The sequence below is a fragment of the Alexandromys fortis genome, unplaced genomic scaffold, assembly GCF_014885135.2.
Source record: "Alexandromys fortis isolate MF-2015 unplaced genomic scaffold, M_Fortis_MF-2015_v1.1 scaffold_171, whole genome shotgun sequence".
Lineage (NCBI taxonomy): Eukaryota > Metazoa > Chordata > Mammalia > Rodentia > Cricetidae > Alexandromys > Alexandromys fortis.
Genome location: NW_026068066.1, coordinates 14,110 through 73,812, shown reverse-complemented (window position 1 = coordinate 73,812; position 59,703 = coordinate 14,110). Strand labels below are relative to the sequence as shown.

The 59,703-nt window shown below is 37.9% G+C and overlaps 1 protein-coding gene across 2 annotated transcripts; it reads right to left on the bottom strand.

The window, feature by feature from the left end:
* Window positions 1-2,844: 2,844 nt before the first annotated feature.
* Naalad2 (N-acetylated alpha-linked acidic dipeptidase 2) lies at window positions 2,845-49,529 on the bottom strand. 2 transcript variants are annotated; one of them, XM_050120592.1, is made up of 19 exons: window positions 49,299-49,529; window positions 48,353-48,464; window positions 45,752-45,938; window positions 43,968-44,069; window positions 42,669-42,794; window positions 39,897-40,083; window positions 34,355-34,448; window positions 33,631-33,729; window positions 28,603-28,688; window positions 28,178-28,297; window positions 27,993-28,075; window positions 25,341-25,404; window positions 24,289-24,356; window positions 20,880-20,971; window positions 14,456-14,546; window positions 10,864-11,128; window positions 8,313-8,394; window positions 7,110-7,202; window positions 2,845-4,455 (listed from the first exon to the last, which is right to left on the bottom strand). In XM_050120592.1, the coding sequence occupies exons 1-19, from the start codon at window positions 49,378-49,380 to the stop codon at window positions 4,266-4,268; spliced, it is 2,223 nt and encodes a 740-aa protein (XP_049976549.1). In that variant the 5' UTR covers window positions 49,381-49,529; the 3' UTR covers window positions 2,845-4,265. The 2 variants fall into 2 exon arrangements, with proteins under 2 accessions (XP_049976549.1, XP_049976550.1); XM_050120593.1 differs by lacking the exon at window positions 43,968-44,069.
* Between the last annotated feature and the right edge of the window lie 10,174 nt (window positions 49,530-59,703).

Below are 59,703 nucleotides of genomic sequence, written 5' to 3'. Positions count from 1 at the left end.
GTTTCCTAATTGTCCTGACGAGGCACGTTCTCTGCAGAAACTGGAAATGACTGAACCATGTTTGCCTTGGGGGCCTGTGAGGCCCTCCCTCTCACATTTCCTGTCTGTGTCAGGTTGCCTTGTCTATCTCTTGTAGATCTGCATTCATTCGTCCAGTGTCTACCTTTTCCTCATCTTCTACATAAACCTGAAGGCTGAGTCCTCCTATTTTTGTTATTTCTAGAAGATGCATTATTATTTCTGAAAATCCGTTGTTTACAATTCCTTTTCATATGACCCATTTTGCCACAATTAAAACATTTGGTATTCTGGTGTCTCTTTTTACCATTGGAAATTGCTTCTTCTACCCATGCTTCAGTACCATAATCAAATGTATCAACATCCAGTGTATGCAAGATCCATTCTTCCAAGGGTGCTGATCTGAACTTTAAAGGCCCCAAAATCTTTTTGCATTCCACATTTGCATGTTCATAAGCCAAAGACTCAATCATTATACATCTTGCCTCTGGGTCAGATATCCCTATTTGTACAGCCTTAGTAAGTCTTTGTAAAAAAAAAATCACTAAAAGGTTCTCTCTGACCTTGTTTAACTGTGACAATTGATTCCATTCTCTGTCCTGGGTTTTGTACTATGTCCCAAGCCCTTAAGGCTGCTGTTGTACACATGGAGAGTATGTATTCATCCAAATTAGCTTGTTCCTGAGGGTTGGAAAAGAGTCCTTCACCTAGAATTTTATCTAGGGAAATGTCAGTTCCCTTCGCCTTTTCTTGCTGTTCTAAAAGTCTAGCCTCTTGCCTGAATAAACATTTCCATTTCATTTGCTGTCCACTTTCAAGGACCCCAGAGGTCAGTTGAAACCAGTCGGAGGGTGTTGCTCTGCTTGTTTTGGCCCAAGATTTTAGCATCTCTTTAACAAAAGTAGCATGCATCCCAAAAGTCATGACAACCTGTTTAATTTCTTTGAGATCATTCATACGGACAGGCTCCCATGTATCTTCCTTGATGACCCTAGGGTTTCTGGAACCAATCACCTTCTCTGTTGTTATTACTGGAAAGGCAGGTAGAGCTGTAGGTAGAGCTTTGTGGAAATTGTCTTGGAGGGATTTACCCACAGATGTAGTTAAAATTTGCCTTTCTACCATTTGCTCTTCTTCATCAGAATTTAGTAATTCCTCAATCTTTTCAATTCTATTCACCATTGCCTTCTGCAATGTCCGTATCTCCTGTCCAGAATTATGTTCCAAAGCCTTCATTGAGCATTCTAACGTACGAAGTTTGTCCATTAGAGATTATCCTTGGACACAATTTTTATGGCATAAACTGTGCCTTCTTGTATTGACAATCTTTCCGCCAATCTGTCATAAGCTTTAGATAAAATTCGATTGTCACATTCAACAGTTTTGATTCTCTCAGTTAATATTTCAGTCCCTTCAGAAAGTGACTGCTGAAATTTACAATCCAAATCAGCTGTTCCTTCTTCCATAGTAATGAATTTCTCCTTAATATCAGCCACTAATGTTTCAGTTCCTACAGAAAGGGATTGGAGTTTACAATCAAGATCAGCTGTTCCCTCTTCCATAGTAATGAATTTCTCCTTAACATCAGCCTGAACCTTTTCTAAATTTTGCTCAGTCAACAGAGTCTTGTTAAACAAAGATCTGTTCTCTTCCTGTAGAACTTCAAACTGATTCTTGAGAAGATCATTGTCATGCTTAATCATTTGTAGATGTTCAACTTCTGCCTTAAGAATCCTGGATTCGTCTCTTAAAGACTCTATCATACTTCTGTTGTCAAACCACCTAATACCAAGGAAAACTACTAATCCCAGAAGGATCCATAGATGTGGGGTGCTAGACACCTCTGTAAGATCTCCCACATGGCACACTCAAAAAGACTGTTAAAGTCCTGGATAGTAATATTCTCAGACATTTTATTTATAAAAGAAAAAAAAATTACCTGCAATGACTGGTTTCTGCCAGTGGTGGCGAAAGAGTCCACTTGAGTCCACGTGGAGAGCCGGTCTGAAACAACTCAAAACCAAAATTTATTGTTCTGCCTGAGGAGTTAGAGTGGGTGCGGAAGGGGTCACTTTGAATCAGACCAACTCTGCCGCTGTGGTGGTTTGTGTTGCAAAACCGCAGGCAGGCAGGGAGGGGTTAAAAGCGACACCAGGAGAAGGTAAAAGGGGAGAGGGGCGGAAGGGAGTGGAGAAAAATGTATACTTCAGTGAAAACAATTAAAAATTAATTAAAAAAACTTCAATCACACTCTTATGTGAGGGACTCCCTCCTCTGTGCCTCACAAATACATAGTTTGGGGTTGTCTAACATCCCACTCATTGAATTAAACAATCTTATTGGCCAGGATGGAAGAGTAATGGAATCTACTATTCTCCTGTGGTCAAACTGAGCTTTGGCTTACTATTTTAGTATGCTTATAATGTTAATTTTTAAAAAATAACTTTTTACGCCTTGATAATTCATATATATACATATTTTGAACATATTCACCCTAAATTCCTTATCACTTTCCCTTTCCCTTCAGAACTATCTTCCCTACACCTTCTGTAAACAGAAGTTTCTGTCCGCCTACTTCTGCAGCCATTCAGTCTCAAATAAACACACACAGGCTTATATTTTGGCCTATTGCTCAGGCTTATTACTAAGTAGCTTTTACAACTTAAATTAACTAATAATTCTTATCTATGTTTATCCAAGTGGCTTGGTACCTTTTCTCAATAAGGCATTCTTATCTTGCTTCCTCTGCATCTACTTCCAACTGTGTCTCTGCCTTTCTTCTTCCCGCCTTCTAGTCTGGTCACCCCACCTATACATCCACCTGGCTATTAGCCAATCATAGTTTTATTAAACCAATACAAATGAGAAGTCATTATAGTGTACAAGAGCATAAGCACAGAAACCTACTATTTTCATGTCTTTTCTTTTTCTCAATATACTCAGTTTAATTAGGTTCACTTGCATATGAGTGCCTATGGGTCTGTTTACTGGGCCATGGGCAACTTACCAGTGGCTACAGCCTGAAAAACCAGCTTCCCCTCTACTAAGTATTAACTGCCAGTAGTTTTTTCTTTACAGATGGGACCTCATGAGTCCCTCCCCTATCTGTTCTGGACTTCTGTGCTTGATTTGTGTAGATAATGTACACTTGCTACACATTCGTGTGTACACCAGTAATGTCCAAAAGACCATTTCCTAGCATGCCTTCCCATCCTCAGCTCATATATTCTGTCCACACCCTCACCTTTGATACTCCTGGAGGTTAAGGGAAAGGACTGTTCTAAATTTTTATTTTCAATTATTTGGCGAAGTGGTTAAATAATCAAGCTTACTTAATGTGTGAGTGTATATGTACTTGTATATACATACATATTCATGCATGTGTGTGTAGTACTGAGGGAAAAAACTTGGTTCTTGAACAAACGAGGCAAGAGTCCTACCATTGAGCCAAGTCTGCATCTTTTCTTACTGAATGAAACTTCAATGGCATTTACTTGTAATCCCAAGACTCTGTCAGAAACAAGGTGGCGAGTTGGAATGGTCATTTTCTCATTCGTTAGACTTACATATTTATTCAATAGAACTGAATTATCAAAGTACCATTTGTACTTCATGTATTCCTTTTTCATTTTATAAGCAATGATGTGCTATTTCTATTTTTTTTACCTGACTTTTTATTCCTTTGGTAGGGTTTCCCCTTTATAATCAAATTTACTTCAGCATAATTTTCAACAAAATGTAGACATTTCAATGACAGTTTGATGAGCTTTGGTAAATGCATACACTGTGTAACTAACATTAAGCTGGAAGTATGGAAAATTCCATTTATCTCCAAAACCTCAGATAAATAGTACTGTAGATTAGTTTGGTCTTATGGGCTCATTCATGCCCAACTTCTTACTCAGCAGGATCTGCCAATAATACTGGATGTTTATCAGTTCTGTGTGTGTATCACCTGGATGTCCATGAACATTTGGGTTGCTTCCAGTTTCAGTTTCACCGAATATGCATGCAAGAGTTTAAAAAGAAAAAAAACACGACAGATAAGTACAGTGGAAGTACAAAACATGATCTGAGAATCATGGTTTTAGAGTATCCTGGCCTCTTGAATCACCAGAGAAAAAGAGATTTTGTCTTCAGACTCTCAGCAGCCTCTACCAGTGAGTCCATATGAGCAAGACTCCCTCTGATGGTTTGACTCTCAAACACTGCAGTACTTCTAGTGATGAAGCTACTTGACAAAAACTTCATAACACATCTGTCAGGGTCTCTGCTGCTGCTTGAACTGTGAAAGCTGCAATAGAAATATGTTTCTTCACTTCTGCCCAGGCCGAGTGAGGGTCTGCTTTATTTTCAATATCAAACATGGCATCATAAATTCCAGGGAATGATTCTCCTGCATATTTGTTGTGGCTACTTGGTGCGAAGATGATGTGCCTAAACAAAAATTAATTATTTTTATAACAAATGAAAAATTACAGGTGTCATAGCTACATTTATCTAAGAAGTTGTTGGGCAAAGTATAAGTATACAATATGTCATACAGTCCTTCTACAAGATCTTTACAATAACACAGTAACATTATTCTAGAATACTGCAGCTGGCTAAAACAACAATATGAACTACTTTGGTATCTACATATTCAGTTAACAGTTTAAAAATATATTCTTAACATATAGCATGGTAGCTTTGGAGGACATTTTGACATATTCTCATCAAACTTTAAAATGTGTTGCCTTTTTTGGCCCTAAATACCAGGTCCTGATTATAGAGATACTAATATTTATAAATGCTCAAATAGAACACAAGTACATCTTACAGAAGTGTATTTCATAATGGGTGGGAGAAGCTCATCTAACAAATCTCAATAATAAGTCATTAATTCTATAAATGAAAGCCAAACTCTGAAATACTATGTGGGGGATTAAAGTGCTAATATCTTCCATGCTGACATCAACAAATTAACTCTTGATAAAAAAAAAAAAAGAAAAAGAAAAACGTAAAATAATGTATGGCTCCATTTATATATTAAAAAAAAACTATATGTATATATAAATACACACATTTACATGCAAATATAGTACATGAATATAGTAAGCAGAATTACCCATAAATATGTGTGTACAGTTACATTTAAACATGCATATAAAGTACATATTTATATATACATACATATACATTACATAAGTGTGGTATCAGTTCACATGATGTTGAGTTCCCCTGAAAAGATTAGCAGAACTATATGTACAAGTGAGGAGGAAACTGGTAAAAAAGAACTGTTTCTAGATTCCATACTTCACAGTCTGAAAAAGTGCAGATGTTTTCATTATAAAAAGTGGTTCTAAAGGATCAATAGACTAGTAATTGTCAAGTTGGGAGCATAGGCCCCAGCCCCTCACATCTATCCCAGCCCGCCAGGCCTGGTCTGGACTCCAAATCCCAGCAGGCCAGGTCCTAACCTCTCCCTGGGGGTGGAGTCAGGATCACTTTAACCCAGGGTATTTAAGTGATCTCCAGAAAGACACACATGGTCTGCCTTTCTTCCTCCTGGAGGTCGCATTCATGGGGCTCCTCGGGGGCCACCCAGAGCACAGACCTCCCATTAAACCTGGATATTTCTTAATTTGGCTTGTTTTCATTCAGCTTGATTGGGAATTTTGCGTCAGCAGGGAGCTCGCGTTAGGAATCTTCCTAACAATAAGTTTCGAGAAAATACTAAAATAGTGGATGTTTCTGGTTATATATGCATACATATTCATAACTATTATCTCCAATTTATATCTATGAATAAACAGACATTTATTTATAAATACAGCTCACACCCCAGAGTGCCTCCGTCTCCTAGCTCAATCTTCAGAAGCCTTAAATCTACAGGCCTCAATGGTAAACAGCTAAAATCTCCATTTGCAGCTGAGAAACCAAAGGTTTAGAGAAATAATCTCCCAGGTCACAGTGGAAGGTCCCTGCTCTAAAAGTTCTATTTATACCATTTGGCTGTTAGTCCTAACAACTAACATTTAGAAAGGCGATCACTAGCTTTGTAAAGTAGCATTTACTATGTTAATTCAGACAGGCAAATCCTAGAGGCATGCTATTGAAGAGCACTGAACCCCTGAAACTGCACCCAGTCCTACTTTGCATGACCATGAGTGAAGATTTTTTTCTGACTTTAAATGCTAGAGCCATCTTAATTTCGATTAAGGCACCATTTAGAGTAGTTTTTAGATTTATTTACATTGTTATGTGCATAACTGCTTTGCCTGGGTGTATGTATGTGTACCGCATGCATGCCTGGTGCCTCCAGAGTTAGGAAGAGACTGAGTTGCAGATGGTTGGGAGCCACCACATAGGTGCCGAGAATCAAGTGCCCTTAATCACTAAGCCATCTCTCCAGTCATAAGGACCTTAAGAAAATAAATTGGGGGAGGGGAGGGGATAGCTTTAAGATACTAAAAGAAAATATGACATAAATACAAAACAAAAAAATAACCTGAAACAAAATAATGTTTCTTCCAACTTCCAAGGACATGACAATTATCTTAACAACTTAAATCAGTATATGGAATGAAACTAACTTTAATGTAATAAAGTAAACTTGTTTTACTTGGGAAAAAAGGTCAGGTTAGATGAAAACATTATGCAGGATAAAAGATTTGAGATCTTTATGAAAGTAATTTTCTAATAATTATTCCTTCAAAAAATATAATGGGCTTCTTTAGGGACCAGTGAGGTATATATCATGAAGTCTGAAGCAGACTGAATATTTACCTACCCGAAAGCATACAGGAAGAATTCACTAGACTTGGACTACATGTGTGCTAATGTTCCTTTCGAACTCTGTGGCTGAAATACTGTGTTAAAGCTTTTTCTCAATTTGGTCCACAGTGAAGAACTAATTGATATGAGAAGTATTTCTCCAATATTACACATTATACTATTACTGGAACATAATTGTACTCATATTACATTTAGCATTTATATTACATTAATATATTTCATACTGCTATGATGGCATTTATTAAATCAGCTTTGATATACTTCTTTGACTATAGTGTTTGGTGCCCTCTGTAGAACACACGTCTTCCTCTTACCTGTAGAACCGCCTCCCGGGTAAACCAAGAGGATCTATGAATGCTCTTTCCAGAAGCATCAGTTGGTCATTCACAATTCTCACTGCAATAGGACTTGGAGAGTAAGAAACACATCATTAAAATCTCTACTAGCAGGCCATAATTCAACTAATATTAAATAAATATATTGCATGGAAAGATAAAATAATCAGTAGACCATTAGGAGAAATAATGTGGACATGGTAACATGTCACATAGCAAGCAACATGTAAGAGCAGGGTCATCTTAGCATTTACAACAGACACAGAATGCTATTGAGAAGTGGATTGTTTTGTTTTTCAAGGCCACAAAGTGGTCAAAAAGAAATGAAAGCTATTCTTTACTTCTCTGTAGGCTAACCAGACCCCCCAGAAAGATGGAGGAAACTGCCAAGTCATTCCTAATGACTCACACAGTCCTACTCTGGAGGAAAGAAATAGAATAAAGATGAACAACAACACAGAGTAAAGGATTCTGAAATCTGTGAGAAAGGGAGGACAGCTTGCCATGGTGAGCAGGCGGTCCTTTCCCATTCACAATCCTTACACTGCTTCTGCATAGTTAATCTACGTACATCTTTGGGCTCTCCCACAATCCAAGGGTTAAGAGAGCCTCCTCAAAATGACTGATACAGCTTGCTGTTTCAGTCTGAAAAACTAAAGTATACTTGGTGCAATCCATATTTATTGTATAATGTTTTCATATAATATAAAAATTATTTTCTACCTAAAAGTGGCAATAACAAAAAAATTCCAGAAAAAAAATCTATACAAAAGAAGTGGTTGATTGGTGACTAGGTATTGAGAAGGACTATACAGAAATATATTCAAAGCACCCAAGTTTATAGTTATGAATTACCAACTGTAACTCTCATCACACAAATTCAACTTTGCATTAGTGTAAATTAAAAAAAATACAGAACTCTGAGAGCCCTAGTTATTACAAAGAAGAGGCCATGAACTTGAGAATGGAGCTAGGGAAGGGAACAACAGAGGGCTTAAGTGAGTGGTTGGAAAAGACATATTAGAGAAAAGACAACTCTAAGCATGTCTTTCTGGGTTCTAAGAAGCTGGCGAATCTTGCTGATGCTGCTGTCTTGCAGACCATGGCTTAAGCAGCAATGACTTTGCATTCTACACACACAAAGACAGTCTGCCCCTCTGAGAGTAGGCAGCTGAAACTTACTTAGTAAGATCAACTTGTGAGAGTCTTCTATGAAAGTCTGAAGCAGCCTCTGAAAAGTTTGTCACAGCAGAAAATAAGGAATCTTTTTTAAAAACAGAAAAGTAAAAGAATTTAGTTAGTAGTTCACATTTCAGAGGTTCACATTTCCACCCTCTCCCTGATAGGACCAAACAATGGAAAACCTTTGTTCTAGGGACCCTTCTTGTGGATTCCTGAAAAGGATTAAGCAAAAAGATGGGAATTTTAAATGTAGTCAAATTGTGTGGTTTTTTTTTTTTTTAGTATGCGTGTGTGTGTGTGTGTGTGTGTACTTGTGTCCTGGTATCCATGGAGATCAGAAGAGGGGGTGAGATCTCTTTTGGAGCTAGAATCACAGGTATTTATGGTCCTCATGACATGATGAGTCTTGAGAACTGAACTCCCGTTCTCATGATAGACCAGAAAGTGCTTTTAATCACTGAGTCATCTCTACAGCATTCGCCTAATTTGGTTCTTAAGAGAATTCCTTTCACAAGTACAGGAAACAAATAATACCGCAATCAGTTACTTACCCAAACTCCAGCATTCTTTAATTAAATATATTTATTGGAACAATTAGCAATTATGATATGTTAGCTACTGGATATATGTATAAATATGATATTATCTGCCATTATTACAGGATTAAAACAATACCAATTCTTATTTTTCAAATAATGATATATTAACATCTTTTTCAAATGGTGACTTGTGACAAATTAATATATCTAGATGGAGAAACAGTATAAGGTTTGGTCTGGACATATTTTTCTTTATTTCATAAACTTTTATTTCATAAAACTTTATGAAATAATATAGTTTTATTTCATAAAATTATATTAAAAATATAATTAGACTTTCAGCACCTACTTTTTATTACAACAACCTATTTGCCATGTTGTGTGTGTTCCAAGCAGGAATTGACATGCATGATTGATATACTGCCTTTCCCTGTAATCAAATTGGTGACTACCCTAGTTGTCATCATAGAGCCTTCATCCAGTACCTGATGGAAGCAGATACAAAGATCCACAGCCAACCACTGGGCTGGGCTCTGGGAGTCTAGTTGAAGAGAGGGTAGAGGGGCATCAAGATTGTGATGAGGAAACCTGCAGAGACCACTGACCTGAGCTTGTGGGAGCTCACAGACTCTGGACAAACAGCTTGGGAGCCAGCCTGGGACTGAACTAGGCCCTCTGCATTTGAGTGACAATTGTGTAGTGTGGTCTTTTGTGGGGCCCCTAGCAGTGGGACCAGAACCTGTTCTGATGCATGAGTTGGAGTTTTGGAACCTAATCCCATTGGTGGATGCCTTGTTCACAGTTGATGAAGCAGTGGGGGCAGGGGGGAAGCTTGGTCCTGTCTCAGCTTGGTTTGCCATGCTTTGTTGATTGTACCATCTAAGTGGAGACAGAGGAGGACTGGATGGGGGTATAAATGCCTGAGACCCGCATAGTAGGAGAGAACCAACTCCCACAAATTGTACTTTGACCTCCATGTCTACATGGTAGCACACAACATCTGCCCCCACAATGACTCTAGAAATGTAATTTTTAATTTAAAATGAATAAAATATTTGCTGTTCTTCATAACTTCATAAAGGTAACTAATCCTAATGTAATAATCAAAATAACATTCACCTGCCGCTAATGAGCAGCTCCATCCCTATTCTCTATGCTGTTAGTTATTCTTTTTGCCCCTCTAATAACTTGTCATCTGTATTTGCCTTCCCCTTTCTCACATTAAATTTCAAGCTCTTTGAAAAATTAACAAATAGAACTTTAACATTAATAATATACTTGGTACGCAACAGACATGCAATACAAAATTATTTTTGTATATACAAAGAATATATATCTGGGAGTCAGGAAAGAAAATATTCATAATTAGTGCCAGTAGGCAACATTCACTGAACACTCAGCACTGATAGCTACTGATCTACAGATTCCCTAATAATCTCCCCAACAGTGAAGCGTGTTTTACTGGTTCATGGCTTAAAAAGTTGTCAGCCCAGAAGTTAAGTGTTCTTAAGGTCACAGGTACTAAGTGGAAGGGGGAATATCTGAGTCAGGCCAAGATCCAGTGCTTCCAGGTCCAGTGTTTAATGTCACTGCATTGTAATGTGTTTCACCCCTACGTTATAGAAGACATATGACATGAAGAGCCAGTCATAAAATGAAAGGCTGACCATATCTATGCAAAATAGCCTTCATGTACACAAATACTGATGAATATATTCAGCAAAAATAGTATGTATACATATACACAATAATTTGTGACTATAATTTTTAACATTTGGAAATATTAATAAAAATAGTAATATAGAAAAATATTTGCCTAATTTAATTTTTGTAACACTACTTCATAAGTAATGGTTTCATCATAGGCATTTCAGATTAAATCAGATCTCTAATTCAGCATTTATTTAAAGTTCTTGTCAGATATAATTAGTAAATGGGCAGGTATTTCTTCTAGAATGTACTGACCATGATAGGAACTAAAAAAGTTTACAACAAAGTCTATAAAATCTTACCAAATGACACCACATGTTTTCTCAGTTGCTGGTCATGTTTCCTGGATAAACTGAAAATACTTGCTGCATAGGTTTTCAAGGCTTTTGCATAGTCTTGAACGTTGAAAGGAATGATTACGGAGTCTGCAAGCTCATATACCAATGCTCCTCGCATCTGAGCCACAGAAAGCTGTTTTTTAAATGTCGGGTCATAAAACTTCTCTACTAATTCAAATGTCTCATAGATGGTATGGTATACAGGATAGCTACTGTATTTATCTGTTTTCTAAAATGGAGAAAGATTGAAAAATAAGAATTATATTTTCAATTTATATTTTAAACATAGACATGATTAAAGAAAAATAGACGAAAGCCCTGATTTCATCAACTAAGTGAGTAAGTTAAAAATATAATTAAAACACTACAGCCAAAATGCTCACAAACTTAAAATTTTTATATGCCTGTCTTCATTGTGTAATTCCTGTAACCTTCATCCAGTTTTTATAACTGAAGAAATACTTCTTCAAATCAGCACAATTCAAAACTATGAGTTGATCAAGTGTATGAAATGTTCTGGGTAGCTTAATGTCTACAGAAAGGTAATGTATTCTTTCCCTAACCAAGCAGTGCTCAAAAAAGGCTATCAACCCTTGATAATACTCTGGGAGTATCTGTAGTGAACATGTTACTACATAGTTTGTGGACATAGTTTGAGATCTTCGGTTTGAATATCCTAATTTTATTTTTTACTATCTGGTATATTCTTTTTTTTTCTTTTTATGTGTACAATGTTCTGTCTGCATGCATGCCTGCAGGCCAGAAGAGGGTACCAGATCTCATTACAGATGGCTGTGAACCACCATGTGGGTGCTGGGAATTGAACTCAGGACCTCCGGATGAGCAGTCAGTGCTCTTAACCACTGAGCCATCTCTCTAGCCCATAGTTTTGTTTTGTTTTGTTTGTTTGTTTGTTTTTCGAGACAGGGTTTCTCTGTAGCTTTGGAGCCTGTCCTGGAACTAGCTCTTGCAGAACAGACTGGCCTTGCACTCACAGAGATCCTCCTGCCTCTGCCTCCCAAGTACTGGGATTAAAGGCATGCGCCACCACCGACTGGCCTGCTATATTCTTATAGGACTACCATTCTTACAACTCTGGATCATAAAAAACAATCCAGTATTAGTTCCCTTTCTTCTAATTGTGTGTTTCTTGAATATTAGACAACTTTCTTCAAACTTGTGACAGTGTAATAGTGAATAAAGTGATATAGCTAAGTCACACTTTACACATGCAGTTGACCCCTAAATCACACAGGAATTAGAAAGAGCCAATCTAATTTCAAAATTAGTATATATATCAACTAAACTACTACTAATATAAACAACACACATTGTGTATACTCTGTGTATTCTATATGATCAAAGTATGTGAGACCCATCACACATTTTTTACTATAGTATGCACCTTACTATAGAGGTAAAGAGCTCAAGCCCCCATGATTAGTGTCACATAGCACTTTCAGTAAATACTCCAAACAGTCATACCACAGAGCTACACAAGAGCTGTAGAATGACTTCAGTAGTATATTACATTCTATAGTTCACTTTACACAGCTATAATTTAATGTAATATCTTCATCTTTACTTATATTTTGTTGTATTGCAAATGGTGCCATGCATAATTCAATAAATAACTTTGATAAATTTTTTTTGCATTATTTTGTATATATTTCATAGCAGCAAGAGGTGAGAGTAGACTCATCTGCATATATTTTATGTAGGACATACCTAGCTCTTAAAGTTTTTTTTGACATTTCTAGAGTCTGTACTTTATAATCTTTTTCAAATTGCAGAAAAATCTCAAGAATATTTACACCTAAATGGACTCGTACCATTTAAACTCATGTTGCTTGATGTTCAGGTGTAGTAAAAATAAATGAGTATTGATATATAGTATACAATATACAATAGTATAGTATATAGAAAATTTACAGTATTCTGGAAGTATCTTTGCTTCTTTATCATTGGTTGTATTCAGGATAATCAGACAACCAATATGCATTATGTACAAGCAAGATGTTGGTATATGGTACTTTGGGTTTGGAATTGATTAAAAGGTGCAAAGAAGCCAAGTCTGCTAATATGTGGTGTATGACAGAACTTAAGATATTGTCAAAGCAACACAGCACACATTCACTACTTCTTAGTACTTGCAAGTCATCAGAATGGTTGACTGACAATGATATGAACTAAGCAGTACAGAATAGAAAGTAGGAGGAAATTAAAAATTGAGAGAAATTTGCTCTGTTCTCTACCCATTGGCCTTGCTTCATGACAGACAACAATATGTAGAAGGGGAACTGATAACATACAACCCTAGCCTGGCATGTCCCTCAACAAAAACATTTCTTCTGAGGAAAAAGCATATAGAGCCTATACAACTGGACTACAAAATAAAATTTTATTTATTTACTTTTTTTTTTTTATTTAGTTTGAGTGAGAGTCTAGCCCAGGCTGATTTCGAGCTCTCTATGTAGCCAAGGATGACCTTGAATTTCGGTTCCCCTTAGTTTCACTCCAAGTACTGGGATTACAGGCATGTACTACCAAGACCATTTTAGGGAAAGGAACCCAAGGCTTCATGCACCCTGGGCAAGCACTCGACCAACTGAGCTACATCCACAGAACAAAATAAGATTTTTCCAACAAATTCTCTGTTGAGAAAATATGTATAAACAGCTATGCATCTGACATTTATACATGAACTACCATTTCAATGAAAAACCTTAGTAGTAATGCATTCACAGAACAGCCCGCATTCCTTCATAGTGTATCTACAAAGGAGCAGAAACAAGCAGTCTGTCTGCATCTCTGAACTCTTCTTGGGTCCCACGTCCACCTACTACCTGATGATATGCAATTCAATTCTAGTTCATATTAGTGAAATGTTGCTATGGTTTGGACCTGGAATAACCTCCATCCAAAGACTTATACAAAGACTTGTAAGTTCAAGCTTATCCTCCCAGTGGAGTAGAACAATTTTAAGAAGTGCTATAGAAAAATGGATGGAGCTTGAGTTCCATTTAAACAAAGTCATAGAGAAAATAAAAAATATGCTATATTTTCCCAATTTACAGAATCTACATATCTAAATTTAAAACAAAAGACATGACAGTAGATGCAGTATTATTTGAAACAAAACAAAAACTATAGGGGGAAGTATGAGAGGGTGTAGACAGTACAAGAGACAGTATAATCATTGTTAAAATTCATTGTATGCATATATGAAAAAGTCGTAATAAAACACACTATTTCATAACGAAAAAGAAATGCCCCCAGAAAAGGTACTGGGAAATGCCCTAGGAGAGGAAGTGGCAATACAGCTCCTTCTAATCCCTCTTTGCTGCCTGGCTGACTTAAGGTAAGCAGCTTTCTTCCCACCATGGTGTACTGACTCACCACAACCCCACAAGAGGTGGTACAAACACTTCAGGCCGAGACCTCCGAAACCATGAACAAAACAAACTTCTTTGTGAGATGATCATTCCAGGTATCTTGTTAGAATGATAAAAAGTGAACTGATATACTACTTATTAATAATTACTAGATGGCTTACCCTGTTCTTAGTGTAGCGAGCTCTGGCTGAAGCAATTCCAAGTCTCTGAAAATAAGCTTCAAAATCACTTCCCGATCCCAGCTTATTGATTCTAGATATAAATTATAAATAAATAAACAGATATAATAATAAATAATATGAAATCAAACAGATGGGAAAATGAATCCTGCTCCAAGAGTAGTTAAGAATTTGCATACCAAATTGCTATATGAATTATAAGGAGCTAAAACAATGTCAAGCTATCCCCCTATTATTTTCTAGGACAAGCTACATTAAATATGATCAGAGTTTGTCAGTACTACAGAACAATGAAGACTAATATTTTTTAAATTAACAGAAATATTTGAACCACTTAGTAAACCATTTTCATAGGCCATCTCAAGCTGTTTATAGGAAGAACTTGCTTTTACTTTTTTGCTGAATAAGCATATGAAACTTTTATAATGGGAGAAAAACATTTAAACTTTTGCAAGACTAATTTGGGAGCCATTAAGATGGCTTAGAGGATAATGATTCTTTTTTTTAAAAAACCAAAATTTATTTATTTATTATGTATACAGTGTTTGCCTGCATGTATGCCTTCAGGCCAGAAGAGGGCACCAGATCTCATTATGAATGATGGTGAACCACCATGTAGTTGCTGGGAATTGAACTTAGAACCTTTGGAAGAACAGCCAGTATTCTTAACCATTAAACAATCTCTCCAGCCCAAGGATAATGACTCTTGCCAACAACCCTGATAACCCGAGTTTGATCTTAGAAATCACATGAAAATGGAGGGAATCAAGGAAAAATTGTCCTTTGACCTCCACATAAATATGTGTCATATGAATGAGGATACACACACATGCACACACACACTAATCAAAATAAATAACATCCTTAGACAGGACATAGTCCAAAACCAGCTAATAAAAGAAGCCCACTTGTCCAGATCTAGCCACAAAAATACAAATAATATTATGCAATATCAAAGCAGTACACCCACATTCAAAAAATAATTGACCAGTTCTAAGGAAATGTGTGCCAATGAGCACTACCTAGATGAACCCCAGGATGCAATTTAAAAGAAAAATTACAAGCGTCATCAAAATTTTGAGAGGTTTAAAGAAGACAAAAAGAAATATCTCAATGAAGTTAAAGAGAATAAATGCCTCAGTAATGCTCCAAAAAACACAAATGTAAGGCTTATAGAAATTATGGAGACAATCCAGGATTTAGAAAAAGAATTCAATACATAGAAACATTGAAGAGGGACTCAAACTGAAATAAAGATGGCATTGAAAAAAACAATACCTCCAATTAGAAAGCTCAAAGGAAAGCCTTACAAGAAGAATTAATCAAGTAGAAAATAGAAGATCAGAACTCAAAGACAAAATAGAGGATTTCTATGAATTGGTTTCTAGCCATAAATAAAGGGCATTGAGTCTATAATTTGTGATCCTAAAGAAGCTAAATAAGAATGGGAACCCAAAGAAAAACATATAGTTATCCTCCTGGATATGGGAAGTAGACAAGATTGCCGGGCAAAAAATTGGGATCTTGGGGGTGGGGTGGGATGGGGGTAAGGGGAGATGGGGAGAGAAAAGTGAGAAGGGGAGGATGGGGAGAACTTGGGGAAATGGGATGGTTGGGATAAAGGAAGGATGGATATGGGAGCAGGGAAACATATATCTTAATTAAGGGAGCCATCTTAGGGTTGACAAGAGACTTGACTCTAGAGGGATTCCCAGGTGTCCAGAGAGATGTACCCAGTTAGTTCCTTGGGCAGCTGAGGATAGGGAACCTGAAAAGGCCCTATCCTATAGCCATACTGATGAATATCTTGCATATCACCATAGAACCTTCATCTGGTGATGGATGGAGATAGAGACAGAGACGCACATTGGAGCACTGGAATGAGCTCCCAAGGTCCCAATGAGGAGCAGAAGGAGGGAGAACATGAGCAAGGATGTCAGGACCACGAGGGGTGCACCCACCCACTGAGACAGTGGGGCTGATCTATTGGGAGCTCACCAAGGCCAGTTGGACTGGGACTGAAAAAGCATGGGATAAAACCAGACTCTCTGAACATGGCGGACAATGAGGGCTGATGAGAAGCCAAGGACAATGGCACTGGGTTTTGATCCTACTTCATGTTCTGGCTTTGTGGGAGCCTAGCCAGTTTGGATGCTCACCTTTCTAGACCTAGATGGAGGGGGGAGGACCTTGGACTTTCCACAGGGCAGGGAACCCTGACTGGTCTTCGGACTGGAGAGGGAGGGGGAGAGGAGTAGGGGGAAGGGGAGAGGAGGGGGAGAGAAATGGGAGGCTGGGAGGAGGCAGAATTTTTTTTCAATAAAAAATAAATAAATAAAGGAATATACAAGAAATGTGAAACACTATTTTAAAAAAGCCAAACCTTCAAATTATAAGAATAGATGAAGGAGAGGGGTCCCAGGTCAATTACACAGACCAGATCTTCATCTAAATCATTGAAGAAAACTTTCTCAAACAGGAAAAGACATACTCATATAGATACCAGAAGCACACAGAATGCCAAATATACAAGATCAGAAAAGAAAATTCCCATGATAAATTATAGTTAAAACACTAAATATGCATAACAAAGATTATTGAGAGCTATAAGAGAATAACCACAAGTCATATATAAAGGAAAACCCATCAGAATAATAGGTGATTTCTCAGTGGAAATTATTAAAGCTGGAAGAGCCTGGAGCAATGGATTTTAAGTACTAAAAGACATCAATGGCCAGTCTAGACTGATATATCCAGTAAAAGTAGCCATGATAATTGACAGAAAATGAAAAACTTCCAATGATACAAACAGACTAAACAGACACACACACACACACACACACACACAAACACACACACACACAACAAAGCAAATCTAAAGAGGAATAAACAGTCAAAGGAAATATAAAGCTACAATTACTAAAATACAATCCACAAAGAACCCAAAAATCAACTACATAGTAACTGCAGCCAACATTAAAAAAATAACTTTAAATATCAAAACCTCAATTCTTAAATCAAAATACATGAACTGACTAAATGGATTAAGATACAAAATGCAGCTAAAACAGGTAGGGAAGGGGCCTGCATTTTTGCCCAGGGTCTAGAGCCTGGGCTATCTAGCTGAGAGGCTGGTCATTCACCTCTTGATCCACTCTGTTGAGACGCTGTCTGTATTTCAAGGACAGCCTACAGAATGGGCAAAAATCTTCACCAATCCTACATCTGACAGATGGCTGATCTCCAAAATATATTAAGAATTCAAGAAACTAGACATCAAAATATAAAATACGCCAATTTATTGGAGTACACAGCTAAACAGAGAACTTTCATCAGAAGAATCTCAAATGGCCAAAAGATATTTAAGAAATTGCTCAACATACAAATAAAATGACTCTGAGATTCCATCTTATACCTTTCAGAATGGTTAAAATAAAAAAAAAAAATACTGAGGACACCTGATGTTGAAGAGGATGTGGAGTCAGGGGAACACTTCTCCATTGCTGGTGGGAGTTTAAACTTGTTCAACCACTTTGTATGGTGGTTTCTCAGAAATGTGGAATACCTCAAGACCCAGCCATACTCAATCATACCACAAGGACACATCCTCAGCAATGTTCATAGCAGCATTATTCATAATAGCCAGAACCTGGAAACAACCTAGATGCCCTTGAACTGAAGAATGGTTAAAGAAAATATGATACATTTACTTAGCTGTCAAAATCAGTGACACCATGACATTTAAAGTCAAATAGGTGGAACTAAAAAAAGTTATCATGAATGAGATAAGCCAAGCTCAGAGAGACAAACATGGCATATTCATACTTATAAGTGGATATTAAATGTAAGTAAAGGATAACCAGACTACAACCCACAGTTCCATAGAAGCTAGGTAACAAGGAGGACCCTAAGAAGGACACACGGATCGCCCTGGGAAGGGGAGTAAACTGGAGGCTTTGGGAGACAGTAAAGGGAAGGGGAAATCATTTCTATACTGGAAACCTAGCCAACAGTACTAGCACCCAGTACTAGTGCAGTCATTGATATAAGAGGAGAACTCACAATTGTCACTTCATTAAACCAGCATAAGCTTTAACTTTTATAAATATAATATGTATCATCATACCCCACAAAATGTCATTCTCATTACACACCGATGAAAATTCTCTTTGCAACAGACATAAACCAGTACATAAAATCATAACTGATCAAAATGCCTAGTTGTCGAGCCTAGTCCCAACTAATACATCTACAACAGAACCTCTGAAACTTACGGCTCAGGGATCATTGTGAAAAAGGAGGCAGAAAAATTGTAAGATCCAGAGGAATCAGAAGGTTGCTCTGAGATTGTGTCTCCTGGCAATGCCAGAGAAGCTTCTCCCATGAACTTTGACCAACATGGCTGCCTAAACAGGAGCTGAACGAGGACAATGCCAATGGATATGCAGCCAGGGGATGGAGGAAAGCTCATGAGGGAGGCTTCAACCCAGACAAAGAACTACATCAGCTAAGGAATGATGAGGACAGAAGAAATAGTCTTCTCCCAGGAAAGGGCTCACCAACTGGTTATCCAATACCAAATGGTCATTCCTGAAAACATATACAGCTAACAGCACAAGGAGTAAATTGTGTTTATAAATAAATTTAGGGGTATGCACACTGAATGTTTCTATGTACACATATAGACACACATATATGTAACAATTAAAGAAAAAGAGGCCATGGATTTGAAAGAGTGTGGGGGGGAGCAAAGTTTATAGGGAGGATAGGAAGGAGGGAACAGAAGAGGTAAATGATATAATTATAGTCTTAAAAAATAGACAAAAATTACAATTAAAAATTAAATACAATATTTTAAATGACTTCAAGAAATAGAACAAAGCTATAAATTACTATCATCTTCTGTCAGTTTTATAAATCATATTGTAATAAAAATGAATAGCTATATAATAAATTTAAGAAGTCACTACTACATGAATGAGAAAATGTAAAATGATAAAAATCAAAAATCTAAATTGATTGCAGAAAAACACACAATTTAAAGATTATTGATAATGCCCTTTATTAAATATAAAATAAAAATGAGGGGGTTAGAGAGATGAATCAGTGGGCAAAGTGTTTTCTGTGCAACCATGAGGACTTAAGAGTTCAGATTTCCACAATCCACATAAAAGCCAATCGTGGCCACTCATATCTCAAACCCCAGAACTGAGGGTAAGGGGCAGACAGATTCTGGAAATCCACAACCAGCCAGTTTTGCTGGGTGCTCTAGGTTCAGTGAATGATCTATCATGAAAAAGTAAAAATAAATAAAGTAGAGGGACTGGAGAGACAGCTCAGTGACTAAAATCATATATACTGCTCTTCCAAAGGACTTGAATTCAGTTCCCAGAACCTACAACACATGGCTCAAACTGACTGTAAATTCCATTTCAGTTTATCCATCTCATCTGGCCTCTGAGGACACATGCACATACCAACACACAGATGCACATATATACACATCATTAAAATATAATAAATCTTTTTTAAGAAAAAAAACAAGGTTGGGAATCAATGGAGAAAGATCCTGGCATCAACCTCTGGCCTCCACCAACACGTATATACCACATACACACATATACACACACACATGCACACACACATATACCACACCCACACACATCAACATGTACACACATACACACACCCACACACATCAACATGTACACACACACATATATAACAGATAAACAGACATGTATATCATGTCCACACACATGAATACTCACATCGATACACATCCAAACACATGAACACACACATACATCCATACACACCCACACTCATGAACACCCACAGTACATTTATGCTTTACATCATTATCACATGAAGTTATGCTATTATTTAAAGCATATACTACATATCTAAAATTATATTTCTGTAAAGATGCCAAATAATGACTAATAAATAGCAAAATCATTACAAAATTTAATTTTACTTATATTTATATGCATATATTTTCATATATATACAAGGATGTTCAGGTGCCCACAAAATCCAGAAGAGGCTATTGAGTCTCCTGGAGCCAGTGAGAGATGGTTGTGAGCCACCTGACATGGGTGCTGGTAACTGAACTTGGGTCCAATGGTAGAGCAGCAAATACTCTTAATTGCCAAGTTATTTCTCAAGTCCCCACAAAATCAGTTTAGTTGAAAATTTTCAAAAATATATCTATCTATGTTACACTGAACACTAAAAATGTGTCTGAGCTGACTAGTAAGAAAAACAGCAACTGACTGGACAGCTTTATTGAATTTATTTACATTATTGATGAGCTCTGTAAGCATTGCAAGTTTGGAGGAGCAAGGGAAAAGGAGCAATCTGTATTTATCCCAGGGTAGAAAAGCTACATACATTAATTTACCTAGGAAAAACTTTATTTTCAGGTGAAGGGTCTTTTTCCAGCCAGCTTTCATAAAGTGATTTGCTTTCAAAACCATCATCAGGGCTGTAGATCTAGAAAAACAAAACAGTGGGCATCAGGAATGGAAGCAAATGTGAACCCAATATAACTCCATCTGCACTTAGTATCAATTTCTGTTGCTATCTGCGCATGCATACGTCATGTTGACTTGCATAAAATAGTAAATTTTGCAGCTCCTAAGAGAAGGAAAGAACTAGCACAAATTCTTCTACATTTATGATGACTGTTGTTGGCAATGTTGCCAACTACCTAAAAAGGGGATTTCCTTTTTTTATTAATAACATCTTAAAGGAAAGTTTTAAATTGTTTCAGGTAAAGATACTGTAGAAAATGTAGATAGTTTCTATAATAAATTGCCTTTATCCAAGCAGATGGATCCTACTTTTGCTGGAAAAGAAGTCAGGAATAGTGAGAATAATTATTTATATTTTTAAATTATTATTTTATGTTTAAGCAAAGCTGGATTTTCTTAATGTGAGGAAATGGAAACCTTTATACACTGGTACAGTTACTATGGAAATCAATGTGGCACTTTTTCAAAATAAAAATAGATCTTCATATGACTCAGCTATATCACTTCTGCACATACACCCAAAAAGCTAACAATAGAGACACTGCACATTCGTGGTCATTACTGTATTCTTCCCAATAGTTAGGGAATGGAATCACAATAGTTAGGAAATGAAATCAAACTAGATGTCCATCAACTGAAATGTAGGTAAGTAAAATGTGTCACATTTATACAATGCAATGCTATTTAGTACCAAATAAAAATGAAATTTGTAGAAAATGGGTAGAATTGGGGGTAATATTTACTGAGATATCTCAAATGCTATGTGTTCTTTTTTATATATGTGTCATACTTTGTAATTTAATTTTGTATTTAACTTGGAATGTTGATAGAGAGTAGAAAATTATAAAGGGAATATGGGGTTAGGGAAGAGTTCTAAAGATGGATGGATAGTAGAACTCATGTGTTATGATATGAGACTGGAAGGGGACATACCAGGATGGTGAAATTTAAATAAGATTGTGGGGAGAATTAGTAATGATGTAAGAAGTCATGTGGAAGCCTGTTGTTCTATTAGCTAACCAAAACTTTTTTTTTTTTTTATGAAAAGAGTTTATGGATGGTGAGATGGCTCAACAGCTAAAGGTATTTGGTCCAATGCCTAAAAGTAGAATGGAGTTCCCAGGACCTACATAGTAGGAGAAAACTGAGTCCTACAAACCACACACACACACACACACACACACACACACACACACACACACAATTTCTTTAAGACTATAGGCTGAGAAGTGGCTCAGCAGTTAAGCACTTGCTTCTCTTTTTTGATGTTTTTTTAAATTGTTTTTATTAAGCTATATATATTTTTTTCTGCTCCCCTCCCTTCTACCCTCTTCCATGATCCCCATGCTCCCAATTTAGTCAGGAGATCTTGTCTTTTTCTACTTCCCATGTAGATTGGATCTAGGTATGTCTCTCTTAGGTTCCTCTTTGTTGTCTAGGTTTTCTTGGACTGTGCTGTGTAGGGTTCTAGGGAGATAGAGCCATCCATAGTCTTATGGAGTTGTAAACCTGAACGACTCATTTATTTGAATGCTTGGTCCCCAGTAGGTGGAACTGTTTAAGGATTGGGAGGTATGGAGGAGGAATCTCACTAGGGGTGGACTTTAAGATTTCAAAAGGCTATGCCATTTCTGTTTACATCTCTCTCCGCCTTCTGCTTAGAGGTCAGTATGTTAAGTTCTCAGCTACTGCTTCTACGTCATGCCTGCCTGCCTGCTGCCTTGCTACCCATCATGATAGTCACAGACTCACCCTCTGTGTAAGTCCTCAGTAAACTCATTATTCTATAATTTTCTTCGGTCATGATATCTCTTCATCACAATAGAAAAGTAACTAAGATGTGGAGGATGGAAGAAATTGTAATAATTGTCTACAGGAAGGTGAAGGAATCGCTTTAGTTAACGAGTCTTTGTATGACTATAAATAATAAATATGTGTCTTTTCACAAGATGCACAAATAATAACTTTTACTTACTGGTTCCAAAGGTCTTAGCACCCCTGACATCAAAGACAGTAGCCATTTTTCAAATACAGTACAGATCATAAAAACATATTCTGTAGTATTGCCCCATAAAGATTCTCTTTACACTTGCTTTTATTTTGAGACGTTCCAATAACAGAATAGGGAAGCTGGGTGGTGGTGGTGCACTCCTTTAATCCCAGCACTCAGGAGGCAGAGGCAGGTGGATCTCTGTGAGTTTGAGGCCAGCCTGGTCTACAAGAGCTAGTTCCAGGATAGGCTCCATAACTACAATGAAACCGTGCCTGAAAAAAAAAAAAAAAACAAGGAAATAAGTTTATTCAAGAGGGTAAGAACACCATCAAAAGGGAAAAGAGAAATATAGTAAGCACTTTTGCTTGAAAAAAAAATACCTGTTTTTAGAGACACTAGCAGTAAACAGGCAGGTAGGGCAAGCTTACAGAGATTAGGAAACAAAACCTGCATTAGAGTGACACTTCTTTTCACTAAGGCTGATCTTAAAGCAGCAAACACTTCTACAAGCAAATTCTTTGGTTTTAAAGATTCATTTTATTTTTATTGATGTGATTTTTTTTTTTGTTGGTTTGTGTGTGTATGTGTGTGTGTGTGCATGCGGGCGCGTGCCCGCACGCTCTCATGCACCATGTGTTTCAAGTGCTCAAGGATGTTGAAAAGGGTGTCAGATTCCTTGAGCTGGAATTACTGGCAGTTGTAAGAGATCTGATTGAGTGCTGGTAACCAAACTCGGGTCCTCTGGATGATCTGAAAGATCAGCTGGTGCTCTCAGCCACTGGTCTGCCTCTGCAGCACTTCTCTAAGTAAATTCTATTACGGAGGATTGCTCAGAGTGTACAGATATTGGGAGCACACTATCTGATTTTACTTTGGGATTCACTGTGCTTTAGTTCTCATGAGTACTTAACATGTATAATTAGTTTAATATTTATGGTGTTTCTGTGTAATCACCAGTTGGAGACTTCCTCCCCTTTGGTCTTTTGACTGACTGTTCTCCACTCTACCCACTAAGTTGACATACAGTGAAATGCCTGGCAATGGAGACCAATGATTTCTGCATTGCCCGATTTCTGAATGCCTTGGCTTATTTTTAATACTTTATTTCTTAGCATCCTCACAATTATGTTGCATAGTCAACGGTATATGATAAGTTTTGTTTTTGCTGCTACGTATTTGAGTCATCAATGTTCTGATAACAACTTAAAAACAAATGTAGCTAATCATGCCAGAAATGTGTTACCCATTCATGGTAAACTAGTAGGCCAAGTGTTCTCATTTACCTCTCTTGCCACTTTATACACCAACTGGTAGAGAAGAGGAGTGCAGTCGACTCGTAGGGTGTAATTGCCTGAGGGATAAACCAAACACAAAGGTCATATTTCATACTACCAAATGAGTCCATTTATGTTTAATTGCACTTTCTATTTCAAATATACTGTAACTGTCTAATTCAAAGTGCTCTTGAGAAGTGGAGAGGCTGCAGTGCGTTGATTGAGCAGATGAAGAGATGGTGGACTGTGGCGTCTGATGTGGCAGCCCCCACAGTCATCAGCCAATGTTCCTGGTAGTACCATCTCTCAGGGGACAATGTTAAAGAACGCATTAAGACCACAGAATTCATTCTTGATTCTTTCATTGTTTGAGATCAATGTATCAGAAAGTAATATGCAAGTTGTAACAGCTTCAGGGACAATAAACAAAAATGCACCAAAACACTGAGAGCTAAATACAATGGGTCAATTCAAAAAACAGTTTCAATAAATAGTGGAAATATTATTTTAATTTTCAAGGAAATGTTTTATTAAGAAAATATTTTTGTATGAGACATTCTTCTGAAATATGCCAGCCAAATTTCTCTAATTCATCCACAAGAAAAATGTGGTGAATGTTAGGCCTTTAAATCACAATCCAAGGCAAGCAAAGGTAAACCAAATATAGACCAAAAAAAAAAAAAAAAAATCAGGAGTCATATAGCTCAGTTGTAAGTCATAATGATCGATATTAATTATTTTTTTCCTGTAATAAAACTAAAAGCTAACTTATTACTGAATAGCCTTATTTAAATATAAGATTTGAGATACTACTAAGAATTTATAGACTTAAGAAAGTAATAAGCCAAAAAACACTGTGGGTGCTAAGGTGCACTCCTATAATCCTAGTGCTTAGGAAGGGGGAAGATGAGGAGTTCAAGGTCATGATCACCAACACAACTAAGACTTATCTCAAGACAGAAAAAAGTCAGAACAAAAGAATAGCATACTAACTAGAAACAAAATTACTAAAAATGGAATTTACTTTTGAATGCCGTATTTCAAAATAAAATAAGATGCACCTTCTATTGATGAATCTGAGTTGATGTAAGCAATGCTTCTCTCCTGTAAGATCTTTGCGTTCTCCTGCAGTAGAATCAAAGTTGTTAGCATGGAGGTGGGTGGTCCTTGGACTTCCCACTGGGCAGAGATCCCTGATTGCTCTTTGAGCTGACGAGGGGGGGGGACTTGATTGGGGGGGGGGGAGGGGGAGGGGAGGCGGCGGTGGGAAAGAGACAGAAATCTTTAATAAATAAATAAATAAATAAGAATTAAAGAAAAAAAGAAAATAAAAAAAAAGTAACCACAAAAATCTCCTGGAAAATGGTCTGTTGGTGTTTATAAGTCAAATACAGTATCTGCCTGTGACCACAAACTTGTAGAAAATTCTGATGACTGCTTAATTGATGGCAATAAAAATTAAAATAAGAAAATGAGAATGTTATAAAGCTGTGTACTAAAAGCAAAAAGCCCAGAGAAGATATTTTTAGGTGCAATTCCTTCATTCTCTGTATCAAAATAAGCTAAGATGAGGGTCCAAAATTTGGTAGTTCTTCATAAAATCTGTTGACTCTAAGCTGTTCAAAGTGAGGCCTGAAACTGTTTCCTAACAGGTGTCCTTAGAAATTGATCCTTATAGCCACTGAAGTTTGAGATCCACTAAGTCGACTCCTAAGTATAGTAGAAGAGTGAAAAACAAATAAAAGTCCACTTATCTATATTTATGAAAATCTATAGAGAAGTAAAAGAATAAAATAAAGATAAAGCCTTTCCCTATGCTACTGTTCTGGGTTGAAGGAAAGCACGCACCAGAGCGTTTATCTAGTTCATCCCTGACTGTGGATTTAATGTGCTCGGTTGCTTCTCAGATACGTCCTCACTACTTTCCTGCCATGATGGGCTGCACCTTTGAACTATGGGCAGAATAAACCTTTTGTACCTTGAGTTGCTTTTCTCAGGCATTTTGTACCAACAAGAAAAGTAACTAATATGATTGCCTTGATTACAGTCAAAGTCTCTACTACAGCATTTGCAGGATCTCATTGTGTACCCCAGGCTGGCCTCAAACTGTACATCTTCCTGCCTCTGCCACCTGAGTGCCAGGAATTAAGGTTTGCATCATCATACATAATTCCTTATACGTTTTCAGAGAAGTTAATGTGGTATTGAATATGACAACATATCCTGTAGAAAAGTGTTGTGGAAAATAATTTTAAATAGACAAAGATATGTGACATTTGTTTATGCTGCAGAATATTACTTTAACTGTTTAAAGGTGTTACATTTATTTATGCTGCATTTATTTAATGATGCAAGGATGTGTGTTTAATTATGTAAAGATGTTTGTTTCACCTTGCCTGTCTAAGGTATCTGGTTGGTCTAATAAAGAGTAGGACAGCAATATCTAGGCAGAGAAAAGGATAGGGAAGGCTGCTGGGCAGAGAGAATAAACAGGAGGGGAAGTCTAGGCTCGACAGAGAAGAGGATGAAGAGGAGGAAGAAGAGAACAACAGATACACCCAGGGCCAACCAGGCAGCTGCCAACTAGCACACTCAAGAAGCAGTGAAAGTAAGATATACCGAAGTGAGCAAAGTAAAAAGTCCAGGGCAAAAGACAGATAAAGAGAAACAGGTTAATTTCAGTCAAAAGAGATGAGCCAAAGCTGGGCTGAGCATTCAAACTAATGAGTCTCTGCGTCATGATTTGGGAGCTAGTTAATGACCCAAAAGAAAAGGCCTGGTACAGAAAACTGGGAAGAAAGTTGAAATTCTTTCTAAACTCACTTGTGTTATCAATGCAAATTTACTATCGCAAATCTTAGATTTCTTTGATTTTTATTTTGAATTTCTGAAATTAAAGGAATATATTTATGCACACACATATTATAAGAAGTCAAACATTCTAAGAAGAAATTACTTTGATCAATAATATTTAATCAATCTAAATTTCATATGTATGGTACCAGTATCAAAATGAAACTTTATAATGTAAATATAAACCACAAAGCTAAGTGATATCAGATAAGTAGCTATATGTGATTTTATATTTTATATTTTCATATTTTATAGTTATGTAAAAGGGAGTGAGTCAAGAGAAAAGCATTTTGTAAACTATACACAGATGTGCATAGAACACACCAGCAACATTTATGCTTGTATGTGACAGATGATAGAAAGCAAGCACCACAAAGTGTATCAACGGTATGAAAATGTGTGCTTGTTTTTCACACGTAAGAACTTAGACATTACCAACAGAGGAGAACTGGACAGGAGAAAGACGGTGTGTAGGAGAGGCTCTTTAAGAGTTAAGAGCCTGTAAGAAAGAAAAAAAAATAGACAACACTGTGAAACAATAAGTTAAGCTACTTTACTAAATTTATAGAATTATCACTTTATAATTAATAATCAAAGCATATTACTGCCATGAGAGGTAAAAAGATTAACAGCTTGCAGATTCTGATTATTCTGAGTTTACTGACTTTATTTTCACAATACAAATGCAAAAAAATAATGAAATATTTTTAGTAATAAATAGGTTTAGCATAAGAAGTGACTCGACTGTGCCAAATAGATTTGAGAGTAAAACCAAATTCTATGTCTTATACTCCCTTGAGTCATTCTCTATTAGGTAAGAGAATCTACACAGTATCACAAGTACCTCCGCTGTTACTTACTTCAGCCCATTCAGTTGAACCCAGCAGCCCGAACTCTTCTGCATCCCAGCTGGCAAAAATGATAGTTCTCCTAGGTCTCCAGCCTGTAATCATGTTAGTAAACATGGTTAAATACACCCACCTACAGGGACAGGAATTTAAGCAAGTCACTTTCAGTCAGCAACTACCTAAGAAATGCTAGTTACCTCGATCCATCAGTTTTCCAAAACTTCGGGCAATCTCTTGCAAAACTGCAGTCCCCGTGGTAGGGTCAATCCCTCCAAACACCCAGGAGTCACGATGACCTCCCAGAATGACATACCTATCTGGACAAGAATGTGTTCCAAAAGCTTCAGCTTGCACACATTACAGGCACTAGTCATTTATGTAAGTATATTAAACTTTCTCCTGCCTGAACTACCTCACAGAAGACAACCAACAGTGTAAAGGAAAATCTTTTAAAGTGGAAATATCCTTCCCCTGAATTTCATTTCCAAATTAACCAAAAAATATGTTATTAACAGAATTTCATCTTTCCTTAATCTTCATTAAAAGAAAATGTCTTTAGATTTTTAATAACTCACTAGGTTCCAGAGACCCTCTGATAGCTCTAATCTTCCTAACGACTCACCAGGTTCCAGAGACCCTCTGATAGTTCCAATCACATTGTAAATCCTTGTGATTCTGTTAATGTTACTGACATGCATTCTAACTTTCCTAGAATTGTAAAAAGAGTAAGTTAGTTCAATGAAGCATTGCATTTAGTTTTATTTATCATTTTTTAAAATATTTATTTATTTATTATATATACAATATTCTGTCTGTGTGTATGCCTGCAGGCCAGAAGAGGGCACCAGACCTCATTNATGCCTGCAGGCCAGAAGAGGGCACCAGACCTCATTACAGATGGTTGTGAGCCACCATGTGGTTGCTGGGAATTGAACTCAAGACCTTTGGAAGAGCAGGCAATGCTCTCAACCGCTGAGCCATCTCTCCAGCTTTTTATTTAACATTTTATTGTAAAAAATATCAAAACTACAGAAAACTATACACTAGAACAGTGAATTCTCATATCTTTGTTACCTCAATAATTGGATTATTTGAAACACTTGTGAAGCATCATTATAATTTATTCCTGGGTATTTAGGTATGTATCTTAACATCAACTTTAAATACCAAGATTTTGTGTTTTTCTTCATAGCTGTATTACGCATTCTTACTTTTAACTGAAAATATTCTATTAAATGTCTTAAAGTACTAATTTTAAAACATTATATTCTCACTACGCTGGAGCAACTGTTTGCTATATACTAACTGGAAAGATAAATTTATTGCTTGATCATCTGTTTTTATAAATCCCTGCATAGCACAGTGATGTCTAAATCAGTAACAGATCACACATATGATAGTATCCCAAAAAGTAGAAAGGAATTAGAAGGATCGATTAACACGGCACCTGCTATGATGTCATCGTCTAATGTATTACTTGCGTATTTGTGGTGATACTAATGGGAACAGACATTATATTGACAGTCTTAAATGGAGAGCAATGCAGTTCTGTACAACGCATAATGTACTTCAATTTTTCATTAAAAGTGTGCTCGCACTTTTCCTCTGAGACAGACTACCCTGTTAGGCTAACAGTAGCCTCATTCTTCTTGTTCACAGAATCCCAATGACATCAAGAAGTCATGTTCCAGACTTTTTGACTTCCCAGGGAGACCTCACCCTTTCTGAGGAGTGCATGGGGGAAGGTGGGGGAGGGGAGGGAGAGGGAACTAGGATTGGCTTGTAATATAAAAAAATGATTGTTTATAACAGATTTTTTTAAGTCCCATTCAGTGACTGAGGTATGTGTAAGCACATTCTGATGTTCCAGAATTTCTCAAAACACATCTTCCTGGTAAAGGACACATGATTGCAGTAATACTTGCTGTTCATTAACTTTTGTCATGACTGAAAGCAGTCTATAAATATATTACTTAAAACTGACCTGAGCACTGAATGAAAAATATATTATGAATTCTATTGTTAAATAAGAATTTGGGCCGGGTGATGGTGACGCACGCCTTTAATCCCAGCTCTCGAGAGGCAGAGGTAGGTGGATCTCTGCGAGTTCGAAGCCAGCCTGGTCTACAAGAGCTAGTTCCAGGACATGCTCCAAAGCTACAGAGAAACCCTGTCTCAACCCTCCCTCCCCCCTCCCCCCCCAAAAAAAAGAATTTAGAATGTTGTGCTAAGTGCACAACTACGTACTGAAACTTCCCTGGGCCATCCATTTTGATTCTGATTTGGGCTAAACTTTAATATTCCTTCATGATTTTAACCAATTTAAAAGCAAAGGCAAGTTTGGTCAAACTCAGCCAGACTTCCTCACACTCTATGAATTCCAGAAGGACATGAATAAATAGTGAGCTTTTTCATGGGAACAGAAAACAAGACTTTGTTCTCTCTCGATCAAAAAAGATCTATAATGATCTATAATTTGTTATCCATGATGAAAGGAAGGAAACAGCTCCCAAAGCTTGAATAATGTGAAGTGCATGCAGATTCTGCCATCCTCCTAAAAGTTTTCTAAATACATAAGTAATCCTAAGAGTAATTAATACATAATTCAGCTAAATGTTCCATCAAGAGCAAAACCTATCAACCAGTGAGGTTTTTTAAATGCATTAAGCAAAAAAAAAATGTATTTTGCTACTGCAAAGTAAACACAAAAAGGAACTGGGGAAAGGTTAATGGTGGAGCCACTAGCTGACAAAGAAAACCCCAGGTTCAGTTTTAGCAACAAAACACCAACTGCTATAATGCAGAAACATTTTCAGCATCTTCCTGTAACTAAGAGCTTAAAGTCTATGGGGTACTTTGTGTACAGCTAGTGTTCATTGAGTATTTGTCAAATGCATTAACACACTCCTATCGGGAAGAGTAGAAAAGACTCAGCTCTTTTATCATGGTCACCTGTATCTTTTGTTTCATTTCATTGTATAACTGGACTGCTTTATGCATCTCTGGAGAGACAGACTGAATAAACATGCAGAATTATGACAAAACACAATTCACAGTAGAGTCATATTTAGTACACATTCATTTAAGATCGCTCACCACTGTAAAAGCAAATTTTCCTGCAATTATGTTCATCTCAGTATTTCTAATAAGCTGTTCTGATGTATATAAATATATGTGTATATGTATCCTGGAACATATCTTTGGACAAATTTTGCTGCTGTTGGTTTTTCTTTGTTTTTCAAGACAGAGTTTTTTGTTTTGCTTTGCAGTTTGTCCTGGAACTCACTCTGTAGACCAGGCTGGCCTCGAACTCACAGAGATCCACCTGCCTCTGCCTCCCAAGAGCTGGGATTAAAGGCATTTGTCACCACCACCCAGCTTCTTTGTACCAATTTCAACACCAGTCCTGATTCCTTTATTAACTAACAAGTCTAGTGAAAGATAGAATAAATTCTCATTTCATACCTGTCCAACAGTGATCACTTTAAATTACTCTATCAGTTTTGGAGGTCCTGCTGAGATATGCTATGACTTCATCTTGCAGGAACAATATGGACAGTTAAAATTCCATTATTTTTAGCTATCTGTATATCTAGGTTTAATTTTCCTCTTTGTTTTTGTGTTTATTTCTATTTCCATTTTTGTTAGGAACAAATTATTCTTCGTTGATGCCAGCAATATGAGGAAGTATCTTTATGTCTTGTCATTTGATAGTCTCCCTAAATGGACAAATAATTATTAAGACCTCTGTGAGGTGAAAGGGAAAAAAGAATCTCTCAACGCTTTGCTGTTATTGCTTACTATGTATCAATTCATTTTGAACTCAAATCACAACAATGATGGACAGTGTTGGATAGCCAGACCTACACTCTCTATTTCTTATGCTTTCTGAGTTTAATCTGTTTTTTATAATATATGCTTTATTCATGTATCTGTGCAAGTGTATGGAAGGGGCAGGGAGGCCAGAGGAGGGAGGAGGGGAATTTTTGATCCCTTAAGAGCTGGAGTTACAGACATTCTGTGAGACGACATAGACACTGGGAACTAAACTGAACACTAGTCCTCTTAACTGCCAAGTCATCTCCCCAGACCCCTGAGTAAACTCAGAAATTATCAATGCATTTTCTCCATGTCTGTCTAATTCTGCTTGTAAATTAAAAACAAATAAAAGTTATCTTGTGAAACTATGCTATCTTTCTCTCTCTGAAGAATATAAGTAAAATAGGTAATAAATTTTCTAATTGAAGGAACACTGTTCTGATTGAATTATGGTGATTATTAAGCCCTTATGTAACTCAAATTCTAAAATTCCCATAAAAGTAAGAAAACTAAACTTGTTTCAATTTAGCTTTTCTGAAACAAACAAATTCTAACATATTCTGATTATCAAAGTTCACATAGATAGGTAAATTATTAGCAAACAAGACTGACTGAGCAATGTGGGTTTAATAAAATCAATAGCTATCTTTAGCCTTTCTGGTTTATCAGCACTACGTTTCCCTTTCCCCAGTCTTTCCAGTATATCACATTTCCCACCATGGTCTGTGTTTCTATAACTACGTTGCTTGCCTGCTTTTTCTCAACCCATCAGGCACATATGATCACTCCACTGCAGCAGTCCTGTGTTTAAAAATGACACTGACAGGTGCCTTTAATCCCAGCATTTAAGAGGGCCTCTGAGTTCAAGGTCAATCTGGTCTTCAGAGCAAATTGCAGTACAGACAGGGCTACACAAAGAAACCACGTCTTGAGTAGAAAAAGACAAGAGCTCCTGAATAAACTGAGTGAGGGGATCATAGGAGATAAGAGAAGAAGAGGGGGGAGGAAGGGAGAAGGGAGGGATGAGGAGAAAAATATATAGCACAATAAAAACAACTTTAAAAAACAGAAAAAACCTCAAATATTTTAATTTAATTCTAATATTTACTTAGAAATAATGTAACACTGACCATTTTCTTATTTTAATAAATATGGTTTACTCCAAAAAAAGAAATTCTGCCGGGCGGTGGTGGCACACGCCTTTAATCCCAGCACTCGGGAGGCAGAGGCAGGCGGATCTCTGTGAGTTCGAGACCAGCCTGGTCTACAGAGCTAGTTCCAGGACAGGCTCCAAAGCCACAGAGACACCCTGTCTCGAAAAACAAAAACAAAACAAAACAAAACAAAAAAAGAAACCCTGTCTTGAAAAGAAAATAGCAATACTATTTATAATGAAACATCTATTGGGGATTATTGAATTGTTGAACAACATGGTTTCCTCATTTTGACTCCTTTATGCCATGGAGTGAAGGCTAAACAACCGAGGGTTCCTTTCTCTCGCCCTTTATCTTCTCTCAGCTGAACCACCATAAATGTCACTAGGACAACTGCTTTAAAACTCGAGTTGAAAATGGAAGCTAAAAAAGACAACATTGCTTGGAATGTTATAAGCCTAAGCTCAAACATGGTAATATTTCATCTAATAATACAATGTCACCACTGAATAATTCAGTTGTTAATTCTGCAAGTCCTTCCGAGTGGATATAAAACGATCAGTTGCTCACTGTGACAAGGAAAACGGGAAGAGCATACTTTACCTGGCAGAGCATTAGCCTGACATTTTTCTGTTAAAAGCAAACCTTTTCAGGCTTTTAAAGATTCACAACATTACCTGGAATATTTGCTTCCTGTAAAGCCAGGCCCGATATTGTAACTGACATTTAGAGCTCCCTTCCAGCTGTTGTCTGGAGCAGCAGTTCCTCCCAAGTTTCTGCCAAGAGCACATGAAACAACACAAAGATTGATCTTGAGGAAATCACAAGATTGGGTATGATTGTGTAGAGTAGAACTATTTACACAGAGGCCTAACCTCACGGAGCTCTCACTCTGGAAAGAGTCATAGCCTAGACAAATTAGTAACGTGCAACGTGTTACTATTAAAGGTGAAGGGAAAAAATAAAATCTGGAGGACAGATGTGTGGCAACAGCCTCTTCACACTTGACACAGTTGGAGAAGCAGGAAACTGAGGCTATTCGAAAGCGGAAACATTCATGACTGTGTTAAAAAACACTTAATTTTAAAAGCAACTACTGACCCCATTGGGGGCACCTATAAAAGGGAATTAAGTTACTGTGGTACAAACATTTAGGAAATGGTAGTTGGGAAACAAGCAATAAAATACAGAAAACAATACCAGCAAGTATTAGCTCAATGATGGCTGTACTGGAGACAGGGATCTCACCGGGGACACAAGAAGCAGCACTGTCCTCATTTTACAGGTGAGGACACTAAATCAGACAGCAAGGACTCAGCTGGTTTCAACATAACTGACTTATAGAGCAGAAAATGGACAATATAGCACAAGACACACTCATCTCCAACTAAATGACTATACCGTAATAGTATCTCGGCATCATTATATCCTATTGGATGTACGGGTATACTCGGAATTCCTACTCCTTCTTCAACTTGAAGTCTGAAGGTGTACTCTGCAAAGATTAAGTATGTAAGTGAAAACCATTGAAGAATACAAGCAAAGACAATGATATGATGGAATTTCTTGTAATATCATTACAGATTTGCTATATTTTGGCAAATAAAATAAAATTAAAGGTTACCAAAAGGTCAAATTGTATTATTTAAACTAGCCTATTTGAGTCAGCAGTAAAAAGTTAAATCATTTATATTTTAAAGTAAAATCAAATCATAGAATTTATAGATTTCAAACTAAACACTTGAAATGATTTTCTTAAACTTTTTAATATCTTATTTGCTCAAAAGATATTATGAATTACTATTATAGAAACTCCAGCAAACTATATGCTTGGAAATGTGTCTATATGTCTAAAGTCACATATAATGGATAAAAAATAGAAAACTTATGAGATAGTGATTGAGGAATAATTACATTTACCCAAATAATAAGACAAAGTTTTCTTCAAAGCATGATTTGGAAGTACTGTCAGACTGATAATCTCCTCAGGCCTGGCTATCACGCAGGATGGATTAAAATGGAAACCCTCATGCCATATTTGAACCAACTTAAAAATGATAAGGCATATAAAACAACAGCTCAAATATATCTTTCTTATTACTTATTTTTATAATTGCCTATTGAAACAAAAAGTCTAACCATATTGTTCCACTAAATGCAAAAATCATACTAAGTGTATTTTTTGACAAGTGGGATTAATTTTATTGGAATTAGAAATCAATATTGAAGAAAATATTTCCAAAGGTCTTGAGTATCTAAAAACCAAACAATGATTTTCTGCTAACTCACAAAAAAGCAGGTAGGCTGCCTGCAGACCTTCTCTTCTCTCTCTGGTCCCCCAGTTCGAATACCAGCTCTATAGAACACCCTCCTCCCATCTCCCGTGGATCCCACAGATCTTCTAACCTTCCTCCCCCTACTTGTTTTGCCCCAGACCCCAACCCCAGTGAGCACTCCCTGCTAATGGCCCTCTTCTCTTAGGGCGACATCTGTGCTGCTGCTCCCAAGATACCAGTATCATCCCCAGCTCCATAGCAGGAAACCTGCTGTAGTTTTCCTTTCCTCTCTGACCCTACTTCATCCCTAGCCCTCCTTCCCCCAACAAATCCGAGTATCCCAACTTCCAACACCAGTAAGCATTTGGTGGGAACACAACAACCTAGTAGAGCAAGGGAACAGCCCACAGCTCCAGTCCACATGACCATGTTAATTCACAGGCCATACCTGTAGGTTCCCTTCAGATCTCTAATCTTTCTCTGTTCCACCAGTTCCACCCCCAGCTCTACAGCAGAACACACTTGGCAGTGTCCTCCCACCCCTAACACTCCACCCACTCCCATCTCCAGTGTATCTCACAAATCTTTCCCCTTCTAACATTCCTCCTCCCACCCCCACAGATCCCAACCCAGCAGACAGCCCTGTTAACCTAGGGGCTCCTCCTACCAGGAAAAGAAGGTTGGAGGCAGACCCTCACCTCTCCTACTGCTCCTGAGTTCTAATCCCCCCATTTTCATCCCACGCTTTCTATAGCGAAATCTTCTATGACCTCCCTTTCCTGTTTGACTCCATCTCCAAGGAATAACAAAGACCTTCTCCTCCAACCTTACTTCCCCTGCCTTGTCCCAGTATCCCAGCCTAAAATCCCTGTTGAAATAGGAGCGGCGGGGCTGCGTCCCCGGCACCCGGCCGCCCACATGGCTAGCTTATGCCCGAAATAATTACACGGAAACTGTATTCTTTCAAACACTGCCTGGCCCGGCTAGTTCCAGTTTCTTATTGGCTAGCTCTTACATATTGTTCTAACCCATTTCTAATATTCTGTGTAGCCCATGAGCTGGCTTACCAGAGAGGATCTTAACCTGCGTCTGTCTGGAGTGGGAGCATCAATGGCGACTCCTCAACTAAGCCTCCTTCTCCCAGAATTCTCCTCTGTTTTCTCCACCCACCTAAGGGTGGGCCTTATGAAGGGGCCTAGGCAGTTTCTTTATTAATAAGAAATCACTCCCACATCAAATCCCAGCAGGCTTTCTCTGAGAACACATCAGCTGGATGAGACAGGCAGCACTCAGTCAACACACTCTCTGAAAATCCAGAGAGAAAATCGAAGTCAAGGATTAAAACCAAAATAAAACAAATCCAGAAATCAGCACCTAGACCTATAATCAACCCAAACCCGGATGCTTGGATGGCAGCATTAAAACAGAATCAATAACAGCAAGGGCAGTATGTCTCCATTAGAGCCCAGCTATTCTACTTGAATATTCCAATACAGCTGGAACACAAGAAAACTACCTTAAAACCAACTATATAAAAATGATTAAATTGCTTAAAAATGGAAATTAATAAATCCAGGAAAACAAACAGTGTGAGGAAATGAATAAATCACTTAACGAAATCCAAGAAAACACAAATAGTTAAAAAAAATAAAACTAAGATCACAAAACTGGAAATAGAATCAATATAGAAAACTTCAGATGAAAAAATTCTGGAAATAAAAAATTTAGGAATTAAAACAGTAACTACAGAGGGAAGCTTCACCAAGAGAATATAAGAGATAAAAGAGAGTTTCAGGCACTAAAGATACTATAAAAAAATGGAGGCAGAGGCAGGCCGATCTCTGTGAGCTCGAGACCAGCCTGGTCTACAAGAGCTAGTTCCAGGACAGGCTCCAAAACCACAGAGAAACCCTGTCTCGAAAAACCAAAAACAAAAAAGAAAAAAAAAAAAAAAGAATACATCAGCCAAAAACAAAGTTAAATCTAAAAATTTCCTTATACAAAACATCCAGAAAATCTGGGACACTATGAAAAGTCCAAACCTAAGAATAATGGGGATTAGAAGAAAAAGATCTCCAGCTCAAAGGCCCAGAAAATGTCTTCAACAAAATCATAAAATAAATATCCCTAATTTCAAGGAGATGCATACAAAGTTACAGCAAGCTTACAGAACACCAAATAAGTTGGACCAAAGAAGAAAGTCCCCCCCCCAACCACATAAAAATCAAGACACTAATCATACAGTACAAAAAAATTATTAAAAACCACAAGGGAAAACAGCCAAGTAACACATAAAGGCAGACCTATTGGAATTACACCCAAGTTCTCAGTGGAGACTCTAAAAGCCAGAAGAGCCTAACCCTTGCAGACTCTAACAGACCAGTCCTGCCTACTACACCAGCAAAACTTTCAATCACCATAGATGGAGAAATCGAATGTCATAGATATTCCATGATAGAGCCAAATCCAGCACGAAAGAAGGTACTAGATGAAAAAATCCAAACCCACCAATGTTAACTACACCCATGAAAATGTAGGAAATAGTCTTATATCACTAAAAACAAAAGAAGGAAAGCTCACACACATGACAACCACCATCACCATCACAATCAACAAAAAAGTAATAGAAATCAACACTCACTGATCATTGATATCTCTCAATATCAATGGTCTCAATTCCCCAATGAAAAGACACAGACTAACAGAATGGATGCAAATCCTTCTGCTGCATCCAGAAAACACACATTAACAACAAGGATAAACAGTACATCAGGATAAAGGGTTGGAAAAGGATTTTCTAAGCAAATAGATCTAACAAGAAAGCTGGTGTAGCCATTTTAATATCTAAGAAAATAGACTTCAAACAAAATGTAATAAAAAGAGACAGGGAAGGACACTACATATCGTTACCTTAGTTAGGGTTTCTATTGCTGTGAAGTGTAAACAGAGGAGCTTTTCTTTTGTCCCAACCATCTGGTCCCAAATAAACACAGAGACGTTTATATTAATTACAGAATATTTGGCCTATAGTTCAGACTTATTTCTAATTAACTCTTCCAACTTAAATTAACCCATTTCTGTTCATCTACATTTTGCCACATGACTTCATGGTTTTGCCTGTTTTCTAGCATTTTGCTTCCCCTGCAGCTGGCTCATCTCTCACTCTCTCCACTCTTCTTTTTCCCTGTCTCTCCATTTGGCTTTCCTGTCTGGCTTTATTCTACCTTGTTATAGGTCAAAGTAACTTCTTTATTAACCAGTGAAAGCAACACATATTCACAGTGTACAGAAGGAACACTCCACAGCAGTGAAGAGACACCATGACCACAAAAACTCTTACAAAGAAAAGCACTAAATTGGGGCTGGCTTACAGTTTGCAGTGGTTTGAAAGAAAATAACCCCCAAAGGGAGTGGCACTATTAGGAGACCTGGCCTCTTTGGAGGAAGTGTATCATTGTAGGGGCAGGCTTTGAGGTTTCTTTTGCTCAAGCTTACCTCAGTGTGACACTCAGTGGATTTCCTGCTGCATTCTGATAAAGATATAGCCAGCACCACATCTACCTGCAGGTCACCATGTTCCCTGTCATGATGATAATGAACTGAACATCTGAAACTATAAGAGAGTCACCCCAATTAAATGTTTTCTTTATAAGAGTTTTCATGGTCAGGGTGCCTCTTCACAGCAATAAAAACCTTAATTAAGACAGTTTCCGAGGTGTAGTCCATTATCATCATGGCGGGAATGTGGCAGTAGGCAGGCAGACATGGTGTTGGAAAAGGAGCTGAGACTTTGACATCTTGATCAATAGGCAGCAAAAGGAGTCTGTGTATCACACTGGGTGTAGCTTGAGTGTGTGAGACCTCAAAGCCTGCCTCCACAGGGCTAGGACACACTTCCTCCAATAAACCACACCACCTGATAGCACCACTCCCTAAGGGCCAAACATTCAAATGCGTCTATGGGGGCCATTCCTATTTAAACCACCACATTCCACTCCCTGACCCCAAAACAATACAACTAAAATTTTTTCTGAAAGAGAGGACTGTCCAGTCTCTCCATATCTACTCATAGTACTCAATATTTTAGCTAGAGCAATAAGACAACTGAAAAAGATTAAGGGGATACAAATTGAAAAACAGGAAATCAAAGAATCATAATTTGAAGATGATATGATAGCATATATCAGTGACCCTAAAAATTTCACCACGGAGATCCTACAAAGAAACTGAGAAAGAAATCAGGGAAACAATACCTTTCACAATAGGCTTAAATAATAATAAAAAAATCATTAGCCTAAAATAATAAAAAAATATTACCAAGCAAGTGAAAGCTTCATGTCTTTGAAGAAAGAAATTGAAGATATCAGAAGATGGAAAGATCCCCCCTGCTCATGGGTCAGTAGGATTAACATAGAGAAGATGCCCATCCTATCAAGGGCAATCTACAGATTCAGTGCAATCCTCATCAAAATTCCAAGACGATTCTTTACAGACCTTGGTAGTACAATTCTCAACTTCATATGGAAAAAACAAAAAATCCCAGAACAGAGAAAGTACTTATTTCTGAGCAGTCAGGATCCCAAAAGACATACAATGCTTGTTTTTATACACTTAGAACAGCAAGGAGTACTTCACAAAAGTGATCAACTAAAAGATTTGCTTATAACCTTTAGCTGGATAGCCTGGCGTAAGCGGGTCACCTGCCCCATTCAGGTTTAAGACATTTCCTCTCTGTGCTGCAGTTCCAGGAAGGTTCCATCCTTTGGGATACGGCTGTACCTCGGGGGCACAGTAGTCAGCTGGATCAGAGTACAGGATGATTCCCGTGGCTCCGGCTAGCATGGCATTTTTCACCTGCAAGAGCAATATGCAACATGATGCAGGAATGCAAAGGACTGGCTTACTCCTGCAAAAGTCATTTAAAAACTGCTTTTTGATGCTGTTGTTATGTGCTTGTTATCTTTGCTTCCAAACTAATCGCCTTCATGGTAAATTTAACAAATGGTCATTTATCTTACAAAATCCTAATTATCTCTTTTAAGAACTGTTTGTCATTCCCAAACCTGCAAAATTGGTCTCCTTTCTTTATATTTATTTTATATATTTCTATCATAGGACAGTTTATGATAAATTAAAATATCTTTCTAGTGTTTGTCTACCCTACTAAAACGAGAGGGTTGATGAGAATGTGAATGATGCTATACTTTTAACCAACTACCCTCAAAAATCTTGCACATTATCGAGTAAGCACTTAAATACTTACATATCCAAACAGATTGTGAATGCTATATAGAATAGTCAGTATGTTTTTTCAAAAGGAACTTTGTAAGCATCTAACCATCTGGATTAAATTTGATAAGAATAGAAAACTTTATTCTGTGAGATAACTAATAACTGAATTGTTTTGTTTTTGTTTTACAAGACAGGGTTTCTCTGTGTAACAGCCCTATCTGTCCTAGAACTAACTCTTAGAACTCTTAGAACTCTTAGAACTCTTAGAACTAGACCGGACTGGCCTCGAACTCACAGAAATCTGCCTGCCTCTGCCCTCTAAGTGCTGGGATTAAAGGCGTGCACCATCACTGTCTGGCTGAGATAACTGAATTCTTTTTCTATCTTAAATAAATAAATAAACCTTTATTTATTTATTTATTTGTTTGTTTGTTTATTTATTTATTATGTGTACGCATTCCTTCCATGTGTGCCTGCATGCCAGAAGGGGGCGCTAGGTCTCATCATAGATGGCTGTGAGCCACCATGTGGTTTCCTGGAAATTGAACTCAGAACCTTTGGAAGAGCAGTCAGTGCTCTTAACCACTGAGCCATCTGTCCAGCTCGATAACTGAATTCTTAATCATCAGAAATGTTGCAGCAAAAAGTAGGTAATTCTCATTCTTGGCTCTTTTGTATGTATTACAATGTTTAAAAAGTACTCAGCTTTGTCAACATCTCAACTTCCTAGAAAGGAAATTAAGAAAGAACATTGATTATACACACACACACACACATATCACATACATATATGCACACTTAATTTTTATGAATGTATATCACAAATTGGATGCAAATGTGTGAGGTATATAAGGAATGTTAACAATGGAATTCTTTATAGTAGGAACATACTGAAGCCCAGCTAAGGAAAGTATCTGTCAACAGGAGAATGATTAAATATATTATCAATTTTGAAAAATACTATGTTCCTATTTAAATGAATGAGGGACTTAATAGTCATATAGAATTTACTAGTATCAATTTGCTACTGAGATGCTCTCTCCAGTACAGACTAGGATCTTATGAAGAACTCTATGATGTTGGTGCTATTAGCATTCATATTCTGCTCAAGAGGACACTGGGAAGAGAGAGGTGACAGTGAAAAGATCTAAAGATTCAGGGCCCAGACTAGTACTGATCCAAGTATGTGGAGCCAGGGTCCCAGTTCCTTAACTGCTACTATATTGTACAGCTCTTAGTGTATTACTGTAGGTATGCATAGGAATAGCTGAGTGGGAACAGGGTTACAGGACACACAGTGTGTCATTGCCTCTTTAAAATCTAATCGTAATAATTGCATAAAGAGTACATATACTCAGATTTAGAATTCAAAGAATTAAATTGTGAAGGGGTGACTAAAATTGAATACGTCTAGTGATGTGGGATTTCCCTCTGTATGCTGTGATTACCATTGATAAGTAAAGGAACTGCTTTGGGCCTATAGTAGAGCTATAGGGGAACAGAGTTAGGTGGGGGAAACTAAGCTGAATCCTGGGAGAAAGGAGGCAAAGTCGCGAAAAGCCATGTAGCCCCGCCATAGCCATGTAACGCCAGAACTTTAGCTGGTAAGGCACAGCCATGTGGTGATACACAGATTAATAGAAATGGGTTAAATTCATATGAAAGTGTTAGTCAATAAGAAGCAAGAGCTAATGGGCCAAGCAGTGATTTAATTAATACAATTTTCTGTGTGATTATTTCAGTTCGGGACAGCGGGGACAAACACGCAGCCTCCTTCCAACAGTCTAGAAAAAATAAGTTGGGTAATACAGAGGAAAGTTTCCTTTTAATTGATAGAAATTTCATTCTATTGATCTTTAAAAAGAAAATGCTACTTTTGTAACAAAAATAATGTCCTTTGCAGAATCGAAATGTTACACCAGGCAGTGGTGGGACAGTTTGTAATCCCAGCATGTGGGAGGTAGAGACAGGCAAATCTCTGTGAGTATCAGGTCAGCTTGGTCTACAAAGTGAGTTCCAGGAGAGTCAGAGCTACATAGTGAGACCCTGTCTCAAATAAGAAAAGACATATAAAGTTATGTTAAATAAAGTTTTCTGTGTACCCATGAGAACAAAGTTAAGAGCAATTTTAGAGAGCGAATATAATTGAGCATTTATATTTGTAGGATCCAACCCCCCCTTTCCCTCTTGAAAAAGGAATACCCTACTTTATTTCCTCGAAAGATCTTCCCATATCTTGCAATAACAATCTTCCCAGTACAGGTGATGTTCATCTCTCTCTCTAGCTTGAAGAAGTCTTCAGTGCGAGCATAGTTGACATAGACAAGCTCTCCCTACAAGAAAAGGGAAAGATACGTATGCTACTGCCTTCAAGACAAAATTGAAATAATTTGTTCTTCAAAAGTCTATTGGCAGTTTTCTTTCCTTATTTGGAACCCAACAACACCATTTTAACATTTCATAAACTTCTTTGTGGAGCGGAGACATGTTTTAAATAGTTATTCTCCAGAAAAAAAAATATCAGTAGGAAACAGTCAATCCAATTTCAATGAACCCAACTATGTTTAATTTTTATTGTCTATCTTTTTCCATCTTTTTTCTTTTATTGAAGATACTTTTTAAATACAATATGTTCCGATAATGGTTTCCCCTCCTCTGACTCCTTCCAGCTCTTCCCCATCTCCTTTCTCATCAGGATCCATACCCTTTCTGTTTCTCCTTACAAAACAAACAAGTATCTAAGGAATGATAATAAAGTAAAATGAGATAAAACAAAAACAAACAAACCAGAATAGGATGAAATAATCAAAAGAGAACAAGAACAAAAGAAAAATCATAAGAAATGCATATAAATGCAGACACTTGTATTCATAAACACAGGAATTCAATTAACACACAATAGAAGCCATAGTATACATGCAAAAGACTTGTAAGATTAAAATAACCCTGACTTAAAATTATGAGAAGAAGAGCCTCCAAAGATGCTGTTGGGTTCATTTTGTGTTGAGCATATACTGCTGGGCATGGGAGCCAAGCCTAAAGAGTAGCTTGTTTCCCCAGTGAGACTTCCATGGAGAAAACCAATTTTTCATTTGTAAGCTATCAATTGGAAATAGCTTCTGAAATCACAAACATATTTAATTTCCATCCACAACATTTTAAGAATATCTGTAGTATGAGCTACAAAAGCAGGTGGATAAAAATAATTTAAAAATCACATTGTAAACAGTGAGGAAAGCTGCTGGAAGCACCTGCTGAGAGCGCAGTTGGAGGTTTGCTGTTCTGCAGAGTGCAGACTCTTAGTGCTCTTTCCTTCCGTTCTTCTCCCCCTTAGGATCTTCTCTGTTATTAAAAAATCATTCTAATTTTGGAAGGTGCTCATAGTACTGAACATGAAACCATGACTACACCAATATGTAGCCTGCATGTGAGGTCCCCTGGGTGGTGTTTCTCTACACTGGCTTTCACAGAACAAAAAAAGGTGTAAAGGTGTGCACATTTTTTACCTCTGGCGTGCCCTGGGCTGAAAAGGCATTATAGGGCGGTACGATGTTTGTAACATTCTCATATCCATCTGGTGGTGGTTCAAGGTATGAAGTTTTAAAAATCTAGCAAGAATTCAAACGTGTCAAGTTACAGAGAATAATCCCACATCATTATCAGGCATGGTCTGTCTTGCCCCCTAAGTTGCACTTAGATAAGGTTTTGTAATTAAACAGATAAATCCCGCCGACAACAACGAGTAAGTTTTACATCATCTTCAAAGTAATAGTCCTAAGTGATTAAATGTTCTCTTATTAAGTGTAGAAGCAGGTTTCAAAGGTGGCATTCGTGGGCTGGGGTGTAGCTTGGTGGTAGAATACTTGTGTAGCATGTTGAATTCCATCCTCAGCACTGCTAAAAAGTAAGCGAGCAAAAGAAATGCTACCGGTGGTGGTGCTTTTGTGATTTCCTCCTTTGCCTTTCTGTTTGCTTCTCTTGCAAAGGCCTTTTCTTTCACCATCAATTAAATGGTTACCATATTCTACCCCTATACCACTTCTTGGTAATTTCCTATTCCGTCCAGTGTAATTTCACTATTGAGATTGTGCCAACGAGTAACAGACTTCTGGGGTCAGCTTTTTTACATTCCTGTATTTAAGAGCCAGGTGATTATTTAGCTTTGATCTTCAAACTCAACATATTAAAATTTGCTTTTATCTTCTACCATGCTTACAGCTCCACATCTCCCACCTGTGAACTGTCTCACTAAGTAAGCCACCTGCACCAGGCAGTTGGGTGTGGAGAGTCAGTCATCCTGATTATTCATGCGCTTCTTCCTTGCTCAGGTCAGCCGTGAACCGTGTTGCTAGCCCACTCCTGTTTGCTTATCAGATTCATCCTTCACCTTTATTTCTGCAAGTAGCCTAATTCAGGGCTTCACATTTGACTTGAACTATTACATTACCGTTGTAACTTTGATTCTCTGCCTAGTCTATATGTGCTGTGCAAGAGCCCTCCCTAACATGCTTTGCAGTCCTACCTTTTCCTTGCCTATGATTTTCAGAAGGTCTCATAGTTGAATCTTGCCATCTAACTCCTTAAGATGCAATATAATCCTATGACCCATCTCCAGAGCTTATCTATTCCTCTACCCCTTTCTGTAGTCCACTTTGCTTTCACATTACTGTAACACATAACATCTTTAGACTCTACCAATAATACTGAGCCAGGATACACTCCCATGCATGTCTAGTACTTCCTCTGACTAGAACTCTCTTCCTTGCTTTAAGTTTTCATGTGGTTAAACTCTTATTCTCTTTTCTGACTCATGTATCAGTTCCTCCAGCAAGACTTTTTATCTCCTTGTTTAGGCTAAATGGCTGAACCTTAGTTCTCTCTTCCCAGCACTTAGCCTACTGACTTTAAATGACATATCCCTTTGTCTGCCTCAGCCCCCTAAGCAAAGGAAATATGTGCTAATCTTCATTCTGGCCTAAGGAATTAGTACCATGCTTAACACAAATAGACACTGAAGAGTACAGCACATCGCCGTTTCTGAATTATGTGAGCGGTACCACACTATCAACAGATTTATATTGGTACTTGACTCTGCATTCCAATTAGTGAAGGAGCAAGAAACAAGCAATGAATTAGGTTGGTTGTGTGCACCTTACCACAGATTTGAGGACAGTTTGGCTCATACAACAGATTCCAGGCCAGCAAAAGCTAAAAAGTGAGATCCTGTCTCAGGGGCAAAGTACAAACCAGGGATTTCAAGATAAGAAAACTTCCAAGAATTCCACATCACCTCAGTTCCATGGCCATCCACAATCGATACATAGTTTGCATTTGTCTCATTTGGGTAAGATAAGAGAACATCATAATGAACCAAATTGGCTGAATCTAATCCAAATTTCTTCCATTGTGTTTGGATTTTTTTGGCAAGCAGTAAATTTTGTTCTGTTCCTGCCAGATGGGGAGATATTGTAAAGGACCTGAAATGAGATCAATAGAATTGGAAGGTAAGAGTGTGCATCCAAACAAGGCTCTATGGCTCTCCCTTGAAGCAGTCCATGCCAATTACGTATCAGACATAGAAAAATCTCAGTCAGATATACCAATTTCTTAAACATGACTCTTTAAAATAATTCAACACAACTTCAATTTTCATGGTATAGCTGGGCACAGTGGTGCATGTCTTTAATCCCAGTACGCAGGAGCCAGAAGCAGGTAGAGCTCAAGTCCAGCTTGGTCTACACAGTGAGTTCTAGGACAGTCAGAGGTACATAATGAGATCCTGTCTTGAAAAAACCAAAACCAAAATCAACCAACCAACCAATCTTCATGTTATGCCCCCTGCAGAAACGACGAATTCCATGGTAAACACACTAGCATGAAACCAAATGCGAGAAGACACCCTTAAGAATGTCACCACTCTAGGACAATGCAACACCCTGATGTTTATGAGTAAATGGAGGACGTTTTGAGGGAGAAGTCTCAGCATTTCTCAGGGACAGCCAGGTACTCTGTATTTGGCTTAGATGATTCTTTCAGTTGTAACAGGTATGTAGCAGTGTATTTACTTCATTGAAATTAAGGTCCATGAATTTTTGTATTCTTTAGTGCCAAAATCTTTTTTGTGACTTGAGAAGCACAGATCTGTCATACTTCCTTGGGTAATATTTTCTTAGTTCTGGGTGGGAATGGACTATAGCATTTTAATAACCCCACAAAGAGTTATTCGTAAGATTTATTTCACAAATATTATATTAAAGGTTTCTTCTCTTTTCCACTTACAACAGTAGAGAAAAAAATTAAACATTTTTGTAAATTAGTTTTAAAGTTAACTAAAGGATGACCAAAAAATTAGCAAAAACAAAAAAAAAGAAAAACAAACCCTGCATGGACATGAAGATGCATTTTCATTGGAAACTTGGTACCAGCACTTTTACATTTTGTCTCCATCCTCATCACCGCTCTTCCTTTTCCTTAGTTTGCAAATAAGGGAGCTGAAAAATTAGTTCATATTTTTATAGCTAGAACCTGACATTATAATTTTCTGATTTTGAGAAATAGTATTTTTCAGTAGTTGGTCTGCTCTTATTGCACGATTGCTCAAGATACTCAGACTAAAATCCTCCTACCCCAGCCTCCTTCCCCGTTACTGTGATCAATCAAAGCTTCCGCTCAACAGCGCTCTTTCCACTGTCATTGCTGTCATTTGCAGACTTTGCACAAGGCCTTCTTCCCAGACTTAAATATTTTTCCCTCTGCTTGAGTCTTACCCTCTCCCACCAGCAGACTATGACTGAACCATGAAGACTCAAGTATCAAGCTCTGCAAAGCTTTCTTTCTCTAGTTAAGCCATTAAGTGAAAACTGCAGGCTATAGATGTTTAATATGTCAAATATTTCTTTTACAAAGTACAAATGAGGTTAGACTAGCTATTTTACAACTAGAGAGAAATACATGGAGCCTAGGTATATTTGGTTTCTACTTTACATCCTTTTGTTGGTTATGGGTTGTTTGTTTTCTTTTGTTTTCAACTTGACAACCTAGAGTCTTCTAGAACAGGGAATCTCAATTGAGGAATTGCCTTCTTCAGACTGGCCTTTTAGGCATGTCTGTGGGGCATTTTCTTGATTAATGATTGTTTTGCGAGGGCCCAGCCACTGTGGGCAGTGCCATCCCTGGGAAGGCAGTCCTGGAATCAATAAAAAAGCAAACTGAGCAAGCCAGAAGAAACAAGCCAGTAAACAGTTATAAAACTGCAAGGTTTTGAACTGTGTAGTTTATGTAAATTATAATCCAACAAAGCTGATTTGTTTGTAGCACTCTTTTTGAGGGAGTCTGAGAACAAAAACGTGTTATAGAAACTGCCTTGCAAAAGAAGTTGAAAAGTTTACACTGTCCTTACTGTTTCCATTTTGTTCAGTGACTGAGAAAAAAAAAAGAAAAGAAAAGAAAAAAAAATTTGCAAAATAAGAAAACCGCAGTCAGAAAGGCTGATCTCCTTTCTAAGTCACCTGGCTGCCAGTGTCCTAACTCTTCTTAACAGAATGCAGTAAAGAAAGGGTTCTGGGAGAAAGGAAGACATAAGATTCTTCTGATTCCCATGCACAAGGAACAAAAACATCTCACTCAGTTGCAGTTCAAGGTTACATGAAGATGAAAGGTCTCTAAATACACCAATCAGACCCTTTCCTGCAGGGTGAAGTTATGGGTGAGAAACGGCACCTCTGTAACAAGCATGGATTTCATCCTTAGTAGTTTAGATACATTTTTTAAAAAATCAGTGAATTGATGAACAATGTATAATTTCACATATAAATAAAGGCAGGCCAAGTTTAAATTCATCTGTTCATGCAACAAACACTATTTCTATGATAAAAATGCAACACAGACTTACCGGAGAAAAGATCTAATGTTTTCAGCCTTCATTTCTGATAACAGTGTCCACTGCATCCTCTGATGAGAACGAGCTGAAGTAGATGTTTCTTTCAGAGGTTTAATAAGCCAGCCTGGGGGTAGAGTGAAATCACAAATACACACTCTACACATAGAAATACACAGACACTCATAAAGATGCAAAACAAGCATACTGGTTGCTTCTGACAACCAGAAAACAAAGTGAAAACAAACAAACAACAACAACTGTTTGGATGCTCACCTTCCTAGACCTGGGTGGAGCGGGAGGACCTTGGACTGCCCACAGGGCAGGGAACCCTGACTGCTCTTTGGACTGGAAAGGGAGGGGGAGGGGAGTGGGGCCTGGGGAGTGGGGGGAGGGAAGGGAAAAGGGAGGCAGAGAGGAGGCAGAAGTTTTTAATAAAAAAAAAAAAAACCCAAGGTGAGACCTAACCAACAGATTACTGTGCACTTTTTGGGGGAAACATGCTAATTGCAGAAAGCTATTAAAATTCTCAAAGGCATGTAACTCTCAGTTGGTTAGCACAGGTTCACTTCAGGAACTGTTCTTTTTCTTCCCTTGTACTATGAATATATGAGGCACAACCTTTAAGGCTCTCTCCGGAAAACTAGTTCATAAACAGCCCCTGACACTCAAGAACCACTGCAAAAATATCCAGGTAAAAATGATTCCAATTCATAATTATTTAGAAATAGGCATCTTTTTCCCATCCACATAGATAGTAGCAACCGGTGTTTTCTTCCCAGCAGCCCACAGCTGTGGTCTGAACTCAATAAAAACTTAAATATGGAATTCCGACTGAAATGCATTGTATTTGCTCTCTACTTTTGCTGTATTCTTTTGGAAACTCCACAGAGCACGCCCTAAGCCACTCTGGGCTTTTCCTCCCTCCAGTGAGATCTCTTCACCTGACTTTCACACTTACCTATAGTAAAGCCGGCAAGAAAGGACGCCAGCGCTAAGGCAATGCAAATCCCCAGACTTCTGAGCTGCCGAGGCCTCGCCATGCCGTCCTGGGACCGGGAGCGCAGTGGACTGCAAGAGCAGGCCTGGGGGCTGCAGGTGGAAAGCGAGGGTGAACAGGAGACTTTGCAACGACCCAGAGACTAAAAGAAACTACACTGTGGCGCCTGCTCAGTCTGCCCGCAGTGTAAGGCAGGCCAGCGGGAGGAGCTGCTACACAGAGCTCTGATTATTTACTGAAGAGACCAACCAGAGCCTTTTGTCAACTGCATCCCAAGAAGGACGTTTTCACTGAAAAATCTCATTGATGGGTTCCTTCCTCAGCTTTCATATTCTTCCCATTACTACTTGAACACACGGAGGCTACGTATGTCCTGGGCTTCTTCTGTAACAAGCTAGAGCCTCAACCCTGTAACATCAAATCCCAGAGACTGAGACCTAATCCCTCCTGCACCCACTCACCACAGGCATATCTGAACAGGCCTCTACATTTCTGCATTTCTATAGCAGAGGTTTTAACACACCCTGTTGGAACAACATAGCTGCGTAGCTGCAGGTGAACAAAATTCACCATTACAAGGGCCATGCGCAGTAAGTTCTAAATGTCATTTCTGTCCTCGTCCTTCCGTTAATTAAAAAGTATTTCCCTTCAACCATGTTTACAAGGTTTACAACACAGCTGGTTTTGCATCTAACAAGTCATTCTAGCCAAATCAAAATTCCCTAGAGGAGGATGAAGGCGGTAATGTCTTCCATGTGCCCAGCAGTTCTCCAAGTCCTGGGTAGTCCTAATGGCTTTGATTAACACACCTTACTTCTAGCAAGTTGCTGGAAGCTCCTAATGTCTTTGTTTTTCTTGGGTGTCATTACTGACTGCTGTATCAAATGGCTTTTCTTTTGTAACTTTGCAAAAGCTTTAAAAGCTGGATTTAAATAAAATACATTTGTTTTATTTTTTATTTAGGAGTCTCCCAATCTAGCCTTGAACTTGCTATGTAGACCGGCAAAGGAGGGCAAAGCCAATCTTGAACTCCCGAGGAGTGTGCCCCCACGATGGGAATGGAATCTTCTTACATGCTAGATGTGGCATCTACCAACTGTGCCATATCCCCTGCCCTGACAACTTCTAACCGTTTGTAATCTTTAAAATTCCCTAATAACATCAGCTCCTTCAATAGTGGCTCTTTGGACTGGCCAAACCCATGTCTCTGTCATTCTCATTTTAGAAATAAACACTTTTTCAAATATATTTTCATATCAAAATTAATCCCCCTACATGTGGATGGATACATAGGAAATTAGAATAAAATTACTTCACAGGTGCAACAGACTGTGAAGAAGATACACTCCCCAAATACAACATAAATGATTCCACAATCTATTATGTAAATAATGTAAGAATTTTGCTTTGTTCATTTTTTTTTATCTTTTCAAGAAAGGCTTTCTCTGTCCTATATCTGACTCTATAAATTAGGCTGGCCTTGAACTCAGAGATCTCCCTGAGTTTGCCTCCTGAATGCCGGGATTAAAGGTGTGCAGTACCACATGGGCTTTATATAACTATCCAGTGTCTAACAGCTAAGACTAAAATCACCTCCGTTCACAAACAGTATGAAATCTTACTTGTATGACACATGAACATTTTGGTGTAGCACCAATAATAAAAACCCAGAGGTAGATATTGGTGTTCAACCCCAAAATTGGAAAAACAAAGCAGTCAAGCCTCTAGAGAAATCTAATCACTACCAAAGTTGGGCAACTGCAGACTAAGTAATCTAAACCTCTCCCTCCTTACGTTTTATATTCCCTCTAGCGCTGGCATTAAATGTGTGACTCCTTAGGACTGGGATTAAAGGTGTCAGGCACCACACCTGGATTTGTTTCTGAATTGATCTTGTGTAGCCCAGAGTGGCCTTGAACTCCAGAGATCCATCCGCCTCAGTCTCTCAAATCCTGGGATTAAAGGTGTAAATCACCACTACCTGATCTCTAGAGGCTTTAGCTTTGCCTCTGGTCTTCAGGCAAGATTTATTTATTAAAATACAAATAACATACCACTATATTTTGGGACTTGTTTATATAATTTTCTGGTTTCCAGGACTTTGACTTTATCTAAAAATACACAAAAATTCAATAAGGTTTGTGAGAGAAATGGTGGAAACTAAAGATTAAAGAAACTAAAATTATTTTTAAATTTTAACTTTTTCCATCCTATCTCAATTTTGACAGCCAATTGAAGTTTGACAAGTAAGAGAAATTGATGCATCATTCATCACTTTGTCCATTTGATTAATCTTCCAAAATTAAAATTAGAATACTGATTTAGTGAGCATTTACTCAGGAGCTATTGCATGACACACATTGTACAAACCTTTGAGGATGTGACACTTGCCATTACAAGACCTGCGATGGACTGATAAGGTAAGTATTGAATAAATTATTGCATATAACAAATTCTAAGAAAAAGCAGAATTACCTCCAATAAGACCGCCGTCGATGCCCTATCAGGCGGCATCTGCAGTCTGAGTCTTGAAAATCCATTGTAAAAAGTGGAATTGGCTGGCTCCAGAGTCTTTGGCCTTTGCTTTCTATGGAATCTGTAAGCATTTAGAATTTCTGTTCCATTAAGTGTGTTACAGAAGGCTGCTCTTAAGCAATGCTTTGTAATAATTGGCATTGTAACAGATATTTACATTTTGCAAAGCACATATAAAAGAACAATATTATTGATCTTTTGCTAATCTTTTCTTAAAATTTTCCTTTAAAGATAAGTTTGTGTAAAAGAAACATTTTCTCTCCATAAAACTATTTGACCTAATTATGCAGTGAGCCTCTAAAATAAACTGCTTTTCATTCAAGTTGAAGACTCTCATACAAATACTTTTCTTTCTCTTCTCACATCTTAGAAGCATTCTTATAACTCAAAAATCAACCCACTTCAACTGATTCATGGCTAATCTTTTGAAAAATGGCGACAGAGAGCTAGGTGTTCTGGTACACACTTCTAATTCCAAAACTCAAGAGGCTGAGGAGGAGATTTACCTCAAAACATCTGAAAACATCCTGGACTAGGTAATGAATTTCAAGCTAGACTGAAATACATAGGCCCTACTTTTTAAAACAAAAACAATCAAACCCAATGTGAAATGGATACAAATAAAGCAATATATTATAAATACCTTAACAATATTTTAATATTTAAATGTTAAAACAGGTTTAGTGACTAGATATTTGTCATATCAACATTCTAAACAATGGTTATATCAAAAATTCTATCCTTTAAAGATTTATCTTTATTCTAGATAAATTCCAGATAAAATATTCTTTCTAAATATACGCATTAAGCCATTAGTGATGCCACGAGGTAACTATAGAAATGTCACTACTTCAGAAATGGTCGTAGGCTACATGATATTGTCATCAAGGCAGCAATGCTTACTTTCCAGAAAGAAAACATTGAGTATCTTGAGTACTGCAATTCATGAAAAGAGAGGCATTCCAGGTGAGCATTTCTAAGATTCTGGGCACAATATTTCTTACAAATATAAACTTAGATATTATAGTGTTAGCTGATCAAAATACAGAAACCTGTTGGACAGATGAGAGATAAAGGTAGTGAGGAAAGGCTAGCAAAGGGGAGGAGAAATTTGGAGAAAAAGCAGAAACCATGGTTTTCTTCTGATGTCACAATTACTCTACTCAACAATAAATGTAGAAATTAGGGAACAGCCACATATTGCCAGTGGAGTTGGAGGACCTCTGCCTCATGGCTCCTGTCAAGCAGACAGTGCAGATAGAAACAGAATACTGGTAAGTTACATACATTAGTCTTTAACCCAGATTTTCCTACCTCTCTTATTTTTCCATTGTTCCTCTCTTATTAACATAAACATTCAGCCTGTTACCCATGACACTTTGCCAGCTTTAAGCATCTGGTGTCTTTTCTTTCTGTGTTCTCAACTTTTCTTCAGCAATCTTTGTGATTCAATGCCTCTCCATCCTCTCCAACCATCTCTTTTCCTGATATCTATTTTCATTTAATGATCTCTTTCTTGGAAAGCTAGCTAACCAGCCATTTTCTCTTCCTGCCATCCTTCATCAGAGGTCAGAAGTGAAAAAGACTTTTGGTCTGCTGCCTTGTTCTGCTCTGCACTGCCCTTTGAAGTCCTTTTTGCACCTTTGCTTCATGTTTGCATCCTTCCTTCAAGCTGAGCACCCACTACCCTTTATGCTGGTGGTAACAGCTGTTCTTTAAATTTTGAGCTGACAGAGGTTTTTGTCCCACCATTAAGACCATTGTCCCAGAGCACTTCCTCTCCCTCTCCTTTTCTTTTTCAAAGCAAGAACTCTAAATCTGGGCTGGAGAGATGGCTCAGTGGTTAAGAGCATTGCTGCTCTTCCAAAGGTCCTGAGTTCAATTCCCAGCAACCACATGGTGGCTCACAACCATCTGTAATAAAGTTTGGTGCCCATTTCTGGCCTGCAGACATACACACAGACAGAACACTGTATAATAAATAAATAAATAAATAAATAAATATTAAAAAAAAAGAACTCTAAATCTAATCCATCTTTTTAATTTTTTTTCCTGACCATTATCCCTAGTAACTTGTAAACAACACTCTAAACAAAGACAAACATCCATAATCCATTTTGTGGGAGTGTGGGCATAATTTTCTAGGCTACTTCCTGCTGATTGGGGCATGGATAATCTTATAGGGACCTAAAAAAAATTTAGGATCATGGTCAAGTCCTAACTGGAATACTCTATGAGACTTGATCATCTTAGCCAGCAGTTTTGAAACTGTTCTAGATGTAGGATTCAGAGGAAACCAACAGAGACCCTCTGAAATGTTGGATCATCTGGACCATTTGCTCCTACCAGAGATTTCTTAGAGGGTCTTCCTTGATCAAACCTGATTTTTCTTAATTCAGAATGAATCCACAGCCTCTCATTTCCTGTGCAAAATCTCTTCTCCAAAGTAACATATCTTTTGACTTACATTTTGAAGTCAAGGCATTGATTAATCCAGCAGCATTTATAATCAAATGTCTTATCAGCTGCTGGTCCTCCCTCAGCAGTCAAACAATTCAAATACAACACAGTAACATACAGTATTCAGATTCTCTGTATATTTTCCATCTTTATGTATCTTTATTTTAAACCCTGTTTCTTTTCTTTTTCTTATTTATTTATTTTTTTATTTGAGACAGTTTTTTTTTTTTCTGTGTATTTTTGATTATCATGAAACTCACTCTGTAGACCAGGCTATCCTTGACTTGACAAAGATCTGCCTGCCTCTTCCTCCCAAGTGCTGGGATTAAAGGTGTGTGCCACCACACTCAACTACTGTTTTTTAAAAACTTTATCCTTTTTCTTTTCTTTCACAAGCGTACATATATTTTTAAACACACTGTGTACCATTTAGGGAATTTTTTTCATCTGAATCTATCTTTACTGTATATCTCTCTTTTTCTGACCACATAAATCTTTAATTTGCTAAATAATATGGCTAGGATTAAAGCTGTGGCTTTGATGGCCATTTGATCTACCCCATTCCTTAGCTTTTTGAGAGTCTAGCCTCATGGTGGAAGTACTGACGGAAGCCATGTTTATTGCCACAACTCTATGGAGTTTTAAGGTCCCTGCCACCACCAAGAAGCATGCTCTCAGCTATTCATAAACATCATTTAAGTGTTTGGTGGCAGGACCTCTTAAAAGAGCTTGAAAGACCCTAAAGACCTCTCCCTCATAACCCACAGCTAGCCGGCTCTCATGAGAACATCTTGTTCGCTTGAGACCCTCAGGACCCTCTCAGGACCTGCAGCTAGCCACTCTCATGAGAACATCCCGGTCGTGTAGGAAAACAGGATGCCTATAGTCAGCACATGTGCCAAACTTAAAATATCAGCAGTTTACAAAAGAAACAATTCCCCCTATGAAGGACCCCAGCTTAACTGCTATAGCATCATTTTACAAGGCTCTTGACAAACAAATGTAAGTGCAGAGTGAGGTCAGAGCCTCTGGCTGCAAAGCAGGATATTTATGAGGTCAGGGCCTCTGGCTGCAAAGCAGGATATTTATGACATAGATGTCTGTCGCCAATCTGTGCTGGAAAAGGAAAAACCACTTATGCCCCCTGCCCCATTCTAATCAGACCAATAACCATCCATCTGCTTCTGTAATTTGCTTTTCGGCCGCCCTCTTTCCTATAAAAAGACCTTCCCCCAGTCTGCAGGCGTGCAAGTCCTCCGAAAGACTTTGTCGCCCACAGGTACCTGTGTTTACCCAATAAACCTCTTGCTATTTGCATCCCTGTGGTCTCAGCCTGTTCCTTGGCTTCTGGGGAGTCTCCTCTCGAGGGAAGTCCTCTCCTAGGGTCTTTCAAGCTCCAAGGTTTTTGTAGCTAAAGCTGAGTCAGGAAGCCTCTCTTAAATAAGATGCACTTGCCTCTAGCAAACAGAGCCCATCCAAGAAAATGCTGATACCAAAAAGCTGTGATCGACTCTGTTCTTTTGTGTCTAGAATTGTTTCCCAAGCTCTCTCAGGTTTTATGTGGTTATAGTTGTCCACATTGGTGCCATTCTGTTGACAGAGATTTCTGTCCTGCCCAGTCCCGCAGCTGTTCAGTCCCAAAGAAACACACAGAGACCTACATTAATTATACTCAGGATGGCCTATTAGCTTAGGCTTTCTTATTAACTAATTTTTACATCTTACATTAACTCATAATTCTTGTCTGTGTTAGCCATGTGGCTGGGTACCTTTATCAGTCAGGCATTCTCATCTTTACAGGGAACAAGACCATTGCCCTACAACAATAATGCATTCACCTCATCTTTGGCCTTAGGGTTCATATTACTTCTCAGTTTCTTTCACATCTCACATCCCGACCTTCAGAAGGCTGTAATGATTCCACAGTCCAAACACAGCTGCTTCCCACCTTCACCAGCTTTCTTCTCGCTACTGTTTTGAAGAAATAGATTTTTGACTTAACAAAATTCTTTCTAAAGCATCCTAAAGTCAGATCACTCCAAAGCCTCCCTTTAAACTTAAAAGAAGAAAAGAATCCAGACTTGTAACAGTGGCCAACAAAGTCCACATGATCTAGTTTTAAACTTCACCTCCCTTCATGGGTAAACTTCATCAAGGAGATAAGTGTAAGACCAACACATGAAGACTAGGCAACCCCATGTCAACAGATCATTAGCATCACAAAGAAGACAGTAAAGGCCCAGTGCTGCATACTTTCTGTGATGGTATCCTGTGATGGTATCAGTGTACATATCTTCAGGTGAAGGAGACAGTGTGGCTTGGTAAATGGCTAGCCTACAGCTTTCTTTAACAGTTTTTTTTCCAGGGATCCTGCAACAAAAGCCAAAATACAAAGAGAGAGTAACTAATAATTTTATAATTGTTAAATTACAGAGATGGAATGATTGTTGGAAAAGTTTAATAATTTTGTACTTTATGCCATTGAATTAAAAGTCTTTATTAAATAGTTACTCTTCATGACCAACTAGACTGGCTGAGAACAGGCTATCTCATTTAATAAGATTATAAACCTTGTTTTCCTAGACACAATAATCATCCCCTATTTTCTTAAATTGCATTGTCAATAATAGGATTCAGTGTTAATTCTATGTGTAAGTCATAAACTTAAGGAAGGCTTCTGAAGACCTGCTAGTCCTTTTCAGTATGTACTATCTACTGTGAAGAATTCCTTTTTCTCAAAACCGGACAAGTTTGTCTAACAGCAAATGCATAAAGGAACTTTTCTGATGATTAGATGATAAAGTTATAAGAGACTCTCTGTGTGACCTTGAAAAGTAGATGACGGCTAAGGGAAGGAAGCAACAAAGCATAGAGGGATCACGGTGGAGTCCAAAAACCTAGGGTGTAGCTTATTCCATCAATGCTTTCTGACCTTTACAAAGATCAAATCTGTGTGCTCAACTATGTTCATAGCAGCTTTGTTTGTCATAGCCAGAACCTGGATGCAACCTAAATGCTCCTCAACCAAAGAATGGATAAGGAAAATGTTGTACATTTACACAATGGAGTCCTATACAGCAGAAAAAAAAATGACATCTTGAATTTTGCAGGAAAATGGATGGAGCTAGAAAACATTATTTTGAGTGAGGTAACCCAAACACAGAAAGACAATTATCACATGTACTCACTCATAGGTAGTTTTTAACAATAAAGAAAAGAAAACCAGCCTAAAAACCACAATCCCAAAGAACTTAGACAACAATGAGGACACTAAGAGAGACTTACATAGATCTAATCTACATAGGAAGTAGAAAGTAGAAAAAGACATGATCTCCTGAGTAAATTGGGAGCATGGGGACCTCAGGGGAGGATTGAATGGGGAAGAAGAGAGGCAGGGAGGGGAACAGAGAAAAATGTAGAGATCGATAAATACCAATAAAAAATTCTATCAAGGAAAAAAAAGATCATATCTGTTCCAAGGTAATCTATCCTAGACTCCAAAACACATAATCTATCTTCAACAAAATTAAATACATATATATTTTTTAAAAAATTATTGTATATTAATTATAGAACACTGGGTGTCTTTGTGATATTTGAAATCATGGATTAGTCAGGGTTCTTAAAGACACAGAACTGATAAAATGACTGTACAGTTAGCAGGGAGCTTATTAGGCTGTGTTATAAGATGTGGCCTAAGTACTCCAACAATGACTGTCTCACAACCAGAAGGCTGAGTATCCAGTAGTTATTCAGACCATGAGGCTGATGTCTTTGCAGTCCAAAATATAGCTCTGGAGTCCAGGAGGATTCCTGCAAAGTTGCTTGTCTTTAGTCTATGTGGGAATCCTGATGAAGTTAGATTTAATATTGGCCACAATAATGAGATAGACAAAATTCCCAGCATAAGTGAAGGTAAGTAAACAAAAAAGCAAGTTTTTTTTGTCCTATAATGTAGGCAGCCAACAGAAGGTGTGGCTCAGATTTAGAGTGAATCTTTCTCTTTTAAATTATCTGATTGAGAAAATTTATTTTTCTTGTCTCTTTCTTTCTCCCTTCCTTTCTTCCTTCCTTCCTTCCTTCCTTCCTTCCTTCCTTCCTTCCTTCCTCCCTTCCTTCCTCCCTCTGTCTCTCTTTCTTTTTCTTTTCTTTTTGAGACAGGGTTTTGTAGTAAGGAGTGGCGGGCTGTGTCCTGCCACACAGCTAGCTTTACACCCAAAATAATTACATGGAAACTGTGTTCTTTTAAACACTGCCTGGCCCGTTATCTGTAGCCTCTTATTGGCTAATTCTCATATCGCCGTAACCCATATTTAGTAATATGTGTAGTACCACGAGGTGGTGGCTTACCAGAAAGGATCTTAACCTGCATCCATCTTGGAGAGGAGAGCTATAGCATCTGACCCACTTCCCTTCTTCCCAGCATTCTGTTCTGTCTACTCTACCTATCAGGCTAAGCAGTTTTCTTTATTAATTAACCAACGAAAGCAACAAATAGATAGAAGACCCACCTATATCAGGGTTTCCAAGTAGTTACGAAGCCTGTCCTAGAACTTGCTCTAAGACCAGGAGGATGAGCTGGGCAGTGGTGGCACACGTCTTTAATCCCAGCACTCGGAAGCAGAAGCAGGCGGATCTCTATGAATTCAAGGCCGGTCTTGTCTACAAGAACTAGTTCCAGGACAGGAAACAAAGCTACAGAGAAACCTTGTCTTGAAACAAAACAAAAAAAGACAAGGGTGATCTTGAATTCACAGAGTTCACTGCCCCCTGAGTGTTGGGATTAAAAGTGTGTGCCACAGTCACTTGGTGGAGAAGATTTCAAATTTACCCAGGTATGGTGTCACATGTCTTTGATCCCAACACATGGGAGGCAAAGATAGGTAGATCTCTGTGAACTGGAGGTCATCTTGGTCTATATAGTAAGCTCTAGGACAGCCAGACCTACGAAATAGAAAGCCCTTGTTTCAGAAAGAGAGCAAGTGAGAGAAAGAAAGGGAGTGGGGAAGGGAGAGAGAGAGAGAGAGAGAGAGAGAGAGAGAGAGAGAGAGAGAGAGAGGAGAGAGACTGAAGGAGTACTCAGAAGTTTAGATTTTAGATGAACCAAGATTTGCCACCACAATTCGTTTCTTTCAATTTATTAACAAGTCATCAGTGAAAGTGTTCATGATTAAGCCTGATTGGTCCATAGCAGAGCAACAAAATAGCCATGAGGGCTAAATCAACACTCAGGGTGCATCCAGGTGATTGTGAAAGTTAATTAAAACAGGCTAACTCTTTTTCTTTTCTTTTCTTTCTTTCTTTCTTTTTTTTTTTTTTTTTTTTTTTTTTTTTTTTTTTTTTTTTTTTTTTTTTTTTTTTTTTTTTTTTT

Bases quoted from the DNA above. Each gene is read 5' to 3' on its own strand.
- Naalad2 (XM_050120592.1), bottom strand. From the start codon at position 49,380: ATGGCGAGGCCTCGGCAGCTCAGAAGTCTGGGGATTTGCATTGCCTTA. The intron at 40,084-42,668 runs GTAGGGTATTCC...TTGCTCTTGCAG, and splicing joins AGATCTTTCGAGGAAATAAA to GTGAAAAATGCCATGCTAGC. The intron at 28,689-33,630 runs GTAATGTTGTGA...TTACAATTCTAG, and splicing joins ACAGGAAGCAAATATTCCAG to GAAAGTTAGAATGCATGTCA.